General features: G+C 42.0%; 3 long non-coding RNA genes across 3 annotated transcripts; 2 read left to right on the top strand and 1 right to left on the bottom strand.

Annotated features, from left to right (window-relative positions):
* Positions 1–34,215: 34,215 nt before the first annotated feature.
* Positions 34,216–36,095, bottom strand: LOC128412392 (uncharacterized). The gene is made up of 3 exons (XR_008330082.1): positions 35,989–36,095; positions 35,031–35,130; positions 34,216–34,618 (listed from the first exon to the last, which is right to left on the bottom strand). It is a non-coding gene; the product is annotated as an uncharacterized LOC128412392 (long non-coding RNA).
* Positions 36,096–50,772: 14,677 nt separating this feature from the next.
* LOC128411993 (uncharacterized) lies at positions 50,773–52,493 on the top strand. The gene is made up of 2 exons (XR_008329996.1): positions 50,773–51,434; positions 51,872–52,493. It is a non-coding gene; the product is annotated as an uncharacterized LOC128411993 (long non-coding RNA).
* Positions 52,494–52,664: 171 nt separating this feature from the next.
* Positions 52,665–56,358, top strand: LOC128411994 (uncharacterized). Its single transcript, XR_008329997.1, has 2 exons — positions 52,665–53,217; positions 56,165–56,358. It is a non-coding gene; the product is annotated as an uncharacterized LOC128411994 (long non-coding RNA).
* Positions 56,359–72,089: the final 15,731 nt, after the last annotated feature.

The following is a 72,089-nucleotide window of genomic DNA, read 5'->3' as shown; positions in this document are numbered from 1 at the left end:
GTACATTAAACAATTATACTTAACACGGATTGGCAAAGAAGGATTGACTCTCCTGGTGCAGGTAAAAATGGTCTGTGATATGCAGTTGCCGATGGAGCTAAGGAAGCTTCCTCTGCATTCCCTCATTGCATGCCACACAAGCCCCTTCAGTATGCTAAAATTCTAGAGATCAAGGTGTTCAGAAGAGAAAGTGGACCAGATTTGCTCCCCCTCGTTCCTCTTCCTTGACAAAGAGGTAATTTTTTTGGTTGGGGTGGGGTGTTAATGGGGTGGATGGCTTCTGCATTTAGATGATGCACATCTAGTTCCAGCTCCACATACAGATATCCTTTTCTGGGTTTGGGCTACTGCTTTTTGCTGCTCCTAGTCTATTGTTATGTCTTTATTGCTGCCATTTTCATTTTCTTATTACTGATTTTACTGCTGATTCTATTTTATTAGCTTGGTTTCTTATTGCTGTGTCTTGTAGATTTTTTAGTGCTAGATTTGGTTTTTTTACGGTATATTTGCGCAATTGCTGTTTACTTATTATTTTTAGTACATTTTAGATGATTTTTGGTATTGTAAGGTAAAATGTTGTACATTCTCTTTAATGCCTTTGGGCAGAGAGGCAGCTCATAAATACCATCAACCAATCAATCAAAATGCATTTTGTTGTTTACCTGAATGTCATTTCTGAAAATATTTGGAATTAACAAACTGAAATGGAAATATTGATAGGAGGAGACAGAGAAAGAGAGAAAGAGAGGAAAGGTTTTGTCATTGCCTTAATATTTTTATGATAATTTGGAGTATTTATTTCTGAAAGTTCATATATGCAGAAAATTGAAAGAGTGAAAAGTAAATTGCATCACCGTTTGCATATGTCCTAGTTTAGATTCCGTATTTCTACTAATGCAGCAATGAAAATAAGAAATGGTAGTTAAGAAAGTGCAGATTTTGAGTTCTATACTTTGTAGATTAGAGGGCAATTCACATGCATCCCCATATCTGTAACAAGCTTCAGTCCCACAGCAAATCATTAATATTGAGCAATATAGGTGGGGCTGGTTAAATCAGATAATCTCATCTGATTGGCACCCTCTCTCCTGGCATTTATGATTTCAGTTGGGAGGAAAGAAATATTGATGATTAACAGCAAGCTTCAAAGCAATTTTCAAATCCCTATTCTTGAACATATTTGAGAGGGAGAACTAGGGGAGAAGGAGAGCCAAACACAGCTGAACCACGTCATCCCATGGCCTGTCAATCTTGCACAAGTGGAATTGCTCTTGCAATTATCATTTTGTTCCCCCCTTCCTTTCCCTCCCAGTGGTTTGGGACAGAAATGGGGACTGGGAAAGACTAGGATTCTTTGGATCCATGACTTCTCCTGGTCTACCTGAGCATGATCCCAGGCACCCTGCCACTTCCCTCTTTCAGCCATATCAGCATCAGAGGACCATTACTGGAAGAACAAAGCTGCAGAGGTTTAGAGAGTGGCGGGAAAGTGTCGGCCTGTATTGGGTCTCCCTCTCTGAAACCAGTTTTCTCTCTCTACCCTGAGAGAGGGAGATCCCATGCTTCCTATGGCCCATGGGACACCATCCCAAGACCATGTAATTGCAGGGTTAGTGACAGGAAAACAGTGTATTTTAGTAGCATGATAATCTGCTTGTGCATCACAATAATTGCAGCATTATTATCAACACAATTCAAACAGTTATCCTGTCCAGGAAAAAGGCTGTGCTGTTGGCATACAAATAGTTCAAAGCCCTTTCAGCTGCTTTCAACAATATTCACAGAATATGAATATTCACAATGGGTTAACCAACATTATCTGGCCTGAAACACTAGGGAAGGGGTAATAGGTTGACACTGTACCCCCTGGAATAGGTTTTTTATCTGGCTCATCTGATGCCTCATGGTGTTGAGAGACGCTCCCAACAAAGCAATGTCTTCTCAGGCTCCCTAAACAGTCTTTGAGGCATGGGCAGTGAAGAATACTAATTAACTTCCAATCAGAAGTGTTTGCTTGATAACTTGATCCTTCATTTCAACTCCTACCATTAGCCCCCACACACAGAACTTGCTCAGCCGTGTGACATTTTATTTCTTTCACCAAGATAAAGTTACATTTTCTTTTACAAGGTCAAGTTTCTAGGGAGCTGTGCTGATCAAATTGGTTTGGCATCAAGCACAAGAAGCTCTCATGCTGTGTTAAACTGCATTACAAAAATTCATACAACATTTGTTATGGAACTGATGCACTCTACACTGCAGTAGCCAAAGTTGTTCATGGTCATTACAATGTTGCTATTTATTATTGCCAAGCAACAGCGAAGAAAAAATAAAATTACTTTAAGAAGGGCTTTTTTTTTCTTTTTGTAAGAAGAAGAGCAGAAAAAAAGAGGTTATGAAACACACTTCTGTACCTAAGTCCAAATAACAAGCTGTGGGATTTTGTTTCCATCGGAAAATAGGCCTGGAGTATGTTCCTAGTATTTCTTCTATAAACCTGCACATAAAATGACATTTTTGTTTGCCATTCAGCATCAGGTTATGTGACCTCTTATATCAGACAGACAGTCCAGACTGGGACCGCACTTTAATATTCACCGATTTCAAGTATTTGTTCCTAACTATAGTATTCAGCCCATCCACAGAATGTATCCCCAGATACTCACTTCACCAAATATTTGGACTATTCTGATGATTTTCTGCACTTAAGTCACATTCGCACCGTGCATTTAAATGGTCATGGCTTCTCCCAAAGAGTTATAGGGGGTGTAACTTGCTAAGGGTGCTGAGGGATGTTTGGAGACTCCCTTTCTCCTTACAAAGCTGCAATTTCCAGAATTCCCTGCAAAGAGGGATTGTTAAACCATGCTGAGAATTTTAACTTGGCACTTATGCAAACTACCATTTTGTGAGATCTGCTTTTTTTAATGGCAAATGCCTTACACAAGCACCTCTCAGACTGTTTCACTGTGGCCCCATATTCCACTTTTCTCTTACTCTGCTGCACACCTCATTTTCTTACTTTATGGCGGAGAACGTTTGAACAGCTTCCGTGTTAAAATTCAACTACCGCTTGTGCACATGGAGACAATTTGTGTACAAAGCTTTGGGGTGGGTAAGAAGCTGTTGGGCATTTCAACTGCAGCTGTTTCTAAAGCTGGAAAGATAAGACAATTCCAGTTTCAATGGGGAGGGTAAAGAGCTGAAAAGTGGGTTGCCTTTTGAGCAGATGGGGAAAACTTTACAATACCAATTGGCTCTTTAGAACTTTCCTCTTTTAGTTTCATTGCAGTCTTGGGGACCACCTGAAAATGCACCTGAGAGCACTGGCTGTCACCAGATCACAGCTTATTCTACAACCGATTCCACAATACATGTTATACTGATATTAATAAAGGGCCAGATGTTAAAACTCTAAAACAATTGCACACATAGGTATTTGCCGCCTCCTGACATAATCACAAAGATGTGTGATGGCAAAGGATAATTGGAGTACCGGTATTTATTTGTCCAAGGGTACTGCAGAACCAGCTGGCTTTGCAGCTACCAAAGGACTTTGCCTTCAAGTAAATAGTGTTCAGGTCCATTAAGGGGACAAACTCAGGTGGGGAACTGGATTTGCAGCTGTCGTCCTGTATAAGGGTAGTAGGAGCCCCTGTACGGCATTAGAAGTCTAGATCTCCTTCCTGAACATCATTAAAGGTTTTTGTCCACATAAAATGAACAACCAGCAAGACGTATATACTGTAACCGTCTGCCATATTTGTTCCATTCTGAAGCTTATTTTTAATATAGAACTGTTGCTTATCTGTTATTTGTTTTCTACCTCAGGCGCATTATTATCATTGCACGTTCAGTGCATAAATGTTGACAGCATGCGTCTGGATTCCACAACTGATATTCTAGCCTCAGTCAAGATAATGAAAAATAACTCTTGCAAACATAAGGAAGCCAGAATTTCTTGATATATTTTACACGAGTTGTTAATAAACACTAAGGATTCCATTTAATAAAAGACTCCCTTTCACTGTGTGCTTTCGTACAGAACTCAGCTGGTCATACAACAAACATTATATGGGCGGAAAGTGACACATGTTGTGGATAGGATTCAGATAGATCCTGAATCCCAACGTGAAACAAGGTACCTCAAAGTGATTTTGGACTTGTCCGAGGTGAAGTGAGATTTTGTAGGAGGCCGTGCAAGTTGAGGCACAGAAACTGGTGGTGCTTTGCGTCACCTCAGCAATCCAGACATTGACAGAAATGGCATTAAAAGCAAAACTGTGTCACAAAGCTTACAAAATATAGAAAATGCTAGGGTGTGGATGCAGAGAGGATGGGGAGAAGCTGTGCAAACTCGAAATCTATGTCTCTAGCTTAAGGAAGCCACCAGGATCAGGGGAGGGAGATGCTTCACAACTGCTAGGTCTAACTTGCAACCAGAAGGAAGAGTGGATTCACTGGAGATGATGGGGCAAGCCAGCACGATCCCAATTGCACCATATGCATTATCAAACATCTTCTGGAATGAATGGGCAGCAGCGGCGGAGAAAGCCACTCTGGCGCCTGGGAGGCATGCCCAGGGAGGGGGCGAACCACCCATAGGGGTGGGGCGAGGGTGGGGCCTCCGGAGTCTCCCTGCCTCCTCCCAGTCAGCCACCCTACAGCTGGGGGGGGGGAGGCAGCGGGTGGACCGTTTGGGCAGCGCGGAGCCTGTGCGCACCCAAGCCACCGGGTCTCTCCCAGGAGAGATACGTGGCTCGGACATGCTGCTGGCCCCACGGTGAGTGCCACCCAGCCTTTTGTCAACCCCCTCAGTGGTGACACCTGGGGCTGTCCGCACCCACCACACACCCCTTTCCTCCGCCCCTGATGGGCAGAAAGAAGGTGAGGCCTAAGCCAAATATCATCATGGCTTATCTGTTTTCCTAAGTAATTAAGAAGACTCTTCTTTAAGTAGAGTTTTTGTGGCTTCTTCAGTTTAAAACATAAATATTTATTTATGGGGGTTAAGGAATGTTTCATCTATAAACCCGAAAGACATGCAAGATTACCAGAAGGAAAAGGGAAAGTGGCTCTAAATAAGTCTTAACTCTTATCTCAACAGTTTATATGCCTGTCTGTTTCACATTCACTATTAACGGTCACTTCTCGTTGCTGAAACATTTTAATGGCTAGGAGGTTTTTCTGGTTGTTCATTTTCTGTTATAATTTGAAGTTTAAGTACAAACTTAATATTCTGTGTTGAAATAGCTTCAGCTAGCTCATCACAGAAGAGCCATTAAATTGCTATAAATGAAACCTACTTCAGTGCTTACCATTAACAGCAAAGATATTTTCGTTAAACTGCTATCCCTTTAAAGGATTTTTCCCTTCTGACTAGTCTGTGTTTCCATATGGTGGAATTGTTAATTCTGAACTGTTTCCCCATTTTAAAGGTGCCCAGTTTTGGACGCTTATACTTTTATGAGATGCTGGAGTAATTCAAAATGTAATCAAAGCAACATTTTAAAGGATATACACGCAGGCTGACGATCTTTGTGAATGCGTCCTTCTCTTAACTGTGCCTTAACTTTGGACAGTACTTATTCAGTCTAGTAGTTTCTCCAGAAAGCATGCAGTGCATAATAAGTAACACTCTTGAGCAAGTAGGACAACACAACACACAAGTCAGCAAGGAAGACAGACCCTAAGATCAGGTAAAATAAGGCAGTTCCTTCAGGTGGAACATTTGGGGCACTTTTAAAGGTTAGGGAAATATATTGGGTTTATTATTTTTAAATAGTTAGAGTGCTATTTTAATTGTGCAGCACCTGCTTCCACCCTTCCTCCTACCATTCATTCATTTTCCTCCAAAGACAAATAACCTAGAACTCTCTAACTCCACCTCAAAAAGATAATTGTTCTTTTCCTTCTTCTTGACTAGGGTTGCCAGTCAACTGGGAGGGGGCTGGTTGGCAAGTTTTTTGGGGGTCGGGGCTTTGGGGCAAGTCACCAATGAAAAATGAGGGGCAAGGCAGGTTCTCTTCCTCTCTGCCAATCTCTCCCCCCACAAAAAAGTGTAGTACATCTCAAGTGAATAGATGGTTTCATACATTATTTAGACATGTCAAATACTATTGGGCTTCAAAACTGGATTTGCTTCGATTCTACCATATGACACTGAGCCATCTGCTTGATTTCAAGAAATGCATCCTAATCTATAAGCCCAAAGGACCCTCTATTTTAGCCAACAGAACTGAATACTGTCAGGGCGGGGACTGCACCAGAAGATAAATTTGAACCCACTGATAGATCTTGGGTGATTTGCAGCAGATCCACAAGGTTTTTGATCCCCAATCATTTTAACAATTGCAATAAAAAAGAAGTCCATAACCCCTGCAAAAAAATGGGGGCGACAAAAATGAAGAAAGTTTGGGAGCACACCTGGAGTGGGTTTTGTTTTGTTTAAAAACCAAAGTAGATTCCACAATGAATAACTGAAGCCAGCTACGTCTCTTCCTGACTTCCTTTCATCCAAGCATATGTCTAGGAAGCAGAAAGGAAGGGAAAAGGCATGTCTCCTGAACAGTCTTAGTTTGCCTGTTCCTGCTTAGTCACAAAAGTATTTTGGGTGGACTTTAGCTAATCCATATACGTAGGTTGATTCACAGCCACTATAAAATGGACATGCCTTTTCTCATGGCTTTTTGCACAAAGCTGTTGTGAAGTGCCAGCGGCATGATGGGAAATGTTTATATGTGGAAGAACTGCATTCTTCATGCAACTATTACTTGAGATATGTGATTTAGAGCTTCCACACAATTGCATTATACATCAGCCCAGTCAATATAACCCACATTACAGTCTTGACATGAAAAAACACAACCCTGGTCATTTTTTGCTTGATCTCCTTGGAAGTGTGTTAAAATAAATATATGTTATACCCTAGCCCTTTTGGGCCACTATTTTGTACATTTTTCTTGTTCTGAATAAAGTGAGCTTGACTATGTGGCTTGTCTTTATTGAACGGAAAAAGAATGTACTTATGGCTGAGTGATAATGAAATATCAAATTGTCTTGTCCATCTCTATTTCAAGTCTTTATAAATGTATTTTCTCCATTAATCATTTTAAGAAGATTTACTCAGTATTCATAACACCTCCTTTCTTTCCCCATGCTTTTAGTGATAAAGACCTTTGCTTAGTTAGCTGATTTATCGGGAAAATGGATAAAGCTTTTTCATGTCAAAACATTTAATTATAAAGTTGTCATATTGGTTGAAAAGCAAAGAAATTATTTTTAAAGGAGTGAATTAAATGGAAAAGGAAATTTGTATAGATTAAAATGAGAGGCCTACTGTTAACCTGTTCATTCAAGGTATTTGGTGAATGCTTCACTTTTTACAGTAGAAAATAATGTCAATATCCAGCAAACAAACCAGAATGATTTAGAAAATAATGGCATGAATAATGAATTATATATGCAGTCAGTAACGTATTGTAGTTGATTCCAAACTGTCTCAAAAGTAACAAAATCTGAGCTGTCTACTTTTGCTTTCAGATAGCGCTCAAGACGTTAGCATTTGAGCAAGGAGAAAAGGTTTTCTAAAATTTCAGATAGAGTTTGTTATTTTCCCATCAGTTCAGTTTGTGACAATGGAGTCAGATGAAAATGTTGGACTTCTTGTTTGTCTGTTTAATATATGTTTAGTTTATCTTTGATCAAAACTGCAGTGTGTCTGAAGGTGAAACGACATGTTATGTGTGACAAGGAGCTGCTGTATTTCTCTCTGTGCAATATTTGTACCAGTCTGTTGTCAAACTGGCAAAAGACTGCTTATCCCCCAGAGGGAGGGAAACACCAGGGGAGCCAGTGTGGTGTAGTGGTTAAGAGCGGTGGACTCGTAATCTGGTGAACCGGGTTCGCTTCCCCGCTCCTCCACATGCAGCTGCTGGGTGACCTTGGACCAGTCACACTTCTCTGAAGTCTCTCAGCCTCACTCACCTCACAGAGTGTTTGTTGTGGGGGAGGAAGGGAAAGGAGAATGTTAGCCGCTTTGAGACTCCCAAGGGTAGTGATAAAGCGGGTTATCAAATCCAAACTCTTCTCTTCTTCAGGGAGAAGCAGGCAGCGGGGGGGGGGGGAGCAAGAAGGACTTTCGGCAGGTGGTTGGAATGGAAAAGTGATCTGGGCTTGTGGGGGGCAGGTGAAGAGAGAGGGTGGTGTGCTTGCAGGGGTGAGCTGTGAAAGTTTAGAGAGGAATTAGGGGAGGGGGCTTGGGCAAGGGGGAGGTGGAGGAGACGTTGGTGAGTAGTAACTGGGAAGGGGGCTTTGTGGGGTGGGGTGGGGCTTTGAGGAGGAACCTTTCTGGACGGTGTACTAGGCAGGCCCACCAGTCCTTTGTAATCATTAACATCTGCACTATCATTTAAGGCAAAGCCTTACAATTCAGCTTACAATTAAAAGCATCAAACAGCATTTCACACAAGCCAGCTCTGCATCCAATTTAGGATTTTGTCCATCACAAAAATAATATATAGGTTACTTTGATTAACAAAACAGAGATTTCATTTATGTGGCAGAACGCTTTGGCTTGTGGTTGCTAAACATTTCAGTTCTGATAACCACAGCTTTCAGCCTTGCTCAGAACTGCTTAGTGATTCCAACTGATCCTACAAAGTTAGCAAAGAGGGAGAACTTCTGAACATACACAATGGATACTGGAGGATCACACAAATATCATTTAGTTCCAGCAAATGAAGCCATTCGGAACATTCCCAGACTGTATAACTGCCACCTTGGGAAAAGCGTCATTTAATATTTATCAAAGCAGCTGACAAAGTCAGAATGAGAGACATTTTGTCACATAATAAAATATATATTTTGTTAATCACAGGAAAGTGTTGGTGGGGGGGGCATGCCGTAATATCAATAAAAAGCTTAGTGGGGTAACAAAATGTTTAAGTACCATTTAAAGCACACAAGAGAAGGGATCGAGCAGCATTCTTGAGGCATGGAATCCAATCAGTGTGAAGGCATCATCTCTGGTACTCACCAACCAGATTTCCCTCAGTACTAGGACAGAAATCATGGCCTCAGAGGTTGATCAAAGAGCCCAGAAGTTCATATGGGTGTAGGTGGTTCTTCAAACGACACCAACTTAAGTTCATTAATTTCAGTGTGCCTGCTCTGCATATGGTTTAGCTGAATGTAGTCCTGAAAGTTGACTCATCCCCCCTTCCTTTCACAACATTCCTTATCATGTCTGTTTTAAGTTCTCTATCTTCTTTTTACAGTACAGGATTTGCTGAACTGTAAGTATCTTTGAATCACACCTTGTTCCCAACCATTAAACTACAGGACTGGAGTATTAAAAAAAGAAAGAAATGTTATTTATTTATTCATTTATTCAATTTCTATACTGCCCTTCATCTGAAGATCACAGGGTGTTTTGCAATATAAAAACACAAAAATGCATACCATAATAGCAAACAAAACAAAGCCACTGAGTTTAAAAAGCCAAAGCAATTTTCACAAGGAATAAATAGCTGGATCTTGGTCTCTTCAGAATAAAGATATGGTTGCCACAGAGTTAATGAATTTGTAGAAAATGCACGAAAAGTTTAAAAATGCAGAAAACACTGTCATTTCTCAGTGCAGTTTTGAATATGGTGTGTCTAATCAAAGCTCTGTTGCTTTGCCTGTGAAATATAGGACATGATGCACACATGTCATTGCATGTTGTGAAATACAGGAAAAAAAGCTGATAATTCAGAAGAAGAAATCTGAAGTTTTACAAGGAACTTTTAATTAAAATCTGTGACTGCATTGCTAATTCAAGATGCAGTGCACAATTTATTGAAGCCAATAGCAAGACTTCTGTTGCTGTTAATGACTATTGATTGTGCCCTTTGTAACCAACAAAGCTACCAGAGCAAACAAAGAGTTCCATCACACCCACACCTTCCCTCCATTTAAAGAAAGTTGATTTCAGAATATTCATTTTGCTCTTAAATCCACCTGTGCAACCCAGTTAGAAATGGTTATTTCAGTGAAACTTATTGAGGTCACTTAGTGCCTCATTCATAATTAGCAGAATCAACAGATGTCTTGCATATGCAAACAAGATATCAGCAGTTTAATTTTATACCAGAACCTTCATGCTGCAAGATGTCAACTCAAATGCAAGACATTTCAGTCAATTTAGCACTCACATTCAACTGCCAGTCACCAAGGTCTCTCTCGAACATGATTAAAACGGTCTGATATTTCACTTGATTATTCAGCAGTTCATATGTCACAACTGGATATATTTTAACTAGTTCTTTGAAAAGATTGTGTCCTGCTTGCGGGCTTTCCATTATCATTTTGTTGGCCCCTAGCTACAATTTACCCCAAGGTATTTTTTTCTTCTGTTGAAACTTTTTCATCATTTTGTCTCTGGAGCTCAGAAGCACTAAGGGTCTTCCAAACAAAAAACCAGTTTAAGTCAGCCCTTGCTTTTGTTACATTGCTATAAAATCAAGTGGTTCCCAAGATTTTAGCTGCCTTATTTTAAACAAATTAATTAATTAATTAAACATAAATACTCTGGTTTCTCTTCAGGTTGTATAAATCTTTCTTTCTAAATAATACAGCTGCATATAATTAAAACATCTAACTTGTGGTTCAGGTAAAACGAAACAAAGAAACCCACGCAAATCCATACTTCGGGCTTCTTGCAATCATCACTTAATTGTTAACAATGGAAAGCAACCACTGTTCTCGTAAAAAGGAGTCAGACAAACACCTTAGCAGCAAAAGGGAAGGACTTCAATCACTGTTGACCTGTTATTTTAGCTGTTGAAGATATTGAGCAGTGGTCTCTAAACCTGAAGATAAAAAGGAAGCCTTTCCATAAAAGTTTAGAGTGCAGAATCCAATACTGATTGTGACAGAAAAAGTGTACAGTTTTTTAAGGGATGTTTTCTCGTTTAAGCAAGCTCCTCTGGTGACTGCTTTCATTGCGTCCCACAGGAGAGGGGGTTGTTATATTGTCTTCATCATTTTCTTTGAAGTAGTTTTGGAGAGTTTTTGTGAGATTTTCTCTAATTTGTTTATTTGTGGTTAGGATAGGACTGAAGGACCATGATGGAGTGATTTGTGTTCCCTCTCCTATTTTAAGAGTAACTTCTACTGGGGTGTGATCCGTGATTTTGATGTTACCTATGTTCATTGATTCCACTAAGGGGATCAAACCTTGTGTGAGCAGAATGCTATCTAGTCTGGACACTGTGCCCTGGCGTCTGGACTGGAATGTGTGGATCCCTTAAAAAAGAAACCTCAAAAGTTAGCAAAATAGAACAAGACATCATGGCCCTCTCATCACGCTACAAACAAACAAGAGCTTAAAAAAAACTTCTTAAACCTATAGAACAAAAAAGGAGGGAACTAAAGTCCCTAGAAATCAACAAAACAATGATCAACATTCTATAATCTAAACTATTCTATGAATATGGAGAGAAAAACTCCAGACTATTAGCAAACAGGTGTAGGAAAAAATCACTCAAAACAAGAATACATTGCATCACCAAAAAAGTCGGCAACATAACATTCTCCCCCAAAGAAATAACCTCAGAATTTGCAGGATTTTGCTCTAACCTATACACCTCCCACAACCCGACTGAGGAGAAAATCAGAAAATTCCTGGCAGAGCTGATCATGCTTACCTTAACTGATGAGGAACAGGAATTCATGGACGGTCCTACCACCCTGGAGGAAATAGATACGGTCCTCAAAAACCAGAAAAAGTGTATAGTAATTGCGTGTCGAGGTCCCCAGGTCCACCCTAATAACTCACACATCACACAGAATTTTTTGTTTAAGGTTTTTGGCATAATTTTGGCCACAACTTTATTAAAATACAAATTTGTGAGTGGTTGCTTAGGCATTGGTTGCGACTATCTGCCCCCACCATGGGGGACAGACTGACATTCCGCACGATGCGAAAGTCAGAATGGGGGAATACATTTGGGGGTTACGCGGAGCAGGGAACCTGCCCTCACCCCAAATGCAACCAGGAGCTCATTGCTATGGCCCGAGCCCCCTTGACAGAGTGGACAAGCAATAGTTAGCTCCCAATTCCTTTAACGGAATCCCTTGCAGCAACAGCATTAGAGGGGCAGGCACAGCCAATCCATGCCCCTCAACCAACCAAACCATAAACCAATGCCTAACCGCAACCTTACAAGTTGTGACGATTTGCTACGCAGTAGGCAAAAACCAAATGGCCCCAGCCAATCAGCCAGATGGACAAAATTCCTACCAGGCCCCCGCTCCAAAGCAGACGACCCCATGACAGGCATAGCAAGGTCAAAGCGAACAACCCTATTCTAAGGAGGGAGGGATGGGCAATCCGATGCATGGGCGAAAAGAGGAAGCTCTAGCCTCGTGCAAGGAGTTTTAGTATTTCTGGCTGTCAATCAATAAATGGCAACATTAACTTCTTCCCAACAACAAGGGAAGCCCCAATCGCATCAGTGGCCAACGATCAATTAGCCCGCCCCCAACTTTGGAGTGTCCTGGAGGCCCCCACCGCAACACGTGCTCTCCGTGAAGGAGAACACGCTTTGTCACAAAAGCTGGAAAGTGAGCAAAAAATTATTAGGCAGAAGAAGGAATGAATGGATTCCACTTGTCAAGCTTTGAAAACTAGGATTAAATATTACTTATGGCTTCAACAAAAACATGTGCTTGGCTTTAACACATCCTCTTGAACAGCAGATATTCCAAACCCCAAAATTTTCTAGCAACATCTTTTTTGTACTGCAGATGACTTCTTTTAAAAGCAAAGACATTCTTGTTGTATTTTTAAAATGGCCTGCTTCAGTTCAAAAATTCCAGAGTAGTTTAAAGCAAGATTCCTTCAGTATATTGTGATTCCTACTGTTCTACAGCATCTTGTAAAAGTTCTCTTTGACCATCAAAAAACTGTTTCTGAAAGCGAGTATTTTCTCTTAAATCACATTTGAAAATGTTAACATCTCATGTCTCACCTGAAATAAGCAACCTGCCCTTTAATTCATCCCCTGCTGAGGATCCAAGTAGCACCACGGAAATCTCTGTGTGTTGTCGCAATAGCTCCACATTCATAACCCACCTAAGGAGTTGTTTGGCATCAAGAGGCGATGACTCTAGTCCCATCAAATTCTCCAATGAGCAGCAGACTTTGGGAGAACTGTAATGAAAGAAGAATTTAGAAACAATGCAACGTTACTTCCCATTATACAAAACAATATCCACTAAGAACAGCAAAGCAGCAGGAACATTTGGAACTCGGGTGAGGAGCCTCAACACCCATGCTTGCCACTGCAGGAGCCTTTAAGAACTTACTAGAATTAGAGAGAGAAGGAGAAAGACAGGAGAAACATCAACAGCTGCAGGGCAGTCTCCAACAGCCAGGAGAGTAGAGGGGCAAGGAGAAGCTTTGGTCCTGAAGTTTCCTACATGGTGCTTGCTCCACCACCCGCTATACTTTTTACTTTTGTTCGGGAGGGTTGCCTGCTTGTGTGTTTGTGTGTGTTTTATTTGCTTTGGACATGTGTAGAGGTGTTTTGTGTTTTCCTCTGAGAGATGAGTATTTTGCACTGTTCATGACAGTGTCTTAGACTTCCAAATACTCCCTGGGCCCCAAAAGGTTGGGAACCTTTGCTGTAGGTGGAATCTACACACACATATATTATAAAAAGCACTGTGGAAATGCTTTCTTAGAAAACATTTTGAAAAACACATTGAATTTGGCATAGCTCACTGTCACCATCTAGTGTCACATTTGTATATTGCACCATACAACACATTTGAAACGTTTTATTTGCAGCTGTATAGCTGAGTCCTGTTGCTTTTGTCCACAGAGTTTTCTTGGCAGGGATACTGAAGTGGCTTGCCTGTTCCTGCTCCAGGTGGATCACAATTAGTGAAAATTCTCCACTATGACCTGTCTGTCTTGGGTGGCCCTGCACAGCATAGCTCATAGCTTCTCTGAGTTATTCAAGCCCCTTCACCATGGCAAGGCAGTGATCTATGAAGGAGCTCGAAGCTACTAACATGAGTCTGACCCAACTGCGGGAGGCAGTGGAAGACAGGAGTGTCTGGCGTGCTCAGGTCCATGGGGTCACAAAGAGTCGGACATGACTAAACAACTAAACAGCAACAAGCTGAGTCCTATAGCTTACTCACGCAGTGGTGGACTTTGGGCTTTAAAATTTCAGCAGTGCCTGTGCGATGCCCTCACCTCTCGCCTTCAGTTGTTTGTCACTGTTGCAGCACCTCCTGCTGCGCCCTCTTGTCTCAGCGCCCAGTGCGGGTGAATCGGTTGTGCTCCCCTGAATCTGCCTCTGGCTCATGTGCTGTATTACTGCTGTGGTGTGGAATGAAGGTGAGGGGGCTACTCTGTCTTCATCTGGAGAAAAGGGAGAAGAAAAATACACTTGTTACTCTATTGGTAGAAGTAGCGGGAGTCATCTTTATATATATATATAAATTTTTATTAGTTTTTTAACATATCATTTTCAACAGTAATTAAACATACTTTTACATCTTATTCAATTTTTTTGACTTCCATCAGTCCTGTCTGAAAATTTTCCAATCTAATCTCTTAGTATGCATTTTTTATTTTCCCTATTACATTTCAAACTCATAACCAATATCTCTATCTTTTTCTTCTTTGTAACACTTCGTATATTTCTCCTTACAAAACTTGAGTTCCTACTAGCATAATTTGTTGGTTACAGTTGCTCTTCAAATAATTCATATACTTCTTCCAATCTTCTGTAAATCTCTGGTCCCGCAGGTTTCAAATCCTTCTTGTCATTTTGTCCAATTCTGCATAGTCCATTAATTTCATCTGCCATTCTTCTTTTGTCAGAATTTCTTCTTGCTTCCATTTCTGGGCTAACAACACTCTTGCCGCAGTTGTTGTAAATAAGAACAGTTTGGTAGTGGGAGTCATCTTGATTAAGATTAGGCTCGGCACCATCTTGGAGGGTGTGTGGCCTGGCTGATTATAAGGCCCTACTCAAGTGTGTTTTAGTTTTGGAAACTTCCAAACTCTATATGTATGGCCCCTCCAGGGCCGTCTTAAGCATATCTGGGGCTGTGGTGCAAAGCTCCCTCCGGCGCCCCCCCCCAATTTCCCAGAGTTTTTTAGGGAGGACGGCGCTGCCAGTGTGGCTAGAGGAAGCGGGCAGCAGCTGGAGAGCGGCTCCTCTGGCAGGGAAGAGGCAGAGTCTGGACACAGCGCCTCCCAGATCAGCTGGACACTTCGTGCTGCGGTGGCCACAGCAGACGGAGGCTCCAGGTGCGGCGCTGCTTCGGCGTGGCATAGCAGAGGTGGGCAAAGGCAGCGAGCTGATGCCAGGAGGTGCCACATCCAGCCTCCACCTCTTCCCTCGCGCCCTCTAGAACTTGGCTCCCTGGCTCCCTGCGCCACTAGCCTCTATGGGTAAGACACCCCTGGGCCCCTTTGCTATAGTTAACTAAAATTATCCTGTTCTAACACTTCTCACAATGGCCTGGTTTGCATGTAACAAGCCAAACTATATCTAAGCACGAATGCTCTCCTCCCCTAGTCAATGCTGCTGTTGAGCTACTGCCTGGAGCTAAACCATGGCTTGGCTTAGTGCTATATCCAAGCCCTAGCTCATAGTTTGACTTATTCCAGACAAGCTACAAGCTGTAGCCAAGGTTTGTTCTTGGCTTACCACTATGTGGTTTGCCTGGGGGAGACATACAGTGAGCCCAGCTTCTGCTCCAGATAGCGTGGTAGCAGCAGGATTGGTGGGAGAAACAAAGCAGTCATGGTTTTTTACTGTATCAGCATAGTGACACATTCATACTTGGTCATGGTTTGGTTTAGTTGCAGGTGAACAGTGCCTGGACAGGTGGGCTATTTCCTAAATTTTGGGGGAACTGGCTGATTATCTTATTGTATTAATATCTTACTGCACTGAATTATTTTTGTCATGTCTGCCTCTGGCTTATATATTTTAACAGTTGATAAATAATACCACAATGTTGTGTTTTAATGAATGGCACTGCCTATTTTGTAATGAATGTTAAATGGTTGAATGTTAATATTATTGAAATAAACTGTCTTCTTGGATTGCTGTATTATATTTGGAAGGGAATTGATCCTAACGTTACATCAGATCCAAACCGCATTCAGCAGCAAAGCCTAAGCCTGTCAGAGAGAAAACAAGCTTTGGAAATAGTCTTTGACGCTGGGTGGTCAGGTCCCGTGACCAAGCTGAAAGAGCTTAGGATCCAGCCAAGGTCTTACCTCTCTGGTCCTGCCGTGGTCCTGCAATGCCCCTTTTTGGAGAAGATCACTGGCCCCAGATCAACCAGCTTCAGATGAGCAGGTTACTCTTGCATACTGCCAGCTGAGCTGGGGTTGGGGACTTATTTGTGCCTGGGCACAACTAAGCCAAGAATCAGCTGGCTGAGCCAGAGCTTCACTGCATCATCCTAGTGCCTCTTGTTATAGTATTGCCCTTTACGAGGTACTATAATATAATTATCTGAATATCGGAAAGCTGTTTGTTTAAAACCTGGGGGAGGCGTTGGGGTATAAATGGCAATTTTGATGTGTGTAGCTGGATTATTTTCATAGACAAATATGTTTCTTGATTATGTGTTGCTTTTGGATTCATGAAGCATTTTTTCCCCTTGAGAAATACTAGTGGGAATTAAAGCTGCCATTGTCTGTGCAGCTGGTAGCGTAACTGCCTCGCTCTCTCCTTAACTTGTTGAGCTGTAATTAGTCCCTGTAAACAGAAACTTGTTCCCTGCACCCCCCCATTACAGCCTTCACTGATGTTTGAGCCATGAGACTTTCACTGAATGCTGCCATCTGATCGACAAAGACATTTATCCGAAGTCTTTGAGAAGATGAAGGTTTACATAATGAGTAAATGGCATGGAAACTCTCCAGCACAATAAACAACTCAGGTTTCCTTGAGCTTTATTGTTTTCTGTAGCCTTGAAAGAGGGATCAGCAATTCTATTTCAGAGCATCAGGCAAAAAGAATTGATGGACGGGGTTGGGGGGGCGGAGAGATGTATCCCTGTCACTCGCAAATCACTCACACATTTAAGACCATGGAGAAACTCATATGTGAAGGAGCCAGAAAGGCACATATCAGAATAAAAGGGAATGTGTGAAAGTACTAAAAAAAATGCATCAGTTTGAATGAGCTATAGGATTCTACTACCGGGGTACAATAAAAAGGGTCCTGATTAGGTCAAGAGAATAATGAAGCTGAGTAAAAAACGTAGTTTCGATGAACATGGAGTAATACAAAACTTTTTATTTCAAAGGCATTTATGTAAGGTTGAAAATAAAGTATAGGTAAACAAAATCCAGAATTGTACACGAAAGGTGTCAATAGTGAAATATATCATTTGGATGAGGCACTTAAACCAACTTTTCAGGTACTGAAAAGAAGCACAATGAATATGCAAGGGAGCGTCAGGCTCCCCCATGACTGATTTGCATTTTAAAATGTGTCAAGAGCTTTCCGACATACAGTGGAATGTGCAAATGCTCCCTGTACACACTCTAATGAATGCATATAGGTTGGCACTAGAGCTCTGTGTGAAATTATGCACCTTATTTGTTTACAGAGAAACTGAGGGCACCAATTTACTGAATTTCTTCAGAGGGAGGATAAATGATCCAACAGTTTCTTGAGATGGGGCTCACCATTGGCTGTGGCCATAGCTTCTTTCTTTCTGCTGACATTTCCCCCCTGATTTTGTTGCTACATCAAGTGACAGCAGCAGCAGCAACTGTGTTGACAACCTGCCACCATTTTGCCCTAGTCTTAGCATCATTCAGGAACATTGGCTGGGGGATGGCAGCTGCCACAAAACACGAGTAGAATATTCCGAGAAAACTCTACAAACGGACCTTTTACTAGGTGAGAAAAAAAGGGAGGGGGGATCTCAGAAATTTCCTCATGCAAAAATGTCTTCTGAGAAATTTGGTTGAACTCTAGTTGGAACAGATGACAATATGTGCCTTAATCACATGCACTGCGATTGGGGAACAGAAGGATCTGTGCATATTTTGCCCCTCTTTACCAATCTGCTTCCACAGCCACATATGTAGGCTTGCTTGTGTAATCCCTTCAAGGTATATCAGTATATCCAATATTAATATTCCTGCATTGCAGGTGGGGATGAAAATCTGACTTGCCTAAGCCCATCTAGGGAGCTCATGGAGGAGGCCACACCTGAACTCAAAACCTCTCGGTTCACAACTCAGTTTTTAGCCACTGTTTTGCACCCTCCCCCTTTAAAAAAAAAATCTGTTAAATGTTCTAGCTAGTGTGGGGCAGGGACTGTTCTATTTCTAGAGTCTGTATAAATCCAAGAAATTAAACTGGAAAAGAAGGAGGCCAGTGACAGGTCAGCATATTGTCAGATAGGTAGACATACTTAATAGGATCTTGGGAACTAAGTCAATGTCATGGTTGTTGGTTTATTTTAAAGTCAGATAATACTATTTTTAACACACTGAAGGCCAAACATATATTAGGACTACAGGAGAGATTTGAGCTTGATAGACCATTGGAGCTGCATACAATTTGCCACTGCTGACATTGGAAACTTATTTCAGTACCAATGTTTGTTTAATTTCTATTATCAGCATTCCCACGAGGAACCAGCTATTTCACAGGCCTCACCCACACAATAACTAAGATCAGCAAGTGTGGGGAAAGGGTGAGGTAGGGCAATTGGATTTCGGCAGACACTCTCAAGGACATATGAAAGGGCAATGACTGTACAGTGCTTCCACGAAGTAATCAATACCAAGAAGCCAGGTGCTACTCTATCATCCCTTGAATGAATGTAGATGTGCAGGAGTCCCATGTCTGGAACAGTCCTTAAACAAATAGAAACACTAGAGTCTAATACATAGGAACACTTCCCTTTACAGAATCAGATCATTTCTCCAGTGGACGTGAACTGTAATATGTCATACTGACAAGACTGTTTCAAAATATATGGACATGTTCCTGCTTTTTGTACTACTAAGGGACTAGAGCCTTGACAGTATCTCATTTAGGCTAATATTCAGAGTTAAAGAATAGCATTCTTCAGTGCTTTTTTCTGGGGGGTATGCAGGGGTACACATACCCCTAAACATTTTGGAAATCTAAGTTTGACCTCATTGAGGGGAAGTATTTCAATATGAGTAGGAAAATGAGAGTACCCCTAAACATATTTTTTTAGAAAAAACCCCAAAACACTGGCATTCTACTTGCAAGTCAAAAACTTTCCTCCTGCAAGTAGTTCTACTTGCCTGGCATACTCTTCCTAGTACACTAAATATGCAAGTTATAGACTATGTGGGGAAAATATTAGGCCTGGACCTTTAGAAACATGGGAACAAACACAAAGTCAGCGACAACCAGGCTTTCCAAGGTGCATGTGAAAGGGACCTTCCATTTCTTGCAGGCCACGGTTGCTACTTCTGATTAGGCTGGGTCATGGTAACCTTTGAAATGAGCCAATACTACAGTAGTAGATGGAGCAGATAATTCCCACATGACAGTGCCATCTCCCCAGTGGCTGGTATCAACGTCACCTGAAGTCCTCACACCACCCCATCCCATTTCAACTGTTGTTGCTTTGGGATGTCTACTTTGTCATTAAGGCTGACATTTGGTGGTTAAGAGTGTGCTTTTCTTTGAGAGCGAAATTTTTATGCACATCATATTTTATCAAAGCTCTTTTTTTTGATAGTTGTATATTCTTGTAGAATAAATGAGACTCTGCAGAAGTCCCAGGAAGTGCTTATTTCGTTCTCTATGGGCATCTACAATAGCTGCCTCTCAGCATTCACATTCTTAGTGCCTTTTCTGACCTAACAGCATCCTTCCCATGTCACTTGGCAATGTAGGGGAGCCAAGGTCATACAGGAGATACAAGACAGCAAAAGAGTTTGTATGCAAGCTGTGCAACTGTAAGAGGACAAATGGCTTTCAGCAGAGACTACAGCTTAAAACTGGAAGGCTCCTGAACCCTCTCATGTTGATTAAAATAGATTCTTTGAGAGCCAACTGTGTTTGAGAACTCCATGCAGCACTATCTCCTTTGGTGTCCATTGGATAAATAAGAGCAATTGGGGCATATGATTTTTGCTTACTGAGATACATTGAAAGCAGATTTAACATCCCTTAGCACCTATGAATTGTAAAAGTCTGCTTCAAGAGTAGTGTGCAGATGAAACTTGTGTAACAAAAGCTGGTATTAAATGGATATGGAATCAAATCAGTTCAAAGGCACACAAAAAACACTGAAAAGACTGCAAGAAAATGATTAAAGAAACTAAATCCCATCTGTAGAACTATGCAAATACAAAATCACTTTCAGCACTCATCGGGTTTTCTGACAAGCATTTAAAAATAATACAATATTTAAACCTGGAGGGGATTCTTTCTGTAGGTAAATTTGTAATTAATCTTTCTTTTTTAAAAAAATCTTATTTATAGAATGTAAATCATAATTCAAATACAAGCTTGTACTGCACTGGCAAATCATGGTTGCTTGGATATGCCCAGTTATTTGGCTCCTGTTAATTTTGAATGTTATATATCTTTGAAAAATGTTGCTTGCAATGAAATCTCTTTGCTTCCAAGCCTCACATTTTTCTTAAGTAGCAAACAGCCTCTGATTGAGATGTCAATTATTGCATCAAAATCCAGCCTGGAACTAAGCCCAACCCTAGGAACCAAAGGTTAGAACTATTCTATCTCCACTTTCTATTTTATATCTCCTCTCTAGCAGTGCACCTAGACTATGCCAAAGCCTACATACATGATCCTTCAGTACATACATTGTGTTTCTGTAGATCAGCTAGCTATAACTGAGTCACATGGTGCTTCTGTAGACCAATTGCACTTATGTTAAACAGCAAGCGTACTTGCAATTTGCAGACACCACATAAAAATTCTCATTCTCTACTTTTCCTTACATAAGCCATGTGTTGCCTTGTCAAAAGCTCCTGGTACTTCTCAGCCGATTACAGCTGAAAAAGCAGACCATAATGACAATGAATGTCAGTTTGAATAATAAAAAGCACATGGCATCTTCCAACTTGCTCTAATGCATTTTCAGTCAATTATCCTATGCTACTCATTCATGGTTACACTCACATCAAAGAGTTTTTCCTCAGTAAATATTTCAAGATCCAGCTCTAAATCGATAGGTCAGCTCTTTATAAATCAATACTCTTATTGGTTGCAAGAGGAATCGCCCTGCCCTTAATACAAAGACGCTATCAGCCATTAATCACAGAATTGTCTGTCTGGAAGTCATTCAGAGGTCATCCAATCTAACCTGCTGGAGTCAGCAGTATCATTCATACATTTGCAGAAGATATTTGTGAGCGGCAAGCAGACTGCAGAACAGAAAAGGCACACCATAGCGGAGATAAAAGCAACACCAAGGTTTAATAAATTGTACCACGCTGAGTTAAAGAGCTGGCGTGCAATGCATGGCTTAGGGAAGACTAAGGTGCAAAAGTAGACCTGCCAAGCTTATATGGGATGATCAGCTGGACCTGGAGCATTCAGGCAAGTGTGACGGTTGGGTCATTTACAACAGAGCACAATCAAAGGCTCAGTTGCTTAGGTGACCCAAGCTGTTGTCCAATGCACACTTATTTGGGAATAAGTCCCAATGTACTTAGTAAACTTTACTTTTAATTGCACATGCAGAAGATTGGGCTGACTATTCCATCTTGCCTGGCCTTTAATATAAATATTCTTCTAAGTCATCACATTCTTCATTCCCTCCCACTCCGCAGTATATGTGTGTGTGCAATTTAATAAATAATTTTATTAATATAACTAACTTATTGAAAAGATACATTCTGCGACATTTTAGCAAAGCTTTAGCTTGTTCCCAAGTACAGCTAATTTGATGTTTCTAAAGACATGTAATTTCATTTCTGTTGGCACTGGATCTTAGGGTGTGGGGAAGAAACTACTACTTACTGTGTTCTGTAAATACTGTATGAGGTGAAAAACGATTTGCTTCACAGAAAGAGCTTTTATAAAGATAAGATACAATAAAATTGCTCAAAATGGGAAAGATTAAAAATGTGAATCAACATTGTTGGTGTCAAAAACAAAAGCACCAGTACTCAGTTATTTCTATTAATAAACACTTAAACTTCTCTTCCATTTGATTGTATTATTTAACTCAGGATAAGAAGACTTCAATGTAAGGCTTGATAGTACTTGAATCTTTGGAATTTGTAATAAGCTCTCAGCTCTCTCACACCCACTTTTTCAGAAGATCTGTGTGTGTGTGGAAACCAAATTCATACTTCACTGAAGACATCTGGTCAGAGCTGTTTGAACTTGGGATGAGGGAGAAATTAGTTTCAATTCACATTTAATATGCTTACATATAATGAATTATGCTGAAGTCTCTGAGGATTGGATGCATTATATCAAGGGTCAGCAAACTTTTTCGCAGGGGGTCCGTCCACTGTCCCTCAAACCTTGTGGGGCGCTAGATTATATTTTGAAAAGAAAAAAAAGAATGAATTCCTATGCCCCACAAATAACCCAGAGATGCATTTTAAATAAAAGCACACATTCTACTCATGTAAAAACACGCTGATTCCTGGGCCGTCCATGAGCCGGATTAAGAAGGCGATTGGGCCGGATCTGGCCCCCGGGCCTTAGTTTGCCTACCCATACATTATATGGTGGCCTGGGAGAAACCCAAACTGGTTTGCATGTATAATCTTACCAAGGTGTCATTTGAGTCTGTTTGTGAGCAATAGTGAAAATAGTGCACAAAAATGCATTATAGTAGCGTTAATTGTGTGTGTGTTATTTTTGGGGGGATATATATTATGCGGAATTCCATACAAACATGTTTTGCAGCAAAAATCTGTGCAAAGATGCTGATAGATTTCCATGAGAACTTTGTTTTAAAAAGCAAAGCAATCTGACGTGGAAATGTGGAGAAGTGAATTTAAGCGTGGAAAAACAATACACAGAGAGAAACCAAAGTGCCAAGGCCAATGCACGGCCACTTTAGAGAGCCTAACTTAAGGGTTGCTATATGTCTGGAATTTCCTGGACATATCCAGAGTGCCGCAGTTGGCAGCATTGTCTGGGTTTAAAATGGGGGGGGGGATGTCTGGGGAAATCTGGATGTATGGCAACCCATGCCAGCAGTGCCATTTTTGCCGATTTCCCATAAAAATAGCTCAAAAATGGTGTGTGTTTTTGTGATTTTGCCAATTAAGCTCAACAACTTTGCCAGAAAAAGCTCCACAGCTTTTCTGTCTGGATTTTCACTGTTTGAAATACGGCAACCCTAGTTGGATCTGCCCCCTGAGAGGTCCTTGCTTCCAAGCCTGCTTGCCATTGGCTAATTTGCAGGCAGGCTTGGATCCGAGACACCAGCCAGTGAGGTGAGCTTCTAGATGTCCCTTGCCAGCAGGACAGTCCCAGGCACCAGGCCTCCCACCAGATGAGGGTGCCAGGAGGCTTTGCTGCCCTGCAACACCACTGCATCTGAAGGGTCAGCAGACTTACATTGCTATAACTATACTTGTATTTTGTTTGAATCCTTCGTAGTGACTTCCACAGCTGGGTTGCTTAAACATGTTTGAATTCATTGTCTTGTTGTTATTGACCTTGAGTAAGGGAACCTCCTAATTTCCCCAACAAACTCATTAGTTCCACTGCCAATGTGCTGGGCACACCCACTCTGCCCCCGATCTTCCTATGTTGAGTGGACAGGGCTGAAGGCACCTTCGAAGTATATTCAGCTAAAAGCTCCCCATGATCAGGAGGCATCTAAGGATGTTCAGCTGAATGTGCTTAGAAGCTCCCTTCAGACCTTCCTGCTCAATGCAAGACAGTTGGGTGCAGAGTGGTCGCACCCAGTGTGTGCCCCCTGCCTAAGCGTCACCTGAAGCAAGCTAGTGTCTTTTCATCCCACTAGTGATTTCACTGAGGAATATTCAATACTCTTCCAAGACCTAAACACAGCTTAAAAAATTATTCCCTGAACTCACCCCATTTTTATATTATATCACCTGCAGATCCCTGGTGTGAGTTAAATACAGACCGTGTCGGCTCAACAAATTTATCTATCACAGTCATCAGTATTAAGATTTCAGCCCACCTCATCCCATGTTATCTCTTTCAGGAGGCTATACTGGTTTAATCCAAATTATTCCTCTTACTATTTACGGATCACATTATAAGTCTTTCTCCCTTCTTTCTATCCACAATTGGATCAATATTCTTGCACATCAAGAAAAATACCAAACGGTATGTTGAGAAACTGGAGAGAGGAAATGCAATTTATTCTGAGTTCATTTTCACAAATTTTGGCATGTTGGGCAAAGCTTCTTCTAATGTGCTAGAGATTTCCATGTAGTTGAGAAAGAAAATACTGGGTAAAATTGTTTTCAAAAAAGTGGGGAAAGAATAATCCATTGGGGTTCAGCCAGCTAATATCGCTGATACTGTTGCCTAGCCTTTGGGTAGGATAATTCATTAAAGCTGTCTGGGAAATACTGTGCTCATAATAATATAAAATATTAGATTATAAAAAACAGTTCTCGGGCTGTTTTTTTTTTATTAGCTTTCCCCAGTGGACATCTGATTAGTATGGAGATTAATTGGGACCCAATTAATTAGGAAAATACCCTCATCCAAAACTCCACAGGTTCTTCTCTGCACACATGGGACTCTTGTGTGAGTTGGCTTCTGTTAGCATCCTTCATGCAAGGAAAAAAATGAATGTAAGCTGCCCATCATTGAAGAGAAGGTGGTAAAGCCCAGTGTGTGTGGAATGCACATTGGTGCTCTTCTACACAGGGTGTAAAGGGATCTAGGAGCTAGTGTTTTGGTTGGTATTCATTTTAGTAATGATAATGAGAGATGCTGCACATTTCTGTTTCTGGTGTAAATAGTTGGTAGTTGTTAATACATACCCTGAATAATATGCAAGTTTGAGTATATTATTATTAGATACACAGGGGTAGAGAAATAGTTACTGAATGCTTAAGCTGGTGCTCAGTTGATACCCAGTTGCAGATAACATGCATAGAAAATGCAGCAATGATTTTTATCTCTATTGTACATCGTCCTCTCCTCTTTGTTTTTTTGGATATATCAGATATAAAATCGCATAAGCTGTCATCTGCTTAATACTGGTAAATATTAATAACATTACACGTCATCTATTAAACACTGCTATAATATTCAAATACTATTATATGTCAGCTATAAAACCCAGAGCATCTCCAGTTAAATTCTAAATTCTAATGTATGCCAGCTGTCGGATATAACACACTCTTCCAGGTCATCCATCAAATCATAGCAACTACTAAATATTAAGGATGGGCAAATCCATCTATGTCCTGTATTTGTCACATCTACATTTGTACACTCATCGGAAGCCTATTCTGTCTTGCTTCTGCATTGACCTGTGGAACTTTTTTGCACAGAAATACCATTTAAAATTAAAATATTTAAATATAGTTTTCTACATGTATTTTGTTTCAATAGTTGTCATTTAAATCTCCTTTGATGCTATTTCGAACTGAGAACTTGAATATTTGGAAAGTACGAAAGCCAGTGAACAACCAGCAAAACAATCCAAACTATAGGAAGCCAAAATAATTGACAAGTTACTCCAAAATAATTCATAAGTTACTCCAGTGTAACTTATGTCTGTTCCAAACTCTGTGCCAGATTAAGTCTGGAAGAGGGAAAGTAAGCCATTAAAATAGTTTACTAGGGTAACTTATGCTGGGTTGCTAGGTCACATGATTGAAAAGAATTGAGTTTGCACTAGGGGTGAGCTCTCTCTGCTCTGTGCTGCCCCCAGAATGGCCCTCTTTCAGCCCCAGCCTTAGCTGAGCCCTAACTGAGCCAGGATGGAAGACTTATGTCAGCATATCCTGGCTGAGCCAGGAGGAGGCGCTTCATACAGATCAGCTGGAGTCCACCAGTTCCAAACTTGGCTCATGCTGGCAGATCTTGGGTTTGGATTGCTCTCTGTATTCTGCTCTCCACATTAAACTGGAATTAGAAAGTTTCCATGATGGCTCAGCATGCCTTGTTAATGGATAGTAGTTTTGCTCACAGAGTCCACTGGCTATTGTCAGAATCCAGTGGCAAGCTTTTGTTGATACACATGTGAGGAAGGGATAAGTCCTCTCTGTTAGACTACCTTCAGCACATCCTTTCTCTCCTGGAAATCAGGACACAGGAGTACTCCATCAGCAGTAAACAGCTGAGTATAGGAAGGCTCAGTAACCCAGGCTTGACTCCATGGGACTTCACTGGAGTTTTTTCTTCCCCAGGTGGGCTTGTAGCTTCTTGCTAATCCTGCACTCTTCCTTCTGAGTCTGACAGTATATAAGGCAAGGATTCTTGTTGCCCTTTCTCCCTGTTCCTCAGGTGAGATATCATAGTTGCATCACTGGAGGCACTCCTGTTGCCCAAAGGCTTGCTGACTCGTCTCCCAGGGTGAGCCTCACCTTCCAGGACCCAGGTATTTCTCACTGTCAGCTAGTGACCTGCTTTTCCTTCTGTCCTCCTCGCTTCTTCTGGGCCTCCTTTTAAGCTGCATCCAAGCTGCTGTCTCCTCCTGTCTCCCTACGGATCAGGGATGGGGAAAGTTTTACAATCTGAGGGTGGAGCAATGGCTATGACTTGTACCTACACTCCAGCCATGCAGAAGCCAGAGGTTTACATACACAGGCTCCATCTTCTGTACTGCTAAGCAAGATGCTATTTTAGGGCACTTTACAGCCAATCCAGGCATGGGGGGGGGGTTCATGGATGAAGGAAAGTCCCAAGGGCCAGAGGGCCACATCTGGCACCTGCAATTAAAGTTGCCCACCCTTGCTATAGAGCATGCTATCCTGGCTCTGCTCCCCACCTTTGTTAGTGCCTGATCTTGTGAAAACTGTGCTAAGAGGTTGGGCCATCTCAGTAGCAGGAATCTGCCCACAATGGCAGGGATGATTCCAGACTCAGGACTGCAATACCTCAAGGATCGCCTCCTTCCATATGAACCTACCTGGACCCTGAGATCATCTTCTGAGGCCCTTCATCATATGCTTCCTCCTTGAGAGGTAAGGAGGGTGGCAACACGAGAACGGGCCTTCTCTGCAGTGGCCCCGCATCTGTGGAATGCTCTCCCCAGGGAAGTTTGCCTGGCGCCTTCATTATACACCTTTAGACACCAGGCAAAAATGATCCTTTTTAACCAGGCCTTTGGTTGATTTGATTGGCATCCTATACCCTTTCAAAATGTGGTGGGGGGGGGGGTTTGGAGGGGTGTTATTGGCATATTGTTACTTTTATTTTGATTATGTATTTTGCATTTTGATTTTGTTTTGTGAACTGCCCTGAGACAATATATATATATAGGGCAATATATAAATTCAATAAATAAGTAAGTAAATTAATAACAGTAAGAATACACACACACACACAGAGAGAGAGAGAGAGAGAGAGAGCCATGTCCCATCCTACAGCTCTATTATATTCAAACTTAGTTGCACAACAGTGCTACCTGGTTAGCATAAAAATCCTTAGTTCTCCTCCTTGAGTTTTTCTAACCTTCTCAACAAGGTTGCCCCCTATATAACAGCTAATGACAATGTTCCTTTTCCGCTTAGCTGAAGCCTCTGCCCCGGTTTTTTGATTTTCCAAACTGTACTCCAGGGAAATCCTCTCCGAGCTGTCCTGGATGAGAAAAGTCTTCATCGCTATTGAGAACCATTTTTCACACTTGCCAGTCAGCTCTTGCAAAGATACACATCCCTGCATTATATGTCACATAGATTCTGTGCACTATAAACAACTGCATCGTATTTCTACCAGACTATGATAAATGATGGTAGGATTCTGTGGTCCAACTTATATGGGGACAATGTCAAAATAGCCGAGGGAGTTCAGAACTGTTATGGCTAAATCCTACAACTTCCCACATTAGAAAAGAAGTGCTTTAGGGCGGGACATACCAATTACTGTGGCAGCACAATATCACAAACCATGATGGCATGTCTCTGTTGCAAGGGTATTAGGCCAGTTGCTTTCAAACTGTGAGGGCACCCAAGGCTTGGAAGCTTACTAGATCAGTAATAGCAAGCAAGCTTTCCTGAAATACAACTTGTTCACTACCAAACTCGTTTTGAAGACGACAGTGGAAGACAGGTTTGTGTTGTATCTTTTCTAAGCACAGTTAAACTGTGAGATTTGTTACCACAGATGTGATTATGGTTTCCACAGTCTAACTTATCCAAAGTGCTCACAACCCCAGAATGATAGTCAAACAAACCTGGAAGAGAATCTGCAGGCCTCAAACATGGTAGATGAAGCCTTACTGGATCAGCAGCTGCAAGGGGTTAGAAAACAAAACAAAACAGAAGGCCATCTATAAAGGACCCAGTAAAGATGCCAGATACACTGACTGCAGGGAATAAAAGCAAAAATGTACCTTGCCATCCTCACACTGGGGCATGAGCTGAGTGAGGGAATATCAGAATTTAACCACTGGAAGAGTTTCCGTATATGGACAGGTTGAGGCAGGAGTGTGTTACCTATGGTCTTCCAAATGTTGCTAGACTTCAACAGTTATCACTGACTATTGGCCATACTGGCTGGAGCTGAAGGAAGCAAGGATGAGTTGAACATTGATATCTGTCTCATTATAGGTCTGTTCCCTTCTGTTTTGTACTGATTTTAAAGAAAAATACACAAAGGCTCACATTTAAATTGTATGCATAAAATAGACTTTAAAAGTTAAATATGTACAGTGGTACCTCAGGTTACATACGCTTCAAGTTACAGACCCCGCTAACCCAGAAATAGTACCTCGGGTTAAGAACTTTGCTTCAGGATGAGAACAGAAATCATGCTCCGGCAGTGCGGCAGCAGCAGTGGGAGGGCCCATTAGCTAAAGTGGTGCTTCAGGTTAAGAACAGTTTCAGGTTAAGAACGGACCTCCGGAATGAATTAAGTATTTAACCTGAGGTACCACTGTACTTTTCAATGCTTTCCAATACATTCATCCATAAAATAAGCATTTTATATTTATCTTGTACTTAAAATATACATGTATATTCTGGTTTCTCTTCAGATCACATAAATCATTTGCCATTTACATAGAATATGTTTTATGTGCACTTTCCACACACCAAATCTGTATCAGGAAATCCAAAAGACGCATATAATCTAACCGAGAGTTGCTTTCTGATCCCCAAGCATGCACAGAAGCATAGGGTTGCTCCACTGAAAAAAAAGTAGAGCAAAATAATTCCTCCTTCATCCCTATATGGAAGCTGAAGTTCAATAATATTTGGAGGTTGTCAATAAATTGGCACCTACCAGCACATGTGGCGGGATTGTCCGGATGTATTAAGTTTGGGGGTCAAAGGCTTGTTCTGGCTAGAATGGAAGTTGTAGGAAAACTGTTTTTTCTCCTTTCCCCTGCCATAGGATTTCTTTGTTAATTTCATCTCCATTCACCACAGTTGGATGGTCAATTATTTCCATCAACTCTTGAGCTGATCATTGACCGTAATAGTAAAATTTAATTTGATTTTATTTGAATTACATTACCTCCAGGGCTGACATAGTTTTGTGACCAGTTTTCAGGAGCATATCAGGGAAACAGGAAGGCTTTGAATCCTGTGGATCCAATGATTTCTCTAAATTTCTCGGTCATGGCCCTTTTAATAGCTCACTTGACATTGAAGCACTGATGATGAAACTTTCCACCAGAGGAGGACTCAGGTGGCAAGCCTCCTTCTCCGACTGTAGGTCTCCATCTCTGACTATAGAGAGGGAGTTCCATGTTATTCTATGGACCCTGAGCAGCTCATCCCAGGAATTTAGGATTGTTCCCCTAAAGATTGTGATGGAACATGTTACTGACAGAGGGATAGAGAGAGTTCAGTTTGGTGGGCATAAATTATGCAGGCCTGCCCTAAATTCACTGCTTTGAAGGGGAGTACCTCTGAAATCAAGGGAATTTATATTTGCACATGGTGTTTTTCAGATTGCGATATAAGATAGTACATTTTACTATTGAAAGAAGTGAGACATATGTCAACTGATTTAAAGATAGATGATTATGTAACTTAAAGTCAAGGCTAGAGTTATTTTGAGGTGAATCCAGATGATTCTTCCTGTGCTACTTTAGTCGGACAATATTTTGATGGTTTTTTAATATTAAGCATTGTTGTTGTTTAGTCGTTTAGTCGTGTCCGACTCTTCATGACCCCATGGACCAGAGCACGCCAGGCACTCCTGTCTTCCACTGCCTCCCGTAGTTTTGTCAAACTCATGTTAGTAGTTTCTGTAACACTGTCCAACCATCTTGTCCTCTGTTGTCCCCTTCTCCTTGTGCACTCAATCTTTCCCAACATCAAGTTCTTTTCCAGGGAGTCTTCTCTTCTCATGAGGTGGCCAAAGTATTGGAGCCTCAGCTTCAGGATCTGTCCTTCCAGTGAGCACCCAGGGCTGATTTCCTTCAGAATGGATAGGTTTGAACTTCTTGCAGTCCATGGGACTCTCAAGAGTCTTCTCCAGCGCCATAATTCAAAAGCATCAATTCTTCTGCGCTCAGCCTTCTTTATGGTCCAGCTCTCACTTCCACACATCACTACTGGGAAAGCCATGCCTTTAACTATACGGACCTTTAACTATATGGATATTAAGCATACATACTTATTTACAGAACATACAACACATAACAAAATATCCGACTCCTTAATTCTGTAGCATTATTTAATATATAAGTAATAGAAGCATTGCTTGTATTTTGATGGAAGTTTTCAAAGGCCAATGGAATCCCTGTTAAGTTGCAAGAAAACTTATCATTATTCTCTCTGCAGCAGTTGATGTAACATAATGCTCGATTACTGTCGCAGTTCATTTCTGGAGGATTCATATGGATGTAAGCAGGAAATTACTTAAAAGGAAATTACCCATTACCTGCAACTATTTTATTACTCTGCTCCACTACTATTACATGGATGACAAAAACTTAGGAGACAGAAAGAATGTCTTCACCCTTCACTTGCTATCAAGGTTTGAAACTGCCTACATTTTTAGCCCAAAGCAGAGGCATTGCTAATTTTAACAGGCACATTTCATTCTCATTATATTGCATAGCATTACTGCTGGTGGCAATATCCACTGAATAGCAAAGAACAAAGCCCAGCTATGCTAAGGGGGACAAAGGGTAGGTCTTAGTGCTGGGGATATGAAAATGAATACAAGATAAATTTGTAGTGCTGATATTTTTAAAAACAATAATCTCTGTACAGAAATGTTAGAGGAGAATGACAAAAGATGGAGTCAGTTCAAGGATATTATATACTTCACCATAATGACAAAGACTGTCACTCATCAAAACAATGCAAAAAGTCATATAATTTGAGTTATACAGCAATTTAGTGGACATAGGTGCTTAGAAATGAGGTAATTTTAATCTGTTTTAGTATTTTAACTTTTGTATGATTTTTCTTTGTAAACCACTTTGAGGTGTGTGTGTTTGTTTGTTTTTACAATAAGCAGTATATAATTTTTATGAACTAACTAACTAAATGTGCCTGAGAACTACACTCATGCCAATGGACAATAAGAGAAGTACAATCCTATCTTGAAATTTCACTTTAGCAAGGCTTTGTTGAGAACCTCTGACTCAGGAAGAAGATTCTGGTTGATAGCCATGAGTTGTTTGGAGTACCAGCTATTCCAGTGCCCCACAAAAAAGATATTCTGGTTTCAGTCAAAATTTGTCAAATATTTCTCCTATAAAGTAAATTTCACAGCCTAAATAATTGCAAAAACACTCTAGAAATTATTGAAGCTGTTTCCCTCTCCCTCAAAATTCTTCTCATGTTTTCGTGTGACCTGGATTTCAGTTTAGGTGAAATAGCAATTCCAGAGAAAATACGGAAAGTCCCATTTCTAAGAGGAATGTCGATACAGGGAAATGAGCCAAACAGCCGTGGACTGGAATAGACCATTATAAATTGGAACAGTTTCATACCTTCAGCTTATCTAACTGTGGCAGACGGTTTTGATAGAATGCCTAAACTAACCGTCAGCCAAACAGGGGATGGTCAATCATGGAGGAGGGTTAAGGTCATTCCTGCTGGCCCTAAACCTAAACACACACTGATCCAGCCATAGCTGTCAACTTTTCCCTTTTCTTGCCAGGAATCCTATTCGGAATAAGGAAATTTCCCATTAAAAAAGGGAAATGTTGACAGCTATGGATCCAGCTCTCTTGAATGGTTCTGTGTACAGGGAGTTCAGGAATATAGGATCTCCATGCAGGGACTTCTGCATTTTGCAGGGTTCCAGATAAAGCACAAAGAAGATGCTACATGCAAATCATTTGCACTAACATAGGATCTGGGTAGTATAACACAGATCAAGATCACAGGCATGGCAAACAGCGGGGATCCTATTCCTTTCCACATATAAACTGCCATGTTTTGCTCAACTGAATAGCCCAGTCTGTATTCTGGGATCTCATATCCATAACCTAGGAAATCAAAATAAATATTTGATCCTTTAGATGTCTGACTTAAACTCTTCACTACTTCACTCCTTGTTCCTATAGACTTCATAAGGAGCATAACTGGCTTCAGAGAGTGCAGAATCTAGCACTCTGTGTGCCGTTTTTAAACAAAATGCTGGTTCTTTGTGTTATGTGCTTTCAAACAGTCTTCCAATTCAGCAGCAGAAGCAACGTTTTATTTCTGCTAGAGAAACATGCAGCCAAAACAAATGGGGGATTATCCATAAGTATATTACACTTCAGGAGAGAGTGGGGATTAGCAAAGTTGTGATAGTTTGTTACAAAGGAATCACAGAATGAATAATTGACTGGAATGTGATGCCATACAAAGAGCAGAACTGAGGCTAACAGACTCACCTCAAACCTCGCCTCTGTCATGATCTCACTTCACTATATGGTTTTACCCCATAAGAGCCGACTCAGTCACTTCAGTCTACAAAACTTGCATTTCTCTAAGTGCATTTTTGAGGAATCTTCCCTTTAATGTGGCACCACGTATACTCCTGAATGCCCGTCACTCTTTTAGACACCTGCTGGACTCCAATTTTCATCAGCCCAGCCAGCATGGCCAATAATCAGGGATGTTTATAGAACTATAGAGTTAGAAGGGACCCTGAGGATCATCTAGTCCAACCTCCTGCAATTCAGGAATATGCAACGACCCCATACAGGGATTGAACCTGCAACCTTGGCATCATTAGCACCACACTCTAGCCAGCTGAGCCATCTTCCCATCCAACCAAACCTCACCTATTCCTGATTTAAAGCTTTAACAGGACAAAACAAGCACTCTAAATAACAATAGTGATTGGGTTGCATTTTTAGGATTCTTGTATGGGTCAATGAGATTTATTTCTGCATTATATTTATATTCCATTTTTTCTTCCCCGGAGCTCAGGTTGGCATACAGATGTTGCTGCCTCCCCATTTTCTGCTCACAGTTTTGTTAGTCTAAGAGTCCATCAGTGCCCCCAAATCAAATAATAAGCTTCCTAGCTGAATGGCGACTTGAACCCTATTCAAACTACTGTAAGTCACTGGCTCTTTGACCTCATTCTCTGAGCTCTTTGAAGCCTGATCATTATACTAATACATTTGCCCTGCCACTACAACTTCAGAAGCGTTAAAGATGAATAATTTTTTGTTATAAATCCTTGGTGAACTTTCTATGTTAATTAAAGAAAGAAACATTTATTTACATCTTACAATTGGAGGCATACGGAGGGTGTCAATGTGTGTGACAAGTTCTATTTCTAAGAGTCTACAATAGAGTGACAGATCACTATCAGAGGAACAGGAGGTAAGAAGGGATCTAAAACTATCACATGCTTTAGGAACAGTTCCCGAGTAATTACAAACATTAGCTATAATCCTGAACACTCTCGAACGAGGAAAACCCCAGTGAATATGAAGCCTATAGGCCAATTGGCGCAAATGTTCTCAAAAGTGCTTGCTTCTCAGTTCACTTCCAACTGTTCTTCTTCCATCTGTTAGTACCTTTAATTAATTATGTTATCCAATGGCATCTGTGTGTGCATGTGTGTGCGTTAAATGACATTGAAACAACCCTCCAAAACCCAGTATTTGTCTTTTCTGACACAAAGCCTGCTGCTTTCATTTCATTTTCTGCACTGAGAACATTTATTTTAATCCACGGTTTTCTCTTCTCTGTACCTCTTTGTCTACACATAGGAGGGAGGAACATTATAAAGGAGCCTCACTTTCATATCTCCTTGAACGAGTTAACTACATTTTTTTTTTAGCTGTCTCATTTTGAACACTTAACTGTCATAGGGCAGAGCATGGACCATTTCATACATTTTAAAATAATACATTGTCTCGTTGGCGATAGCACTGTCATTTGTTTTCATTTTGCTGAGATGTCGTTTTCTCAGATTGAAATATATATTAAAGGAGAAAAGTCCAACTTTCTGGGAAATACAACCAAAGATTAGGGTTTGATTTTCATTATTATTTGATGTTGAGGATCCAACTAAGGAACAAAAACAGCAAAGTGTAAAATATGGGCATGATGCAGTCAAAGTTAAATACTTATAAGACAAAAGGGGCATCTTTAATTCATTAATGATTTCAAACGAAGAAAGCATATCTCTTTCTACTTCTTATTGAAATCAGTGGATTCAAAATAGAACATGGCTATATCATGCCCAAGTCAAAATAAGTGGTAAGTATTGATTTGCACAAATTCATAGAAACAGAATGTTACAGTAGGTAAAAATACACATGACTGATTTTGGTAGAACAAATTCCATCTCCACCCAGCAAATGTGTTCCAGAGATAATGGCGAGTCATTTTGACTGAGCAGAAGTCTACTTGCATGAGGCTGCCCACATATATAAAGATTATTATTCATATTATTCCTATATGGGCATATCATACTTACAGAACAGTAATATTCCAGAGATGTGAACAGAAGGTTTTAAATATAGTCTGCTTATGCTGACGCAAATTATTTCTTTGTCCCCAGTTTCCAGAGAATGTATCTGTTGTAATTAATCCAATCAGAAGCCACATATTAACAAAAAGCTCAATTTCATTTTTTAAAATGATATCATTAACTACATACACGTACACGCACACACAAAATAGACCACAAGTGGCAGCTAGAAACTGAAAATTTTAAATGAATACTTTCTCCATAACCATCTCTTTTACGTCAAATAAGAAGAGAAAAGCATGTTTGAGGGAGATAGTGTTATGGAAAGGGCTTCACACGGAACTGCCTGATTCCCCTAAAGCTTATTCATCAAACTAGATTTGGCATAATGTGTTCTGGTGATTTTCACAATGTTTTAATGTGCAGTGTTCCTTAAAATTACTGCTATGATAAAGCAGGCACATTTGCTCATTTGAAAGAAGCAGCAAATAAGAATAATGGAAAAAAATCTAATGTAGATCGACAACAAGGACATTTGGTGGGCAACTGGGAACAGTCGCAACACCATGTGTGGAGAGCTATCAGCGATACCCTCTGTTTAGTAATGAACAATCTCTCTGGCCAGACTGAGACATTTCTCTTGAAGAGGAAAACCTACATGCTAGAGAGACCTCCGGCCTCCTTAACGCCTACAATCATCTCAGCTACGTTACCCACATGATGGTGTCACTCCACACGTGGGCAGCAAAGTTATGCCACTAATGATGCCCTCTACGCCTCATGGTTCTTGGCCTCCAACATTCATACAGTGAATGTAGCACAATCTGGAACCCTTATTGTTCAAGGTTTCAGAATGTGGGGCAACCTCTGCAGTTTGCTGGTGACGGTTGTTTCTGCATTTCTTATAGCGTTGGCATTGTATACTACACAAATATCTGTGTAGTGTACACAAATATGTGTGTACCTTATTTGCAGTCTCTTCTGCTCACTAAACAATTGTCTTTCTCACAGAATGGGGAAGGATGTGGGGCTGCTTGCTCTCAGAATGGTTTTCTTATCCCAAGTGTTGCCTGTGACAAAACAATAACATGGCTCTCTCTGTGTGTGTCCATAATCGGCAGAGGAGGGAGGAAAAGTTTCTGGGTGGTATATAACTTGAATAGCTGCAGCTGACAAGCTTTTTAGCATAGCTGCCAAGGAGACGCTATTGGCAAGAGAGAAATTCCTATTATATTCCCCTAATGTCACCATTAAATTCTTGTGTGAAAAATTTACTTGGAAAGTGCTATTACCTCAGTACAGACAGCACTCACTGTTGCAATTACTGCTTGCTGTGTTTTGGAGAATATTCCTCTCCATTGGGCTTTCTTTTATATTTTCTAAATAAGTTTGGAGCTAAATTCTAGTGCAAGTAGGAATCCTCAATGAAAATGTTCTTATTTAATATGCAGCATGGTTACTCAATTTATAGGCCCAGAATAAGAGGTTGTTGGGACGCGGGTGGCACTGTGGGTTAAACCACAAAGCCAAGGGCTTGACAATCAGAAGGTCTGAGCCCTTTGCTCGGTCCTTCTCCTGCCAACCTAGCAGTTCGAAAGCATGTCAAAGTGCAAGTAGATAAATACATCTAGCGGGAAGGTAAACGGCGTTTCCGTGTGCTGCTCTGGTTCACCAGAAGTGGCTTAGTCATGCTGGCCACATGACCCAGAAGCTGTACGCCAGCTCCCTTGGCCAATAAAGCGAGATGAGCGCCACAACTCCAGAGTCATCCGTGACTGGACCTAATGGTCAGCGGTCCTTTTACCCTTTAAGAGGTTGTTGGTTGATGAGCAGGGTAACTCAAAGCTGGATAGGAAAAGCACAAGAATAAGCAATAATAACTGGAGACAATATTTAAGGGACCGATTCAATGCACAAGAACCTGACATAAAGCAAGTTGGAGTAAGTTAAGCCAGTGTAAAGTTACAGGAAAAACTGGGCATTTAGCTGGATCTGGTGTAGACAATCTTACTTGGTTACAAGTGATCATCAAAGAAGAAAGAATAAGATTTATAGCAGTGCGACATTCTCTGTTTACATACAGAAGCTGAATCCATTCCTCCACAATGAAAACACCCACCCAGATTCCAAAACCTTTGTTGTGAGTCCTGCACTTGGTTTACACACTCATTCTGAGCTTTGTTTAATTGTCAAGATGCAAATCCTATAACTGTTTCGCAGCTGCTTCCATGGCAGTTGCCACCTTTATAGTTCTCTCTCAGGTCAACTCCCCATCAGCCAATAATTGCTTTTGGGTTTTTTAAATCAACAGCTCCTCCACACACAAATCTGTCTCTCGACCTCTCTTCCAGAACATTCATATAACAACAGCGTTCAGTAAGTTTTGTTACTTACTCCTTCCTTCTCTTTGTGTTATTTCTGTTTTCTGTGCTTGAGCTTGCTATGGATTTTGTTGCTCGCTGCATTTGGGGCCGGGCAGGAATTTCCCACTAGGCCAATTGGCTCTCGCCTGGTGCTTTTGTCTGCCTCATAGCAGCTGTCACAATTTGGGTGGTTTGGCATTGGATGAGCCTTGGTCTTCGTCAGAGAGAAGGTTGTAGCCTCTGCCTGCCCCTCTGAAGGAAAGGGTACCCCATCATAGGCATTTGGGAGGAGTTGCTTCTGTCTAGATGCTCAGGCAGGGCCACAGCACTCCTCAAGGCAGCAATCCTGTGAGGGTGTTCCTATTTGATGTAAGTCATAGGCTCCCTCTCTTCTGGACTGACCCTACAGGAAATACTTCCAGCAGGCAGGCTGGAGGTCAGTGGTTGTCCCCAATGTGTATGCCAAACCTCTTACATCTGCAATCGATAAAAATTATGGCATTATTTGACCTGAGGTATGTTGTCTTGTCTGGTTACTCTACATGAGACAGGGCAGCAGGTGATGTGGGGCCTGGGCATATAAGTGGATAAGAACAGTTTATCTCTTCCATTCCATTTCCCAAAGAAACTATATTATTTACTACAGTGGTACCTTTGGTTAAGAACTTAATTCGTTCTGGAGGTCTGTTCTTAACCTGAGGTACCACTTTAGCTAATGGGGCCTCCCGCTGCAGCTGCACGGTCGCCGCGCGATTTCTGTTCTCATCCTGAAGCAAAGTTCTTAACCCGAGGTGCTATTTCTGGGTTAGCAGAGTCTGTAACCTGAAGCGTCTGTAACCCGAGGTACTACTGTACTTAAGAAGTCTGAGTCAGGCTCACATAAGGGCTACACTAGACATAACATTGAACAAATCTTTGCATTCAATGCACAAGTTTTAAAACAAACGCAAATAGCATCAGTTCAGCTATTTATTTTAATATAACTCTCGAGATCACAGCAAATATGGAGGGGCAATTTAACCACTTTCTTCCTTTCTGCAGTCCTGAACTAAAATGCTTCTTCTGAAGCTACAATTTGCATCAGGAAAGGTAAAGGTAAAGGGACCCCTGACCATTAGGTCCAGTCGTGGCCGACTCTGGGGTTGCAGCGCTCATCTCGCTTTATTGGCCGAGGGAGCCGGCGTACAGCTTCTGGGTCATGTGGCCAGCATGACTAAGCCGCTTCTGGTGAACAAGAGCAGCGCACGGAAACAGCATCAGGAAAAGCTGCTGTTAAATCAAACTATGCACCAGACATCCTTGCCAGAGTCACAAAAGTTGTTGTTTAAAAGAAAAGAAATGAAAAGTGAGACTATATGAGTGACTTGCCTATTGACAACATTGGCTAGAACTACCTGGATCTAAAAAAACGCTAAGAAAAGAACCGTTATATAGTTCTCAAAGCAAATTTACCTTGATTGCTGTACAACACCCCCTGGTGTCACATTTTATAATGCATTTTAACGTTATAATTGACCTGTGTAGCTGAGTCCATTTTTTAGTTAATATGAGAGAAAAAAGAAACCACTACTTCTCTTAAAAGATATTAATGTTCAAGGGATGTGTGTTTTAATCCTAACTAAATCTTGCTAAGAATAGTGTCATTTTCCATTGAGCATGCAGCCTCTGAAATGTTGACCTTGTGTACTTCCTGACCTGCCAAGCCTTTTATCTTCACTGGGGTTTGTTGAAAATTATAGGGCCTGGAGGGTGTTCTCCAGCACCATAGAATGCTTAATGATGACTCTGCCCCTATGAAGGAAATTGCAAGACAGAGAAAGAGCCCTCTCCCAATGGTAATACAGTGGTACCTCGGTTACCGAACGCCTCCATTGTCAAACATTTTGGTTCTCGAATGCGAAAAAACCGGAAGTAAATGCTTCCGTTTTTGAAAGTTTTTCAGAACTCGAACGTGTGATGTGGCTTCCACTGAGTACAAGAAGCTCTTGCAACCAATGGGAAGCCATGCCTCGGTTTTCAAATGTTTCGGAAACCAGTCTTCCGGAACGGATTACGTTCGAGAACCAAGGTACCACTGTATATATATATGTGCTGTGCAATAGGACAAAATGAAGAATTCAACAGGTGTCCAAGAATGCAATGTTAATGTATCCAAGAAGGCCCTTCCTGACTTACAATGTCAATTGCTGGAGCTTATTTTGAACCAATCAATTAAGCAAATACTATAAGACCTGAATTAGCTATATTGATTATTCCAAAGCACAAAGTAGTATGTGCACACATGTGCAGTCTTGCCAATTTTCCTGTCACATTTAGTTAGAATTACTTATACATACTTTAATAAGAGATTCACTCTTTAAAAAACAGTAATTAAAATGAGTTTTCTAGTGCTTTGAAAGAAAGATGTATTTTGGAGATATCGGAACGCTTTTGTGAGAAAAGAGGACAACAGATAAAATGCTTCATGTAATAGCCATTTAATTCTGCATTCATTTAGGAATATTAAACTTGGGCTGCAGTGCTATAGCTACTTACCTGAAAGCAAGCCCCATTGAACTCACGTCTGAGTAAATGTACCTAAGATAGGATTTCATTCTTATTTCCATTATATTATTTCCATTTGTGCCCTCCAGCTCATTTTTGTAGGCTGTTAAAAAGGACTCTTACTGGCCAGTTCACATATTCATGTATATGTTCACTAGTCAACATTTGATAACATGCAGTTGGCTGTATCAACTGCTTTCATTGTCCTCCATATTGTGAGGTGATACAAAATGAGGTTCACCCAAGGCATGATTATTGCTAATTGAAAACAGTAATATTTGATGTCCATTTTTGTAAGGACCCAAGCATGTGCCAGCTTCTTTCTGTCTAGATCAGTGTTCAACTCTTGGAATCTTTATTTGTGAAAGGAAATTAAGATTCGTAGAGCAAGAAGACAAGATTCACAGGCCTTGCTGGCTAAATTCAAAATTTGACTAAAAATAAAGAAATGCATTTTAAAAGAATTGTTGTCATGGCTTTTAATCCCCTATAGCAGGGGTGGGTAACTTTTTAGCCATGAGGGCTATCCCATCATCAACTTCTTCCTTCCCCAGTGATTGATGCACAGGTAGGGAATGTACCCTTCTTCCCATGTAAATTGTGTTCCTCCCAATCCATGGGTAGGAAAACTGTGGCCCGGGGGCCAGATCCAGCCCAATCACCTTCTAAATCCGGCCCGCAGACAGTCCAGGAATCAACGTGTTTTTACATGAGTAGAATGTGTCCTTTTATTTAAAATGCACCTCTGGGTTATTTGTGGGGCATAGGAATTCATTCATTATTACTTTTCAAAATATAGTCTGGCCCCCCACAAGGTCTGAGAGACAGTGGACCGGCCCCCTGCTGAAAAGGTTTGCTGACCCCTATAGCAGCTGTTTGTTGGGCTTAGGGAGCACCGGGTGAGGAGTGAGTTTGGTGGCAATTGACCGCTGTGAGCTGCATGCAGGCCATGGATAGCCTACTGGTGCCCTATAACAAACAGATATTTAAGGACTGAAATGCATGTGACTGAATAGGGATTTTGACCCAGGTTGCTGTTGTTGAATGTCAGCACTATATTACAATACATTGCAACTGCCTTATAGCGTACAATCTTTAAAAAAACCCCACCATATTATGTTAAGGAGCTTTAAGTCCACAGTTTGCATAATTTGTAGGTTTGTGATTCCCTTAAAATAAAAGTTTTAATTTTCAAAAACTCACTATATTCCCTTTTCAAAGTACCAGTGTCTGGTAATTAAAGTACAAGGCACAAGTTGTAGTTTTTTCCCCCTCCAGAGTTTTCAATTAAACCCACTATATAATTTTCAATTAACTCCACCATATAATTTTATGTTTTCTGTCTCAGTGCTTGTTTCATATGCACAATACCATGGCCAGACTGGAATGATGATTGAACTTTTCGCACTGAAAATGTGAAAAGTATGCCTTCTCTTTGGAGATTTCTTTTTCATCTAAAGGCAATTCAGTTTACATCAGGAAGCCCCAGATAATATCAAAATATGTTGAGCTAAATGCAAGCAGACAGGAATTGGGCTGGAGTGTAATCAGAACTCTTGTTACAAGAAAGTACTGTCAGATTGGTTGCTCAGAATTTATGTGCTTGGTGCAGCAGAAAATGGAGCCTTCCATGAGCTTTAAGCCTTGGTGAAGAGCTGAAGGAAGCAACTGCATATTTATGTCCTCTGTGATTAAAAAATAAAATAAAATAAATTGTGCACCAGGCAATACCACACAGCCCTAGAATGAACAGACTTGAACAGATCGAGGGACCATGGCATTGCAGCACTGAGGAGAGAAGGGTTAAGCTGGAGGTAAATGCAGAATGCAAATCAGTCTAGCATGAAAAGACAACACCAGGGAGAGTGCTTGGGCCTTGCTTGGTACAGGAACACTGGCATTAGCCATACAGATTAGAGCAGCTATACTATATGGGCAAAACATTCCTACACACTCAGGAGGTCGAGGTCTGCGGTAGAACATCGGATGTACCCATAGCCTTGTCAGAAAGGGGATGGGGGTTGCCCCATACTGAGTCAGCCATTTTAAAATTTCCCCCTGCCACTGACACTAACTGGCAGAATAAAATCTATGCCAGTTACGGGCAAACATACATTTTCACCCCCCAGCCTGTGAGAGATGTAGTGATGTAACACGCGCCTATGGTTGTTCTAATCTAAGTTAATACAGTGCCAGGTAGATGCTAGTGAGGGGCTTGAGGACTTATATTAAAAGTGAAAGTGAAAAAGATCTATGGGCCTCTTTGAAGTGTCACCAAACATCTCCCTGAATGTTTTACCAAAATTCACCTCTTCCCCCAACCCCAAACTACAGTGATTCTCAAACTGCAGTCTGTTGAGTCCTAGAGGATATACTTTGACTTGGCTCCTTTGTTGTGATTGGTTGAATGTGAAATCAGAATAGAAAAAGAATATCTGGGCAAAGAGAACCATTCTTCAAATAGATGTTGAGCAGGTGTCTTCATATGTTACTTACAAAGACCAAACATTAAATGTGAGAAAGCCTTGTTGATATCACATTATTTTAGATTCAATTGAACCTGTAAATAAAGTGTTCTGGAGAAAAGTAGTAGTGTTTTGTTAAGGACATGTTTTATGAAATCAAGGTGGTAGGGAAATAGATTGGCTTTATGAAAACAGAGGGCACTTAATCCCCATAGTTTTATTGTCTGATATTATGCTTTGTTCTCCTATAAGATTTTGACCACGGGCAGTTATTGCTGGCTGCATTCATTGCAGCAAGGCATTTTATGTTATATAATGTGGCATAATGCCAATTGAATTCGATTTTACTCCTGCATTAGCTATGGCCCACAACAGAATATACAATACTGAATGATGTAAAATAATAAAATCCATTTCATAAACATTGTCCCAATAAGTAAGGGAGGAAAAGGTGCTGATAAATTTATTTTCGTCATAGTCATTGGGATGGCAATTCACATTATGGGAGTCAAGAACAGCAAGATAAGGTTTGCTGACTTTTAAAATATGCAGACACTTATTGCTTAATAATAAACGTTTCTTTACCAAGCAGAAACTCGGGAAGACATTTCGTAGAATCATAGTGTTGGGAGATACCGCAAAGGTCATCTAGTTCAACCCTCTGCAATGCAGGAATCTTTTTTGCCCAATGTGAGGCTTCAACCGACGACCCTGAGATTAAGATACGCATGCTCTACCAACTGAGCTATCTCAGATTATCATGTGACTAGGACAGTTTTAAAGAGAATGTTCTAGAATCCCTTTCTCTTCAGTGGCGGAGCTTCATGCTCTGGCACCGGGGGCGGAGAGCAGGCGGGGGTGGGACTGGCGCGCAACCTGGGGCCGTGGTGGTCCGCCCAAAGGGGCGGGGCATGTGTCCTGGGGGTGGGGGCGCTGCCCGCAGGCATGTGGCACGCATTCTGGGTGCATGGCATGCCAGCTGCGGGGGTGGGGCACCCAGCATGGGCGGGGGGCAGCCGCGATGGAACCCCACAGGGATTGCGCCTGCTGGGGCAGTGCGCTCCCCCCGCCCCCTCTTCCTCCAACAGTGTTTCTCTTGCGCCACATAAATGGGCATGAGTACAACTGGCAAATTTTCCTTCTGCAACAGTAGTTGATATTTAATTAATTAATTAATTAATTTCACATGAGAAAATAGCTAATTTGGGTGAAATACTCTTCTAAGCAATATCAATGCTTAAACATGGCAGACCATGCTATGCCAATTCTTTTACAACTGGGGTTATTTTTTTCTTCATTGTATCAATATATTGGCTTGGTAGAAGACTTAGGGCAGATGAGAGTGCTTTTGTGAAGAAAGCAAAAGCAAGAAGCCTCTAAATGGATCTGCCTTTTGAACATTTTCTTCCAAACAGAACAGGATCCCTGGCTTCTTTGCGTGTGTTTCAGTGCCACCTTTATGGCAGCAGCGGAATCAAGTTAAGACTAGATCTCCGAGATGACACCTTTCCTATATGTTTATATCAAACTCATTTTGTGAGTGCCGAACCTTGTGTAGCCAACATAGTAGCACCCATTCAGAAGAGGGAAGAGTCAGCAGGCTTGGGGAAACTCCAATATCTCCAGAGGTACAACAAACCATTAGAAGAAAACTCTAAAGTGGGGGGAGGGGAAGACATCTCAGTAAGCATTGGGCATGCCTAATAAACACACAAGGGACACGGGTGGCACTATGGTCTAAACCACTGAGCCTCTTGGGCTTGCCGATCAGAAGGTCAGCGGTTCAAATCCCCATGACGGGGTGAGCTCCCATTGTTCAGTCCCTGCTCCTGCCCACCTAGCAGTTCAAAAGCATGTCAAAGTGCAAGTAGATAAATGGGTTCCGCTCCGGTGAGAAGGTAAACAATGTTTCTGTGCACTGCTCTGGTTCGCCAGAAGTGGCTTAGTCATGCTGGCCACATGACCCGGAAGCTGTCTGTGGATAAACACCGGCTCCCTCAGCCAGAAAAGTGAGATGAGTGCCACAACCCCAGAGTTGTCCGCGACTGGACTTAACGGTCAGGGGTCCTTTACCTCTACCTCTATTTTTAATGAACATGAAACACTAATTGTGGCAGGGGAGATAGTGGAATGGGGTACCTAGATGTTATGTATTGGGTTTAACACTTTTTATGTTGCAAGGTATGTTCTATCCAATCGTATAAGCATTGGTAGACGAACGTTCTAATGGCAAGTAAGCGCATGTGCTTTCAACTGTCAACTGTCAACCGTCAATTCTTGTTGGGGCTTTTATTGTGTAGTCCTGTGAGTTCGGGTTTTGTTTTCCTTTGAGTGAGCCATTGTCACTGAAAATGTTGAATTAACATAGTTGAGAAACTTATACTGCCTTGGGCTTCTGACTTTTTCCGAACATTTAACATTGGCGATGAGGATGGGATACATGAGCTCCCACTGGCTACCAGAGGCACAAGACTGCACCGCAGTACCGCCGCCTGCCGCCTCACAGTAAGCCTGTACAACAGACCCCCCAATTTTCCTACGGCTCAACCCCACGGTGCAACCCATTCGAGTTAAGGCCCGTAGAGTCCCGTTTGCGCTTAAACCCAGGATCATAGAGGAGCTTGATCAATTAGTTACCCAAGGGGTCTTAGAGCTGGTAGCTTCGGGGACCTGGGAAACCCCAATTGTCACACCAGTTAAGCTGGACAGCTCAGTCTGTATCTGTGGCAATTACAAATGCACCCTGAACCGGGCCTTACAGGACCATGTGTACCTGGTTCCTGTGGTGAGCCACATGTTACCAACCCTGGCTGGAGCCAAGTTCTTTGGGAAGCTGGATTTAGCACAGGCTTATCAGCAGCTAACCATTGACGAGGCCACCGTAGATGCTCAGACAATCGTGACTCATAGGGGTGCTTTCAGGGTCAAACGCCTACAGTTTTGAGTTAGCGTGGCCCCAGGGTTATTTCAGAGCCTAATGGACCAACTCCTTAAAGGCATCTCTGGAGTCACACCATTTTTCAATGATGTGCTGATTGCCACATCGTCGAGAGAGGACTTTGCTGCCAGATTATGGATAGTGCTCCAACGCTTCCAGGGAGCAGGACAGGTAAAACAGAAAAAGTGCTTGTTAGGAGTGAGCAGTGTGGATTTCCTGGGGTTTCGGGTTGACGCGGACGGCCTCCATCCAGCAGAGGACAAAGTGTGCACCATTTGTGACGCCCCAGACCCAAAGGGCAAGGCAGAGTTACAAGCCTTCTTGGGACTTCTTAATTTTTACCATGCATTCTTACCACACAAGGCAGCTGTAGCTGAGCCTTTGCACATGCTCCTGGACATAAAGTGTTGTGGGTCTGGGGACCTCGACAGGTCAAGGCATTCCAAGGGGTCAAAGACTTGCTTGTGTCCAACTCAGTGTTGGCACACTTCGATGAAAAGCTTCCAGTGGTGCTGGCTTGTGACGCTTCCCCTTATGGAGTGGGCGCAGTACTGTGCCACCAGCTTCCGGACGGGAGGGAAGTTCCAGTGGCTTACTTCTCCCAAAATCTCACGTGGGCGGAGCACAACTACTCCCAGATCAACAAGGAGGGTTTGGCAATAGTTAAGGGAGTCAAAATTTTCACGACTTCCTTTATGGTCAGCCTTTCACTATCATTACCGACCATAAGCCACTCCTGGGAATCTTGTACCCACCCACCAGATGCCCCAGATGCTTTCGCCACGAGTATTGTGCTGGTCCATTTTCCTGGCTTGTTACCAATACTGGCTACCGACCCAGGAAAGCCATGGGTCACGCAGATGTACTCAGCCGCTTGCCGCTGTCGAAGAGCAGCCCTTACCCTGCTCCTGCCCTACAGATCCTGCAGCTGGAAGATTTACCAGACCAGCCCTTGCGTGTGAAGGACATTGCTGCCGCAAGGGCGAAGGATAGGCTGTTGTCCTGCATCTTGGACTGGATGGGGAGGGAGTGGCCCGGGAAGCCGGGTCCAGAATTTTCATGCTACACAGCCCGCAAGGATGAGCTGTCTACTCACCGAGGATACATGTTATGGGGTAGCCATGTTATAGTCTCTCCCCCCCCCGCCGCCGCCGTTAAGAAAAAAAGTCTTAGAAGGGCTGCACGTGTCTCACCTGGGGGTCGTGTGGATGAAGGCATTGGCCTGTAGTTATTTGTAGTGGCCAGGCATAGATGCAGAGATAAAGGGCTGGGTGAACGTTTGTTGGGGGACGTTTGTTGGGGGAGATATAGGTTTATTTGGGGGGATTTATTTGTCCTGTCTTCACGCTTTTTATGATGGAGGACCGCTGTAGTCACCCCCAACGACACCTTCTCAAGATGGAGGGTGAGGGAACAGCTGCAGTCGCCTGTGGTTCCTGCGCAATGTTTGCCATCTTGCCAAAGGTTGCAGGCAGCTTTACCTGCAGCAATTGCATGTTGATTGCCCTCTTAAAAGACAAAGTCCAGCAACTGGAGGAACGTGTAGCTACGCTCCAAAGAATTAGAGAGCTGGAGCTCTTCTTGGAAGCAACAGAGCACACCGTCTCCACCAAGGAGGAGACAGGGGACTCCCCTGAGAAGGAGGCTAGTTCACCAACACAGGAGCCAGATATATGGAGAAACGTGACTCAAAGAAGTAGGAGGCCCAGGGTTCGCTCTGATTGTTTAGAAATACGCAATCGCTTTGAGGTCCTTTCCCCTAGCATGGAAGACGAAGAGCAGACTCCATTTGAGGATCTCTCCCTCATTACAGTCGATCAGGTATATGAAGACGAGCAGCAAAGGCAGTCTTCAGGGAATGTGCAGGCGACCTTGGAACGGACAGCTCACGGAAGAACCCCGACCAGACCTAAGAGGAGGCGTGTAGTGGTGATAGGGGATTCCCTACTGAGGGGAACAGAAGCAGTGATCTGTGGGCCTGACAAGATGTCTCGGGAAGTGTGCTGTCTCCCCGGGGCTAAGATCCAAGATGTAACTGAACGACTGCAAGGAATCATAAAACCCACTGACAAATACCCCTTCCTCTTGGTTCATGTGGGAACCAATGACACTGCAAGCAATAGCCTCCAGAAGATCAAAAGAGATTACGAGGCTCTGGGCAGGAAATTGAAGCAATTAAATGCACAAATTGTCATCTCATCTGTCCTCCCAGTTGAACGACGTGGCCCAGGGAGAGAGGGAAAAATAGTGGAAGTGAACAACTGGCTTCGCAAATGGTGTAAACAGGAACGGTTTGGATTCTTAGATCACGGAATGCAGTTTCTTGAAGATGGACTTCTGGCAAGCGATGGGCTGCACCTCACAACGGTTGGTAGGAATGTTTTTGCAAAAAATCTCAGAAACCTCATCAGGAGGGCTTTAAACTGACTAATGTGGGGGAGGGAGACAGTGCTCCTGAAGGTAGGAGTCTATCAATTGATGAAGATGATCATCCAAATGTCATAGACCGAATGGAGCAAACAGCACGCAGACCTAGTGGTGGGAGGAAAAAATCCTTAAATAAGAGACACGGGGGAATGATTAATGGACTTCAATGTCTGTACACTAATGCGCAAAGTATGGGAAATAAACAAGATGAGCTTGAGCTCTTGGTACAGCAAACTAAATATGACATAATAGGCATCACTGAAACCTGGTGGGATAAGTCCCACGATTGGAATGTAATAATGGAGGGATACAATCTATTTCAGAGAAACAGACCAGACAAGAAAGGAGGAGGAGTGGCGTTATATGTCAGGGATGTGTATACCTGTGAAGAGATCCAAGATTTAGAACCTCAAAGCCAAAGTGAGAGCATTTGGGTCAAAATTAAGGGAGAGAAGAATAACAGTGACCTCATTGTGGGAGTTTACTATAGATCCCCAAGCCAAACGGAGGACATAGATGATGCCTTCCTGGAACAGATGGCCAAGCATGCAAAAGGAAGGGAGATAGTAGTAATGGGGGACTTCAATTACCCGGATATTTGTTGGATGTCAAACTCAGCCAAGAGCATAAGGTCAAACAGATTCCTCACTGGCCTTGCAGACAACTTCATTGTCCAGAAAGTGGGAGAAGCTACAAGAGGAACAGCCATTTTAGATCTGGTCCTAACCAATGTTGATGACCTGGTTAGTGGGGTAGAAGTGGAAGGATCATTAGGCGCGAGTGATCATGCTCTTCTGAAGTTTACTATACAGCGGAAAGGAGCAGCCAAGCATACTAGGACTCAATTTCTCGACTTTAAGAAAGCCGACTTCATAAAACTTAGGGAAGTGCTGGGTGAGATCCCATGGACAGTAATACTAAAAGGAAAGGGAGTTCATGATGGCTGGGAGTTTGTTAAGAGGGAGATAGTAAAAGCACAACTTCAGGCAATACCAATGAGACGGAAACATGGAAGGTGCCTAAAGAAGCCAGGGTGGCTATCTAAAGAACTTTTAACTGAGTTAAGATTAAAAAAGGATGTGTACAAAAAATGGAAAAGGGGGGAAACCACCAAAGAGGAATTCAAACAAATAGCCAGCACGTGTAGACACAAAGTCAGAAAAGCTAAAGCACAGAATGAACTCAGGCTTGCTAGAGAGGTTAAAAGCAACAAAAAAGGCTTTTATGGGTATGTTCGTAGCAAAAGGAAGAACAAAGAAACAGTGGGGTCACTCAGAGGAGAAGATGGTGAAATGCAAACAGGGGACACAGAAAGGGCTGAACTCCTCAATGCCTTCTTTGCCTCAGTCTTCTCCGATAAAGAAAACAATGCCCGACCTGAAGAATTTGGAGCAAATGATTCAGCAGAGGAAACACAGCCCAGAATAACTAAGGAGATAGTACAAGAATACTTGGCTAGTCTAGATGTATTCAAGTCTCCAGGGCCAGATGAACTGCATCCAAGAGTATTAAAAGAACTGGCAGATGTGATTTCAGAACCACTGGCAGTCATCTTTGAGAATTCCTGGAGAACAGGCGAAGTCCCGGCAGACTGGAGGAGGGCAAATGTTGTCCCTATTTTCAAAAAGGGGAAAAGAGAGGACCCAAATAATTACCGCCCAGTCAGTCTGACATCAATACCAGGGAAGATTCTGGAGCAGATCATTAAGCAAACAGTCTGTGAGCACCTGGAAAGGAATGCTGTGATCACCAATAGTCAGCATGGATTTCTGAAAAATAAGTCATGTCAGACTAACCTGATCTCGTTTTTTGACAGAATTACAAGCCTGGTAGATGAAGGGAACGCAGTGGATGTAGCCTACCTTGATTTCAGCAAGGCATTTGACAAGGTGCCCCATGATATTCTTGTAAAGAAGCTGGTAAAATGCGGTCTTGACTATGCTACCACTCAGTGGATTTGTAACTGGCTGACTGACCGAACCCAAAGGGTGCTCATCAATGGTTCCTCTTCATCCTGGAGAAGAGTGACTAGTGGGGTGCCACAGGGTTCTGTCTTGGGCCCGGTCTTATTCAACATCTTTATCAACGACTTGGATGATGGACTCAAGGGCATCCTGATCAAATTTGCAGATGACACCAAACTGGGAGGGGTGGCTAACACCCCAGAGGACAGGAACACACTTCAAAACGACCTTGACAGATTAGAGAACTGGGCCAAAACAAACAAGATGAATTTTAACAGGGAGAAATGTAAAGTATTGCACTTGGGCAAAAAAAAATGAGAGGCACAAATACAAGATGGGTGACACCTGGCTTGAGAGCACTACATGTGAAAAGGATCTAGGAGTCTTGGTTGACCACAAACTTGACATGAGCCAACAGTGTGACGCGGCAGCTAAAAAAGCCAATGCAATTCTGGGCTGCATCAATAGGAGTATAGCATCTAGATCAAGGGAAGTAATAGTGCCACTGTATTCTGCTCTGGTCAGACCTCACCTGGAGTACTGTGTCCAGTTCTGGGCACCACAGTTCAAGAAGGACATTGACAAACTGGAACGTGTCCAGAGGAGGGCAACCAAAATGGTCAAAGGCCTGGAAACGATGCCTTATGAGGAACGGCTAAGGGAGCTGGGCATGTTTAGCCTGGAGAAGAGGAGGTTAAGGGGTGATATGATAGCCATGTTCAAATATATAAAAGGATGTCACATAGAGGAGGGAGAAAGGTTGTTTTCTGCTGCTCCAGAGAAGCGGACACGGAGCAATGGATCCAAACTACAAGAAAGAAGATTCCACCTAAACATTAGGAAGAACTTCCTGACAGTAAGAGCTGTTCGACAGTGGAATTTGCTGCCAAGGAGTGTGGTGGAGTCTCCTTCTTTGGAGGTCTTTAAGCAGAGGCTTGACAACCATATGTCAGGAGTGCTCTGATGGTGTTTCCTGCTTGGCAGGGGGTTGGACTCGATGGCCCTTGTGGTCTCTTCCAACTCTATGATTCTATGATTCTATGAAACATTGTGAGCCCTGCCACGTCTCCTGGCTGGATCCACCCAAGGTACCAGTACAGTCCTGGGAGTCCACTCACTCCCCATGGTCCCGGGTGCACGTGGATTTCACAGGATCTTTTCAGAGCCAATACTTCCTAATTGTGGTCGACTCTCAGTCCAAGTGGCTCAAGGTGGTGCCGACCTCAACTGTGTCCGCTAGAACGACTACAAACGTGCTCAGGAAGCTATTCACAACACACGGCTTGCCAGACACACTGGTGAGCGATGATGGGACTGCTTTTACTTCGGCGGAATTCAAAGAATTTGTAACCAAGAATGGAATCCGCCACATTCATTCCGCTCCTTTTCACCCAGCCACTAACGGCCAAGCTGAATGCATAATCCGTACTACCAAAGATGCGCTAAGGCGCATAGTGCATGCAGATTGGACTCTCCGGCTAGCGGAGTTCTTATTGGCCCAACACATCACCCCAAGCGCAGTGACCAGCCAGAGCCCAGAGGAGTTACTTATGGGGAGGAGGCTCACTCTCCTTGATCGTATGCACCCCGACCGGGCTCTTGAGGGTTCTCCCCGGGGGACACTGTGTACGTCCGAAACGATGGGCCCGGACAAGGTTGGGTCCCTGGTATCATTGCCCACTGTACAGGTCTGGTTTCCTACAAGGTAGGTCTAATGGTTATGGGGTTGCTTGTGCGTAAGTTGCCGCCACTCCTGGGTAGGTGGCCTGGTTAAACCTTTCCTGGCTGGACAGCCCCTCACTTGTGGCTGTTCAGTCGCTGGCAGAATCCGACAGTGGGCGTTTCTTCAACCTTTTCCAACATAAAAGTTGTTTGACGCCCAGTCTCCTCCTAGTCTCCCTGCGCGGAAGCCTTCTGCGCAGGGTGGGCGTGGGTAGCGGAGGACCTGTGCTCTCTCCGCTGGTGTCCAGTGAAGAGTCTCAGAGCCTGCTCTCCGCTTCCCCCATTGGCCCCCCTCCATCCCTGGTGTCGCACTGAATTTCTTCCCCAACAGGAGACCTGCCTCTCTCCCTGCTTGGCCCCTCTCCAGCATCGTCGTGGAGCCTCTCCTCCTCCTCTCATTCCGATGGCAGTTCCCTGACAGTAGGCTTGGAGGGGGGACTGGTTTGGAAGAGACACCTCGAGCAGATCAGAGCCAGGGCACCTCTGAACACGGAACTTCAAGTGGAACCAGAGGACAGAGAAATGGGTACTTCAGGAGATTCTGTGCCCAGACCAGGGTGGGAACCAGATGGGTTGCCGGAGACTAAGTTACCCTAGCAGGGTGACTTCAGGCCAGAATCCTCAGTGGCTCCATTGGCAGTGACCCCTTCGGAGCCGGCCTCGCTGATCACCCCACTCAGACCGCGGGTACCGGAGGAACCTCTTGGGTCACCCACTCGGGCACAGGAAGAGCAACAGTCCCAGCGGGAGTGGAAAAGGCTGGCACACCTTGATGACTATGTTTGTTCCTTTTGTTAGGAAGTTGGGGGGAGGAGTGTTATGCATTGGGTTTAACACATTTTATGTTACAAGGCACGTTCTAACCAATCGTATATGTGTTGGTAGACGAACGTTCTAATGGCAAGTATGCGCATGTACTTTCAACTGTCAACGGTCAGTTCATGCTCGGGTTTTTTATTGTGTTGTCCAGTCAGTTTGGTTCTTGTGTTCCTATGAGTGAGCTGTTGTCACTGACAAATGTTGAATAAACTTAGTTGAGGAACTTATACTGGCTTGGGCTTCTGACTTTTTCCAAATATTTAACACCAGGTAAGAAAGGAAGTGAAAATCTACACTGGGAATAAGGGGGAGGAGGGGTCAAATCAAACTTACTTGACTGTTGAAGCTGAAATCAAAGGTTATCACTGGAGGGAAGGGGCCCACTCAAATTTCACCAGGTGGGTGCAGCTCCCAGGAGACCCCAGAGGGCAGCCCCACCATTTCTTCCCTAGGGGTGGGAGGAGATTAGCAGCACCTCCTATTTGCCTTTGGATACAATGGAGTTGCCTGGATGGTATTGGGAGGCAATGCTTCCACTCTGTTTCTTGGTGGTTGCAGGCTGCTTGATCTCCAGCCTCCAACAACCTTTATCTCTCACATCACTGTTCTCTTCAGTCTACCTCAGCTTCTCCAAGAACTTGAGCATAATCTGCCATTGTCTCCACAAACTCACCACAGTGGTGCCCCTCTCCATGGCTGAATGTTGCCCCCAACTGTTAGTCTCCCAGCATTCCAGTTCCCTTAGAAACAGTTGCCAAGACTGCACAAAACCCTCCGCACTCACAATACTTCTTATGACCTGGTCCCCCCCCATCCAACTGGCCTTATGGATCATATTAAAACAACAGCAAGAACATTAAGCAACCTAACTGAAGCACGTGAATAGATGCATCTTCTGCCACAAAAGCGAAGGAGAAAATGTGTCTCAGGAGCATCCGTGTGTCCTCACAGGTGCAAATTGGGAGTTGGGTGGCTGAATGGACAATTTAACACCTTGTTCAGGCTTCTATTAGCCTTTCCCCTCCTCTAAGTGGGTGAAACACTTTCACAGAAACCGAGAAAATCAAACCCATGTGTATTTGGATGTTTGGCTTACAAGTGATGTAATTTTAGAGAGGATTGTATTCCCAAGGCCTGGGCTCACTTCCTACAACATATAGGAATATACTGCAAGAAAAGAAAAAGAAAAAAGTGAAGAGAGTAGATATCTGTCCTGTTTCAATGATTCATTCAATGTAGTGCATCTTGGGAGAAGTCCATTAGTTTCTGGATTTAAGATTAAATCCAAACTCTGTACCCAAACTGGCTTGTCACTCCAGCTGACAATTCTTTAACCAGCAACATTTGGCAGTACAAAAATAATCTAACACTGTTTGAATGTCCTCTGATTCAGAGACTAGTTAATGCCTGGCATAGGGGAGAATCCCTGTTTGGAGACATTGTCTTTGGAGCTTCCTGTTTGGAAGCTGGAGAAGGAGGATGTCCCCAGGCCTAGGTTAAAGCCTCATGGTTCCCACGCCAGGGTCTGCATCCTAGCCCCACCCACCCACCAAGTCTGCAATATACTTTGAAAAAGCCACTCACAAATTTGTTAATTGTTTGAAGGGTGCCACAGGTAGTTCGGCCCTCAGAGGAAGGGCGTGCTTACTGCTTTAACCCACAGTCAAAGGAAGAAACATGGATACTGCACCATGGTGCGAACTGCAGCAGAAACGTAAACAAAAGGCAAAAAAAGCTGAACAAAAGGAGCTCCCGAGAAACCTTCTGCTGCCTTTTCAAGTCAAAATTTGCTCATTTTAGAACACTCAGGTCAGCCCTAGTTGGTCGCAGCCTTTCACCTAAAGTGAAATGCAAAGAAAATTAGGAGATTCCTACTTGAACTAAATATCTGAGGAATTGCCAAGGCAGGTGCATTATATGAGCCACGAGAGCAGCAGCTAACCAGACTGTAAAATATTCTGACAAATAATGGTTATAAAATCAGGCCAAATTTTTATTGACAGTTGCAGAAATGGTAAGGGTTGACATGGTGCCAGGGGCAAGATCAGTGTGTTGGAATAGATCTGCTGGGTTTGGAGCTCCCAAATCCATTCCAAGGGAATCAGCCCGTGTCGAATCTTGTTGTGCTAACAACACACACAATGTAACAGGCTCTTTTTGACTATGTAACTTCTATTTCAAACACAATTCAACATACAATATCTCACAAAGTGTAATTCCATAGACCAGCACATCCTGTAAACAGAACATATCTTGAAAAATTAAAGTCCAATGGATGGTCAGGAGATAAAGTCCATTCAGTTCCTAAATTGGCATATTGGCAATAACCACAATATGATATGCTTATCTTATTGTGTTCCACATATTGCTGCTTTGAGGATTCTAACGTTCCTTGTATGTAGGTATCGGATCAGATGGAAAACTTGAAGGTATGGCACAACAAGGATTCTGGGATAATACCTTGTTTCACCCACTGGGCTTTGTCAGCCATGCATACTCTAAACAAACATGATATAACACAGTCCTTATACAACTAAGTAACATAACATACAAATTAAACAACAAGTTTGCATACCATATTCTTGTATGATGGAAACATGGAACAAAATAAATCCAGTTAATCCAATCACTGGCCAAAGTTCCTTTTTATACAGAGAGGCAGTATAGATTCTAACACAGGTGGCTACAATTTCTGTAAATGTTAAAGAAAGAGACCATATTTTCATGTTTAAAGAAATTTATGATGTACCTTTAAGAATTAACACATTGTGACTCATAGGTAATAGCTGTAATCTAGTTCAGTGTTCAAGCCTGCTGGATGTAAAGTATTAAGCAGAAAAATAAATCTGGTTTCCTTCTGCAAAATAATCTTTTTGTCTTGTTCCACAGGTCCTTGATATGCCCAAATGACAAAAAATATTAGATCCTCATGGGAATGCAGTGCTTGTATAAATTGTTGTACCAAAGGTTCATTGACAACTCCATTTCTGATTCTGGAACCAAGTGCCAATCAGGTTGAGGGGGAAAAAATCATTTCTGGCCCTGTCCACCAGCGACCCCAAATTGCTCAGTGAAGGCTCTAAGCCAAGGGTGGGCGGGCAGGAAGCTCTTGAGGCAAGATGGTCTGAGCTCCAGGGCAAGCAGCATTATATAGGCTTTCCCCTTGCCCAGGCATAGGCAAACTCAGCCCTCCAGATGTTTTGGGACTACAACTCCCATCATCCCCAGCTAACAGGACCAGTGGTCAGGGATGCTGGGAGTTGTGGTCCCAAAACAGCTGGAGGGCCGAGTTTGCCTATGCCTGCCCTTGCCCTTTCAAGGCCTCATGGGACAGCTTTTCCCCACGAAGCCATCACACAAAGAAGATACCGGTCAAAACCTTGCACAGTATTTTGCTGCAGTCATTGGGTCACAGCACCACCAGGCAATGGCATCTTGCACTTATTGGGTGCAGAACAAGGCTTTAACACATTTAGTTAAAAAAGGGGGGGGCAGGTTCCAAGCATTCCAAGTTTTGTGACTTTGGAGGAAGTTTTAGTTCAGAACTGTGCTCTTCCACTTTCTGCTTTACCCTATCAACTATGAAGATGTTGTTTCATACAATGCAAGTCCCTTATGAAGCCATCTCCAAGAAGTTGAGGTGCTGTTATTGCTCACAGGAACACTGCTGAATAAAAATGTAGTTTCCCTTCCACATTATTTGTCATTAAAGGATTCTGTCAATTAGATTACAATCCTAGAAATATTCAGCTCTTGAATTTGCCATGGGATTATCTGTAGATATTATGATAATACCTGCTTCTCCCCAGACAGACAGAGTATGTTATTTCTCATTTTAATTAACTCCAGAAGGAATTGTATTGATTTTTAAAAATGAAATACATTATTTTCGTTGCAGGTGTTCTAGAAGGAACGTTCTGGAATCAACAGAGCAACTGAAATACAACTGTTGAGATTTTTTCCAGTAACTTTTCTGCTGCCCAAACTCTGGAGGCAGCCTTGAAGTTTTTAATGTTTGATTTTTTGTGTGTGTTTTTATTATTTTGTTGGGAGCTGCCAAGTCAGATGGGTGGCATATAAACAATAAAAATATGATGTTGATGATTACTGTTATACACAGAACCAAATACACATAAAGTTAGTCATGACTAAGTTAGATTGACCTTATTCATTGCGAGAAACTAAGAATAGTCTTGTGCCAAAGTCTGTCCTATAATTTATTGAAGGGTTTCTTTTCCTGCAAGAGACTTCTATTTTTCTCTCTTCCACATTCACAATGAGTTTTAGTACTTCTTTCAAATTTCTCTTAACTGTTGATGGGTGCAAAATTAGGTTTACCTTGTCACTGTAAATTGTTCAAGGGTAGTGTCCGTGTTGTCTTTTTATTAACTCCCCTATGATATTTGAAACTTTTTAGGAGGGTTTTTTTGGGGGGCAAGTATGGGGGGGACATGGCAGAGGTTTACAAATTATGTACACTGTAGAGAAAGCAGAGAAGTTTTCTCCTCTCATATTACTAGGACCTCAGGCTGTCTAATCAAGTTGAATGTTGGGAGATTAGGGGAGGGGGGCAGAACAAAGTTCTTAACACAAGACATCATTGAAATTTGTGCCCACAAGATGTGATGATGGCCACCAATTTTTTTAAAAAGAGGACTAGACAAACTCATGGCCATTAGTCAAGTTGGTTAAATTCTACATTCAGTTTTCAGAATCAATATACCTTTGAAAACCAATAACTGAGATTCACAGGTGGGGAGATGGTTTGTTGCACGAAGATTCAGCTTATGGGCTTCTCATCGGCATCTGGGTGGAGAACAAGATGCTTGGCTGGGTGAACCCTTGGTCTAATCTCACAGGATTTTTCTTATATTTAACTGAATGGACAAAGCCTATTTCTGAGCTATATCAATATATGTGCTTAACCCTAAATCCATCCCGTCCTCTGCGATTTTTTTAACCCCGCCACATGCATACGCATTTAAGTTATCTAAAATGTGTGCACATTTCCCCCATAAAACCCAGTTTTAATGCAGTTTTGGAGCATGAACTTTATCGCATTTTTTAAAAAAAAACAACAACCATGCAATCTGATTGTTAATCTCACCCACACATAAGTCCATGAACTCATAAATAAGTTAGCTCATTTTAAAATATGGACCAAACAAAATCCTCCTCCCTCGCCAGCCACAGCTAACTTTAGTTGGATCAGTGCCTCCGTGTTCTCCCCCCGCCCATTGCCTTTGCAGAGCCCATACTGGGAATAGCCCCCTGACAACTTCTAACAACCAAGAATGTGTTTATTTCTTATGTAATCTGCAGTTATTCCCTAAAGTAATAACAAAGCTTGTTGTGTGTAGGAAAAAAAGCAAATTTCAAAACAGAAAATGCACTGCACTATAAAATAAATAAAATATATTGCCTAGTGTTCTAAAGGGTAATGAACTCTCATGAGAGAGTTTCAGGGCACTCGAGGAATGCAGACAGGATACAAGCAGTGTGAAAACAAGAACATTTCAGCAGCAAGCGGTTTCGTTGATGCCAGGGATGAAAAATAGGATGTAAGAGAAGCAAAAAATTAGTATTGCATTATGCAGAAATGGTGTTCTATTAACCAGAGGCATATGAGCAGGGGTTTTCTTTTTAATTGCCTAAGCAGTTTGTTAAAGAGATTCTCTTTTCAGGATGCTATTATGTTAGCTTCCTTTTTTAAAAACAAAAACACAGTCCGTCCGTCCCCATCTCCCTACCATTTCTTACATGCTTAAAACTGTGGAGTACTCCTGTCACAACTAGTGAGAGACCATCATTCATATACCGTATGTTGGCGGTCCACTAGGGGTTTGGCAAACTGAATGTTTCTTTTCTTATAAGAATAAAACAACAACAGTGTGCAGTAACCAGAAGGGAGTGTTGAGCTTCTCATAGGCCACATCATGTAACTGGTGGTATGTGTTCAACTTGGAAGGTCAAAAATTGCCCAGGTTGGTTTCCAAACATCATGGGTGATTTCCAACAGAGTATACACACATAAAAAGACATCTTACTGAAATACATTTCAGTGGGTCTACCCTAAGCATGACTTAGGTTGGCTATCACATGGCATCGTGCAGATTATTATTTTTTAAATATAAAATGCATACTGTAAATCTTGAAAACTCTGATTTAATGATATAGGAATATCAATACCTATTGGCCTTGTGGCAGCTGATAATTAACGTAACTTTAAATGAAACTGCGGGACATTCCTACCAAGAATACATGGTGCTCCCTCTCTGCCAAGAAAGACTCCTGGTCTTAATGATACTTTTTTTTATATAGAATTATAGAGTTGGAAGGGACCACAGTCATTTAGTCCAACCCCCTACAATGCAGGAATCTTTTTACCCAATGTAGGGCTCAAAACCACGACCCTGAGATTAAGAGTCTCTTCTTCTTCTTCAACTTCTTCTTCTTCTTCTTCTTCTTCTTCTTCTTCAACTTCTTCAACTTCTTCTTCTTCTTCTTCTGTGATCACTCGTAGCCGAGTAACATTCTCTTCCATAAACATGGTTTTAACAATGAGTTCGTAAGTGACTGTGGAGGCCAATTCTGGATCCACATGTCCTTCCACAGTGGGGACATTGGTTTCTGGGCACTTGATTACGGTGTGGATTTGCCAAGCGTGCCTTCCCCTTAGCATGTTTCTCCCTTGTGTCCTGAGTTCGAGAGTCTTCAAAGCCCATGACATCTTTGGTAAAGGATGTTCTCCAATTGGAGTGCTCGCAGGCAAGTGTTTCCCAGTTATTGGTGTTTGTACTTCATTTTTTAGATTTGCCTTGAGACAGTCTTTAAATCTCTTTTGTTGACCACCAGCATTGCGCTTTCCATTTTTAAGTTCTGAATAGAATAGTTGCTTTGGAAGACGATAATCAGGCATCCACACAAAATGACCAGTCCAAGCAGCTTTTGAGGCAATTTTTAAGGTCAGCTTTTATTTGTGAACACTTCAACTCACAGTTTCTGCTCATTAGTCAATGTAGGCAAACATTTGTTTTGTTAGCAAAATACAATCATCAGAGCATTAAGACACAATATCTACCAGTTGCCTACATTATTTATCCTAAATTACACTGCAGCCCTGTACGTGTCCACACAGAAATAAATGTCCATCAGTTCAATGGGACTTCCTTTCAGGTAAGTTTGCATAAGATTACATTTTTAGTCACACTTCTGTCACACTGAAATCAAGCTAGTGTAAGTCAGATTTAACTCATTGTACTGTATATGGGACTACCTCTGAAGATGGTTTAAAAAGTTTCATTAATTCAAAATAAAGCTACAGGTTTGCTAACTGAGACTGGGAAGTATGAGTTCACTGAACCTAATTCACTGGTTCCCAGTCTTTTCCCTGGTCCAGTTTAAGCTGGTTTTGACTTTGAAGGGCCCTCATAGCTTGGGTTCAGGGACCTAAAGGATCACCAGTCTTCAGACCACATTTACTTAACCTTCAAAGACATAGGAATGTGGCTATTAAGGAATGGGTTTCTTCTGCAATGGCACTTAATGTATTGAATGCCCTCCCTACAGAGGCTCACCTCATGCCTACCTTGATGTCATTTCAGCACCAGTTGAAGACCTCTAATTTCCCCAGGCTTTTAACACTGCTTCAACTTTCATTTGCTTTTATGTCTGCCATACATTTTTTATGCTGCTTTTATACATTTCATTGGAATTCTGTTTTCTTGCATGTGTCTCTACTTTGCTTTTCATTTCTTGTGCGCCGCCCTGAGAGCTCAGTTAAAGAGCATCCCATAAATACTGAGGAATAAATAAATAAATAGCTAAACACAGATCTTGAGGTTAACTAAAGGCCAACACAGATTGTAGTGTTTCTAACTGGGAGGGGGATATTCCTCTCTATAATAGAAAGAAACCATGGGAAAGTATTGTTTGGACATGTGCCTTAATAACAGAATCCCTCTGACAATCCACATAACTGCAGATGAAATTTTATGTTTACTGAAAATGCATTGTGACATTTCTATCACCTCCCTGTTTTTATTGTTCATCCTTTTTACACTTGCAACTCAAAGATTTATTATCCTCCAACTGTTGTTCCACAATGTAATTCTCGATCCATTTAATTCCCTTCATTAGCTCTTCCCCTTGTTTCTCTCCTTCACCCTCAGCCTCCATCACTAACCTTTCTTTTTAATTTTCTTTCCCCCTTTTTACAAAATGCCGTATCTGAAGTTTGTCCTCCAACGTGGGAAGAGTGAAATCCCCAGGCATTCCTCCCTCCCCTTTTCAATAAAACTTTAGTAGAAAAGAGTGGAACAATCTCAGCATGTTATTAGTCAGTGCTGAGAGGGAAAGATGCTTCAGTGCTAAATAGTGTCATTAAAATGCCTGGTAGGGGCAAGAACGAAAGCCGAAGGAAACTGACATTTCCTATTTGCTATTCTAGCTGCTTTCTTTGGACAGTCTTACTCCTTTGAGTGCCAATGTTTTAAAATGTACCATTCCCCTCCCCATGTTCATCTCATTGGGTACCAGTCTTTGGCCAGCTTGAACTAAGCCGTCAGTTGCCCTCCCATCGATGTGAGAACACTTGGTGTGGAAAAGTGCACATATTGTTTCAGTTCACATACTGTTTTGAAAAGTGCAAATTTTATAGATTTGTCTTGAAATCTCTACTTGAGAGTCAGCAAGCTCGTGGAGAGGGCTGAACTAGCAGACTGTGTAGTTACGCTTTCACAAAACTTTGAAACAGTCCCTCACCAAAGACTCCAAAGCAAGCTTAGCAGTCATGGAATAAAGGGACAGGTCCTCTTATGGATGAGTAACTGGTTAAGGAAATAGGAACAAGAAAATAGGACTGAAGGGAATTTTCTCACAATGAAGGGAGCTAAGAAGTGGGTTCTCCCAAGGATCATAACATTGGGTCTGGTGTTTCTTAACTTGTCCACATGTTACCTGGATTTAGGGTTGAACAGGCCTAAGCTTAGGTGTAGTGATAGCATGGGACGATAGCAAGTTCACTTAAAGAGAGAGAGAGAAATTGCCTGCTCTCCAACAAAAGTCATTTTATAAAACAATAAAAATAGCTTTCTAGAAAACAGTAGGTAGTTTCCTGGTGCCTAGAGGACAAAACCCTTCTAAGGATGTGATGAGGGTTTCAGGAAGCAGCCAACTTGAAAGATGATTTGTAGAATGGAATAAAGTGTCTCACAAAACCAATCCCTCAGCTACCTCAAAAGGTAAGGTAAGCAGAACAAACTCTGCACCCATAAGAATTTCAGCCCCCAAATTTCCCCCTTCCCTTTTGATAAGAAGTACTGTTTGTTTTCTCATTAATCAAGAGAGAATGGGGGGGGGGGGCAATGAGGAAGACATTTTTGGTACAACACTTGCTGAAATGATTATCCCAGTAGCTTTTCCTCTGTCACTGGTAAATCTGCCCAATACATTGTCCAAGCCACTGGATTTTATTTTTCCAGACATTGAGTTGTATGCAACTAATTTTTATTCAGAGTAGACCCATTGAAGTTAATGGACCTAAGTTAGTCATGGTCATTAGTTTCAATGAGTCTGTGCTGAGTATAACAGCCCATTACCAACAAGCAAGAAGGAGACGCAGGACTACTTTTTCTTTTCTTTTCTTTTTCTTTTTACAATTGCCGTACATCTCCTATAACATCTGGTCCTGTCCTTACATACCAAATGGAACTTGGGTAGAAATAAAAGGATAAGAACTATTCTTTGCAGTTTAGGAATTCATACCAAAGAATTACCTTTTCCTGATGGTCACCAGAATCACCATTTTTTCTTAACTTATGTGAGAACCATTTAACATATTTTTAATAAAACCCTTTAATATTCATTACAGCAAAAGAGTTTCATCAACAGCTCCTCTTGTTGATTTTGTAGTTTATGCTCCATTTAATGCCAGGAATGCGGAGTTTATTAGATATATAGCGTTCATATTTAATGAGAATAGACTCTAATTTGCTCAAATTTATGATCTAACATTAAATAAATTGCAGGGGTGCCCAGCAAAAGGAGGGAAATCTACAGAATTTGAATATACTAATGAGGAATCAAAAGTTGCTGAAGAGTGCAGCTACAGATTCAAAAGTAGCCAAGCACTAAATTTAAGATACATAGGCTAAACTGTGATTTATTTCAAATGATTACAAAATAATTCTTCTGGATCTGGCTATGCTTATATTTTTATCACATTATCAGTCACAGTTCAACACTTAAAGGCGCTCAGTGCCTTGGAAACTTTGTTAAAGTAGTAAAATAGGAAATGGCTTTAATAGCAAAAATGGAATATGCATTTTCTTTTTTCAAGTTAGCAAGATGGGTAGGATATGCTATGGGAATCTGAACAGAATAATGAGCATTACAGGAGTTGCATGAATTTCTCATGCATATAATCTGCAAACTATTACAGAATTCAGCCTAGGCGCTGTAAGATATAGTAGCCATGCACAAGAATTTCCATCCTGCAGAGATAACATATCATGCAGTTTTTTGCTTGATTGCATAGTTCCTCAGAGATTTCTTTTGCAATTTGAGGCGAACAGTAGGATTTTTGTGTGTGGAAGACACTGGTGGGCTGTTTATTATCTGGACTGACATCACAGAGCTCATAAATTATATATGCAATTTGCAAATGCTTTAAGCCAAATTCAAGAGACCTCTTTGTGACTGTGCCCATAATCTGGAAAGCCACACAATTTGTTATACGCACAAAGACAGAGTGATGTTTTTGGTAACTCCAAAGGGCAGAATTCTAAACGGGGTTTCTGAGTGAGAAATGAGTTATGCTGTTAACACCCCTATCTCCCCCCCCACCTTAAAAAGACAAAAAAATCAGCCATTATGCTTGATAACACAGATGGAACTGGACATGCCTAACATACCCTCCAACATTTCTCCAATCAAAATAGGGACATCACATTCCATAGTGATAATTTTATGATTTGTACCTCATTGGCCTGCCCCAGCCACTTTGGGCAGCTTCCAACATATATAAAAACATAATAAAACATTAAACATTTTTTTAAAAACCCTTCCCTGTACAGCAGGAGTGGCCAACTCCCAAGAGACTGTAATCTACTCACAGAATTAAAAACCGGCGGTGATCTACCCCCTTTTTGGGGATTCAGGTCAAAGTTGTAGAGCTTTTTTGGGGGGAACAAAGTCCTGTTTCTTTGGGGTGCAGGGCAAAAATGTTGAGCTTTTTGTAGGGGAGCCAAAGTTGACGTCCAGTTATCTACCGGTAGATCACAGTCTACCTATTGGATGTGCCTGCTGTACAGGATTACCTTCACATGCCTTGGGGGTCAAATACCTCCATACCCTCCAACATGAACATGAATGAAGAAGAAAAGGTTCTTTTGCCAAGTGAGGACTTAATCATTAAATGTGAAATGGTTGTCCGGTACAATTCTGAGGCTGCCAAATCTATTATTGGGGAAATACAGTTGCAAATCTTCTGTGACCGTATGTCACAATGGCTCTGTGGGAAGGAAAAAGAGAGGGAGGAGGAGACATCTGGACCTCCTCCAGTTGCAGTGCCCTTTCCACCACCATCCCTGAACCACCTATCTCTTGTATCTTTTGTTTGTTTCAGTGTTTTTAAAATTGTAAAACACCTTTGTGAGAAGGGTGGTAAATAGATGCAATTAATAAACGAAGCCTGGCTTTCAATCTTTCTATATTCAACAGAACAGTGCTTTCTTTCTTCCATAGCTCAAACTTTGGCCTTCAGCTATTGACCTTGGTGGTCCTAGGTTGCAGAGCACAGTCTCAAGGTTTCAATTCAGTTGGGTTGCAAGGCAGATATGCCGTTTCAAGGACAGCCTGGGGCTGTGTTCTCAGGTGCTGGAGGCCTATCCCTGAAGCTACCAGAAAAAAGGTGCTGCGTTTTTGGACATACAAGGGCAGAAGGCCAGGCTATTTATGCTAGGCCTAACTAACCCCCCAAGGCTCCATAATGCCTGTTGGTTATAGGGTCCAATATTCATTCCATTCTAAGGCCACACTGTATATGTAAGCTAATTATAATGGATTCCAGCTTCAGAAGATGGGGATCCTGGTTCAGGTTAAAGGTTCTTATCATTTGCTACAGATCAGGCACGTTTAAGCCAAAGATACAACTGTGTTTAGAGGGTGGGAGTGTCACACAGCCATTTGTAACAACCCTTAACTCTGACACCCCTGCAAATTGGTGCTTAATTATTAAACACATTTAGATTAGCTATTGCGAGTGCATCCCTTTCTCTAATAAAAGCAGGTCTATTTATCAGTAGTGTAAATCATAGCAGAGAGTTGAGATGAATAGGCAGGCACAGAGAGTTTGAATCCCAAGATAAATTGATGCAATCGATCAAAATTTGTTGTTGTTGTTTTATTATTATTATTATTAACCAACTAAAACATCAAGGGAAAGAACTTATCTTTAAAAGGCACTTCATGTTTCACAATAGTAGAAACGGAAAGGCACAATCATGCATTTGTTTCCATAAAGGTAAAGGTAAAGGACCCCTGACATTTAAGTCCCGTTGCAAATGACTCTGGAGTTGCGGCACTCATCTAGCTTTACTGGCCGAGGGAGCCGGCATTTGTCCACAGACAGTTTTTCCAGGTCATGTGGCCAGCATGACTAAGCCGCTTCTGATGAAACCAGAGCAGCACACGGAAATGCCATTTACCTTCCCGCCAGGGTGGTACCTATTTATCTACTTGCACTTTGACGTGCTTTTGAAATGCCAGATTGGCAGGAGCAGGGACCGAACAACGGGAGCTCACCCCATCGTGGGGCTTCAAACCACCGACCTTCTGATCGGCAAGCCCAAGGCTCTGTGGTTTACACCACAGCGCCACCCACGTCCCTTTTGTTTCTATACCTGCACACAAATATTATTTAAAGAGAATAAAAAGTAGGGTGTCTCTTACAAAAAGGCATTCCATAAGAAATCAAGGCTGATTTCTGAAAAAGCGAGCCATAGGTACTTGATGCTTGTACAAATTCTAGACTGGATATTCCCAGAGGCCCATGGGAATCCTGGTGTTGTCAAGACCAGTATTGCCACAGGACGTTGCCCTGATTATAAAGGTAAAGGGACCCCTGACCATTAGGTCCAGTCGTGGCCGACTCTGGGGTTGCGGCGCTCATCTCGCTTTATTGGCTGAGGGAGCCGGCGTACAGCTTCTGGGTCATGTGGCCAGCATGACAAAGCCACTTCTGGCGAACCAAAGCAGCGCACGGAAATGCCGTTTACCTTCCCGCCGGAGTGGTACCTATTTATCTACTTGCACTGTGACGTGCTTTCGAACTGCTAGGTTGGCAGGAGCAGGGACCGAGCAACGGGAGCTCACCCCGTTGCGGGGATTCGAACCGCTGACCTTCTGATCAGCAAGTCCTAGGCTCTGTGGTTTAACCCACACCACCACCCGCAGCCCTGCCCTGATTATAGTGGCTCTTAATTTAGGATGTCCCCAAACTCCATTGTTCTCAGGCATTCAGGGGCGAGACAACCTCATCCCCGCTTTCAGCAAAAAGTAGGTAGAAAGAATTAAAGAAGAAATACATAGCCCTCTTTTAAAAACAAAAACCGAATCTAGCGGGATTAGGCAAAGAGATCCACACTCTGCTGCCTGAGGCAACGCAGCAGCCCCTGCTGTTCCCACCTACTGGTCTCCTATAGCTCCTTCTAAGGTGACTGCTGCAGAACAGACAAAACAAGGCTCACCATCTCAAATCAGCAAAGCCTCATTCTGACAAATGCGTATGTTATGAGAGCAAAACACGGCAGCTCTAAAGACCCTAAAGACCACCCATGCTATCACTACTTTGCCATTACGGTGGTGGATACTGTTCAAAGTTAAACAGTAGCAAGCTCTTAAATAACCGCTCACAGTTTACCACTGTTAAACTGCAAACTCCATTTCTTGCAGCAAAATGGTGGCACTGCAGGTTCCATGCCAGGGATACATCACCCACAAAGCCATGTTCCAAGGAAGAACCTTTGCTCAGATGGAGATATAGGCAAACGTCTGCCGCTGGAGAGCCAACAGCTGCTTTCCTGCTGCAGCAAATCAGTCCTGGTGCTTGTGGAGCCCTTGAATATGACAACAGCTTCATGCCTTATGCAACATATGCTGTGCATTGCAATCATGTCAAATTTCTGCCTTGAAGAGAAAATATATTTAGTGTTTCATAAAGAGATTATAAGTCTACTGAAGGATTTTCTTTGAAGTAATAAGCTGCTGAAAATTGGATTAACCTAACTACAACTCCGTAAACAAGATGGAAGGCTACATTTCCCTCAACATTCTTAATTAACAGTCATTTATTTACCTAAGAGCAGGGTAGAGGTCAGGAGGCTAGGAGGACAGAACATTTCAAGTTATTAGATCTTTTTTTCCTAGTCATTATATAAGTATTTTTCATTCCATTTCATCAGTCCCACCTGACTAACTGATTAGAAAGTCATTCATTCAAGCCATATTAGTGGACTTTAAAAGAAAGATGAAGTCTCTGTTTGATGTTAATTGGAAACTTAGATCTTCCTTTTGCATGCTCCTTGCACGGACGATAAATATTTTTTTTAAAAAAAAAAAGGAGAAAAAGGAAGTATTTGCACTTCAAGTCAGACCATTTGGTGCATTAGCTTTTTCCTGTTGTAAGAGGTAAATCTGAAGACATCAGATTTGTTCTTTAGATACATGAAGCTGTAACAGGTAATGCATTTTCAGACGCTGCCTTATGAAATGTGGAAGTAATCTGAGGAAGTTTGCTAGAGTGGAGCTGCTGCACACTGTAGGGTCCTGCAAGCAGGGCCTTACATATCCAGGGCGTTACCTGCAACCTGTCATCATCACCTCATTCGGGATTTTCTTGCCTCTGCTCCACATCACTGGCTACCAATAGTGGGCAGAAAGAAACATACAGCATGATATCAGGATATGGGGGAGTTTTTAACTCTATGTTGTAGAGGGGTAGGGATACCTGGAATGATATGCTTGGCAGAAGAGCTGTATATCTGAAAATCTGATGGTACCTCTAGTCCAGGCACGGCCAAACTTGGCCCTTCAGCTGTTTTGGGACTACAATTCCCATCATCCCTGACCACTGGTTCTGTTAGCTAGGGATGATGGGAGTTGTAGTCCCAAAAATAGCTGGAGGGCCAAGTTTGAGCATGCCTGCCTAGTCTTTCTCTTTTTTTTTTTTATTAAATATTTATTGGTATTTTCAACAAACATATAACAATCAAAAACAAAAAATAAACAAAATAAAAACCACACAAAAATACATAAAATTCAAGACTTAACAGAAAAAAAGAAAAAAAAACACATAAAGTTTCAGATACTTATTTTCCTTAACCTTATTTCTCAGACCTCCTCACACCTCCCCTTCTTGTATTCTAATTTAAATTGTCAATTCAGCAAGTCCTTAACTTATTTCTTCACCTTAGCTTGAACATTTGTTCTAACATACTATTATTTTACTTTACTTCTTTTTTCCATTTCCTCAATTTATTTTTAGCAGCCTTATTTTCATTTAATTTAAAAAAAACCAATTTTACCTTATCAAAATTACACATCAATACTTATACCTCATTAATTATTCTTAAACCTTTTTCCTAAAGTCGACCAAAATTTCACCTTCCACGATTTTCCCAATTTCCATACAACTAACAAAATATAAAAAAAACAAGGCTTATGTACCCTTTGGATTCCCAACCTCCACCCACCCTTTTCCCGGTTCCAGTCCCCAACCAATATCCATCAGTCTTTATGTTATTTAGCCTGGAGATCTCACGTCCGAGGCCCTTATATCTCTCTCAGTTCCTTTCTGCCGGTCTCTTTGATAGTCCTTGATGTTAAACCCCAAGTCTCGGAGAGGCTCCGGCCCAACAGGATCCATGTTGCTTCCAGCCAGTCCTCCGTACTTAAAAGCAAAGCCTATGGGGTACTCCAACTCTTGTTTCAAATTTCTTTCAAATCCACATGTCCCCAAAGCTCCAACTTTCACCTTCAGCAAATTTGTAATCCTCAGGTCTTCAGATCTCCTCCAAAGGGGATCTCTCCATTTTTCAGACTCCCATTCAGACCAGGCTTTCCACATCCAATTTTTATTGTCCTTTTTTATCATCATGTCAGGCCTCATATTGCAACTCTCCTTTGACTCCTGCAGACTTCCAGCTCCTCCTTCATTTTCTTCAAAAGCAACATATTGCTCCATCGTATCTACACTTTCAGTTTCATTTATTTGTTCAGTTGAATGGGCTTCCTGTTTCAAGTCCTTATCAGGCTCAAAACTGTTGTTTACTGTCGAGTGTAATACTGAAACCTCTGTAGACAAAGCATTGTACTCATCTTGTAACTTTCCCAGGAGAACAAATGCTCTGTCCAATTCTGCTTGAATTTTACATGCTCCAGCCATTTTTGTGATGTAGTGTCCCTATTACCCCTCTAGGGGGATTTTAGTTCCTTAATATTCCTTTCAGCTCAAAACCAAAAGTCCAGTTATTTTGTATCAGCCCTCCTTATTTTCAACAAGTTATACCGAATAGACCAGCAAAAACAGCAGAAACAATGTTCTCTTTTTCCAGCTGACAACTAGCTGACTGACAGCTAACTTGACAGCTGTCAAACTCTTCAATACAGCAGGCTTTCTCATAGGACGTTCCCGGGTCTAGGGGGGGGTGAAATTTCAGCTCCCAAAATTCTTTTTATCCTCCAGTAAATCTTCTTATAATGTCAAAACCGTGAAGTCAAGATCTTTTATTAAAAAGCAAGAAACAGATTCTCTCGACCTTAGCTGCCCGGTCCTTTGCTTTAAATTGTTTACAAAGGGGGGGGTGGACTTCCTTTTTAACCCCTTCCCGCTCGTTCCAGATCCAAAATAAAAAATTTTTTAGAGTTCCAATCTCCGTATTACTCACGGGTTGATGTTTTAAAGTCCAATCGATCCAAAGAAGAAGTTGGCGCTCTCTGTCAATGGCTTGCGGCTTCACTCCGTAGACGAGGGAGTACTCTCAGCACCACGCCTCACCCTGCCTCCGTTCCGAAGCCTTTAAAAAGGCTCCGTCGCGGATTGGGGGGGCGCAAATGGTGCCCACCGAGTCTCTGTGTTCACAGGCATCCGCGCCTGTGATTTTAAGGGTCCCCGCTTCGCCGCAGCGGCCAGACCCAGACGCTACGGAGCCGATTCCCTCCGGAGCTCGGAGGGAATCCGCCATTAAACAATGGCGCCAACCCGGAAGTCCCCCCTGCCTAGTCTTTCTCTTTCCACAAGCAATGTGGAAGTGAAACAAATGTCACGATCTATTAGCAGTTGTGCACAACATGCTGCACTGGAGATGTCTCCCTACCAAACAGATGATAGATGTTGTCAGCTTTGAAAGCATCAATCACTTGCAACGATCAAGGTTAAAAGGATGGACTGCATTCTGTCCCACTATTAACTTGAAAGGGACGTGGTTGGCACTGTGGTCTGAACCACAGAGTCTAGGGCTTGCTGATCAGAAGGTCAGTGGTTCGAATCCCTGTGACGGGGTGAACTCCCGTTGCTCAATCCCTGCTCCTGCCAACCTAGCAGTTTAAAAGCACATCAAAGTGCAAGTAGATAAATAGGTACCACTCTGGCAGGAAGGTAAACAGCTTTTCCATGCACTGCTCTGGTTTGCCATGCTGGCCACATGACCCGGAAGCTGTCTGTGGACAAATGCCGTCTCCCTCGGCCAGCAAAGCGAGATGAGTGCCGCAACCCTAGAGTCGTCTGCCACTGGACTTAACGGTCAGGGGTCCCTTTACCTTTACCTATTCACTTGAAAAGGTGATTGGCGCCATCTGCACTGCTGCTTATTGTTTGTGTGTTAATTCTACATCTAGCAAGGAGAGCTATGCCCAATTCAAAATGACGGTTTTCCCCTATAAAGCCCTAAATGTTTGGGGACAAGAAACATTTGTGCTTACCTAAATGTGCTTCTGCCTTGAGATAAGTATTGGATGATCTCAGTAGTGGCCTATACTATATGGAATTGCTTCTCAAGGGATGTATAGTTAGCCTCTTCAGTCTTAGTCTTCAAAGAGGCTTTAAAAAACTACCTGTTTCAAGTGGCTTTTATATTATTTATTTTGATTGGGCCTCTTGTTGTTCTACAGCAGGTTTCAGAAATAGATTTGTATTGGTGGAATAATATTTTAATGTCATATATTGTTTTTCTGGGTTTTTCCTAAAATTTCAAAGTTTTAAAAATAATTTTATATTACTGCAATTTTGTGTTTATATTATTCACTGCATCAGGTGGACTTTTAGACAGTTCTGGCTGCTTAATAAAGGGATTTCTTCCATAACCTCATTCTACAGAGCCTGTCTTTGCTCATGAATCACATTTGCTGGGCCATGAACGTGGTCTTTCTTCCTCTGCGAGAGTTGCCATTCCATTTTGCCTAACTCAAATTTATTTTGAATTTCAAATTAAAGGATTAAAGGATCCACACTCAGGTGAACCATCTGAAGAATTTGTAGGGAAGCCAACAGAGTTATGACTCGACTAGTACAAATTTCATAGAAAGCTGTGGGAAGGTGGGGATCACTAGTCTACTAAAGGGAAGATTGCAAGGTTCGTAATTGAAATAGGTTCCAACCTTAAGGAATTTGAGAGAAGCCGCAAGAGATTTGCATAACTGTGGTCTTCATATGTTACAAAACACATCGCTTTTCATATCTATTTAGGGTGAAAGTAAAATGTGAACTTCTGCTTAGATCTGTGCTTCTGAGCCCAGTGGTTTTTATGATGTGTTGTTTAAATATACTTTGCCAGAAGTCTGCTGTGACAGATCCAAGAAAGCAGCCTATGTGTTTTCCTAGAACCTGACTGGTGCAATTAAGAATCCATAAAGCCCTAGCCAAGTGCTTATTGCATTTGTAGATGGGAGTGTGTAGGAGACTATTCATTTCAGCGCTACCTGCTACCCAAAGGACAGTTGGAAATATTTGATTATACTTTTCTCGCATAATTCTCTCATCAATAAAAAGAGAAGAGGTGTGCAATTTATCTTCTTCCATTTAAAAAGGGGGAATCAATTACTAAGCAAAGCTAAACTTTATGGCATGGTAAAGCAAACAGTAAGCATTGCATCTTTGATTCCAATATCAATATTCATTAAAGTTTTATACAGGCTACCTACAAACTAATCATGCAGGAAGATGAGATTCTTCTTTTTTCCCCCCCTGTCTCCCACCTACCTTTTCTGCCTCCTGTTGAGCCTCACAAAATACATTTCAGTGTTCCTTCAGTCAAGACAATGGAGCAGTTCAAAATGAGAAAGATAGCAAGCAGAATGGATAGGATGATTAAGAGGTGGCCTGGTTTAAATGACCGCTAAATTAGAATATAGCACACACACACACACACCCCTTCCACATCCCGGATCGTTTGATTACATCGTCCTTGTCAGAAAAAGGTCATTTTAATTCGATCACACCAAATATTCTAGGCAAAGAGTGCCGCACATGTGCAGATGCTGTGCTCATTTGTCACATTATTGCTTGCTGTCACTTTTGAAGGTAGGTGTCTGTTTGAAGAATGCACAGCATCTACAGGGGTCAAGGCATTTGCATAAAGTACCAAAAGAAACTCTTTTCAGGAAGAACAGAGGATTTTGTTCTGGTCCCTGTTTACAAAAAGTCTTGAGGGAGCAGCTGTCAGGAACTACACTATTATGTTTTCAGTTAAAGTGCTAGTTTTTACTTAATAATGGATCGAGTAATTATATTTCAAGCTTGCATTTGCATGACTTCATATTAATTCCCA

Source organism: Podarcis raffonei, chromosome 4 (genome assembly GCF_027172205.1).
Source record: "Podarcis raffonei isolate rPodRaf1 chromosome 4, rPodRaf1.pri, whole genome shotgun sequence".
In the NCBI taxonomy this organism is placed as follows: Eukaryota; Metazoa; Chordata; class Lepidosauria; order Squamata; family Lacertidae; genus Podarcis; species Podarcis raffonei.
The sequence above is the reverse complement of the archived record's forward strand: the minus strand, read 5'-3'. Positions and strand labels throughout refer to the sequence as shown.